At 39.0% G+C, this 72,089-nt stretch overlaps 1 long non-coding RNA gene across 1 annotated transcript; it reads left to right on the top strand.

Moving 5' to 3' along the window:
• Positions 1-24,120: 24,120 nt before the first annotated feature.
• Positions 24,121-71,790, top strand: LOC124246283 (uncharacterized). Its single transcript, XR_006890458.1, has 3 exons — positions 24,121-24,314; positions 26,195-26,349; positions 71,364-71,790. It is a non-coding gene; the product is annotated as an uncharacterized LOC124246283 (long non-coding RNA).
• Positions 71,791-72,089: the final 299 nt, after the last annotated feature.

Raw genomic sequence — 72,089 nt, 5'->3', positions numbered from 1 at the left:
TTTTCTGTCACACGGTCATGAATATATTCTTCTCTATTATCTTCTAAAAGCTAAGTTGTTTTGTTTTTCACATTTAGATGTAAAACCTATCTGGAATTCATTTGATGTATCATGTGAGGTAGGGGTCATTTCATTTTTTAAGAATTTTTTTCCTTATATATATGCAGTTGACTTAGCACCATTTCTTGAAAAGACCATCTTTTCCCCACTATTTTAGTCTTATGACCACGAAGATTTGTTTCTAGACCCTCTACTTGTTTTCCATTGCTCTATTTAGCTATATTTGCAACAATACCACACTCTTAATTACTGTAGCTTTATAATAATACTTGGTATTTGGTAACAAAGTCAAACTTTGCTCTCATCTTTTAAGAGTATCTTGACTATTTTAGAACCTTTGTATCTCCATGCGAATTTTAGAATCAGTTTGTCAAACTCCACACTTAATACAAAACTTGTTGGGTTTTTTATTGGGATTACATTGAGGAAAATTTGTTTTATACAAAACTGAGTCATCAAATCCAAAAAGACTGTGTGTGTCCTTCCATTTATTTAGGGATTCTTAAATTTCTCTCAGTAAAGTTTAATTGTTTTTTTTTTTCATTTAGAGTCTTTGTAAATCTTTCATTAGAGTTATTCCATGTTATTTAATATTCGATGCAATTGTAAATAGCATCTTCTTAAAACTTGATATTCTAACTTTCTAAAAATTTTTATATGTTAACTGTGACTCCAGTCACCTTGCTAATTTATGTATATATTCTTTGGGTTTTTTTTTTTAAACTGGGGTGTTTTTCTCTTTTTAGTGAGAAAGCTTGGCCCTTAGCTAACATCTGTTGCCAATCTTCTCTTTTCGCTGGAGGAAGATTGCCCCTGAGCTAACATCTGTGCCACTTGTCCTCTATTTTGTATATGGGATGCCACAACAGCATGGCTTGATGAGCAGTGCATAGATCTGTGGCTGGGATCCAAACCAGTGAACCCCAGGCCACCGAAGCAGAGTGCAAGAACTTAACCAGTACACCACCAGGCCGGACCCCTTTTGGATTTTTTATCTACAAAATTCTATTGTCTGAAAATAATTCGAAATTTATTCCTTTCTTTTCAATCTATATACTTTGCAATTTTTCCTTTTGCTTCTCACTGGTTGAACTTTCAGTACAATGTTTAATAGATGTGCTGATAGTGGGCATACTCCAAGACAATCTTGGAGGAAAACTTTCAACATTTTACCTTTATGTATATGATGTTTGTTATAATTATTTTAAATACCCTTTCTTAGATTAAAGAAATTCATTTCTATTCTTAGTTTCCTGAGAATTACTTTTGGCTATGACTTAATGTTAAATTTTATCAAATGACTTTTCTGTATCTAATGAGATGATCATGAAATTATTATCATTTATGTAGTTAATGCAAGAATTACATTGATTTATTTTGACTGTTGAACAAATCAACCTTGCTTCATAGAGTAACTTCAACTTATTGTGTTGAATAATTCTTTTTACATATTACTGGATTTAGTTTGCTAATATTTAAGTTAGGGTCTTTAAATCTATGTTCATAAGAGAGATTGTCCTGTAAATTTATTTTCTTATACTTTCTTGTCAGGCTTTGTCATCTTGGTTATGCTGTCTTCATAAAACGAGTTGGAGAGTAACCCATCTTTTCCCAGTCTCTGGAGGGGTTAGAGAAAAATTGGCACAATTACTTGCTTAAATGTTTGGAATAATTTCTAGGTAAATTAATCTGAGCCTGGTATTTTATTTGTGTGGAGGTTTTAAACTACAGGTTCAAGTATTTTAATAGACTAAGATTACTCAGATTTTATATTCTTCTCGTGTCAGTTTTAGTAATAGATTTTCATAAGAGTATTTCTGTTATCTAAATTTTCTATTGAATTGGCATAAAATTATTTATGCTATCTTATTTTGATCTTTTTCATATCTATAAATTACATAGTGATCTCTTTCTTCATTTCTGATATTGATTATTGATTATTTGTCTCTTGTGTCTTTCTCTCTTTTTTTTAGATCAGTCTAACCAAGATTTATCAATTTTGTTAATCTTTCCAAAAAGCCATCTCTTGGTTTTTTTGATTTTCTTAAAACATGTTTGCTTCCTATTTTATTCATTACTACTTTATATTCTTATTATTTTCATCCTTCCATCCTTTTTGCATTTAATCCATTTTGTTAATCTCTTCTTCAGATGGATGCTTAGCTCACTGATTTTCAAATTTTCTTCATTTCTAATATATGTGTTTCACTCTATATATTTCCCTAACTATTGTTTTACCTGCATCCCACAAGTTTTCATATGTCTAATTTTCATTACCATTGTGTTTAAAATATTTCTAGTTTCCCTGCTAATTTATTTTTTAAGAAATGAGTTATTTAGAAGTAGTATTCTTAATTTCCAAATAATATGAATATTATGAAATTATATTTTGATATTTATTTGTAGCTTAGGTTTTATTGATTTAACTTAATCAGTACAAGTGGTTAGAGAATGTGTTCTGTATTAATTTAACCTTGGAAATTGTGAAAGCTCGCTTCACAGCCCCCACACAGACCAGTCATTGGATGTGGGCTGCCACCAGGGAGGGGTCATAAACTTAGGGTTAGTTATCAGCAGCCAATGCTCCCAGCAATTGGGGGAATGAGGGCCTTGGTCCTGAGTGGAGAGCCAGTTGACACACCAGAGTGTCTACAAATGTCTTCCACTATGAATATTTTTTTGTCTATTTCTCCTTACATTTCTATCAATGTTTATTATCGATTTTGAGGCTTTGTTATTAAAAACATACAATTTCATAATTCTTCCATGTGCCTGGCGAATGGGACCTTTTATCGTTATAAAGTGTTTGCTTTTTTTTTTAATCTGTGGCCATGCTTATTGTTTAACACCTATTTTTTTCTGATCTAAATATAGCTATACCAGCTTTCTTCTGTTTAGTGTTTCTATGATATGTTTTTATCCATCCTTTTAATTTCAATCTTTCCATGTCCTTTATTTTAGACTTGTCTTTTTAAAGAAGCATATAGATTGTATGTGTGTGTACGTGTGTTTTAATCTGATTAGACGGTCTGTCTTTTAAGCGAACATTTTATCCATTTACATTTAATGTTATTACTAATACATTTAGGTTTGAATCTATCATCTTACTGTTTTCACATTACTTACATTACTCATCTCATTAATGTCTCCATTTTCTCTCCTTTCTTGACTTTAGTTGCTGCTATTAGTGCAGATATTATATACTCTTACTGCTCTGGAGATTACTACTACATTCTTGACTTATTAAAGTCTAAAATGAATGGATAATGTTACTTTCTTCCTATATGATAATTTTAGAGCTCTTGATTCCATTAACTCTATTCAGATTAATTTGTCATTTTTGCCACATATTTAATTCTTCAAATTTGACGTCACAAGATATTATTACTATTGTTTTAACACATTCAATTTTAGTTTAAATTAACTCACATATATCCGTTGTACATTGCTCTTCCTTCTTTCCTGCCTCTTTGAGGTTCTATCTGGAATCATAACTTTGTGCTTGAGAATGCCTTTTAGTTTTTCCTTTAGTGTGGGCTGTTGGTGATAAATTTTCTCATTTTTGGCTTATTTGAATACATAAATACATACTCCATTACTAAAAATAGCTTTTATTTTGTAGAAATTTCTATAAGGGCAGTTACATTCTTTTTAAATTGTGAGACAAAATTTCATGAACATTTGGCTTCTATTGTTTAGCTTGACAAATCTGCTGTCTATATAATCGTTTCTCCTCTAAAGATAATCTTTTCCTTTGACTGCTTTTAAGATTTTCTCATTGTTTAGTGTTTTCAACACTGTGACATGTCTGCAATTGAATTTCTTTTAACTTTGATCCTCATGGTGAATAGAGGGCTTTTTGGATATCTGATTTGTCTCATCACTTATGGGAAAACCTCACCCACTCTCTCCTTAAATATTGCTTCTGCCTCTTTGCCTGTCTTTCCTCTCCTTCGATGTCAGCAACACATTTGGCTTTTTTTTTTTTTTACTCTATTCCTTATATTATTTCTTGTATTTTCCTTTGTTTTTTCTGTGTTCCATTCTGGCTATTTTCTTCGAAATTATCTTTCTGTTCACTGATTTCAGCTGCATCTAACTTATCATTAAACTCATCTACAAGTTCTTAATTTTGCTTCTTGTATTTTTCAGTTCAATAGCTTCCATTTACTTTTATATTGGTTTCAGTTATCTGATGAAATTCTCAACTTTATCTTTTATTTCCTTGGTCCTATTAAGGATAGCTACTTTAAAATCTGTGTCTGATTCCTTCATCATCTGGATTTCTGTATACTGTTTGCTGTTTTTTTCTGTTTTTTCCAAACTCCTCTCCAAGGTGGATCATGGACTCCTTTTTTGTCTTTCTAGTTCCAAGAAGCTTCCAAAAGCAATGCTGAGCCCCCTAGTTCCTCATCCACCACTTCGAAATGAGCAGATAACTTCTAAATGCAAAAGTAGTCATTTCTCAGTTTCTTCTTATCCCAGTTATTTTCTCTATAATTATTTCCTCCCTCCTTAACTCTGAAATCTTCAAGGAGATTTTTTCCTAGTTTGTTCATACTTTCTGAGTATTCTCAGTGTAAAGACCAATGCACATTTAGAGTCCACCATTATATTGTCTTGCTTTTTATGTGCCATTTTTTCTCCTTTCTTGATTCTTTTTTTTTGGTTGGTCGAGGTTATTTTTTTTCCTTAGATTTCACATCCCAATTTTGACCCTTCTGGCTTATAATTTTACATATTCTTTATTTTCTTTCAGTCATGACCTTTGAAAGTTTGTTATACATATTTAGCTTAACACAGTCTGAAACAATATTTTAATCTTCTCTCAAAAACACAAGGAATAAAACAACTTTAATTTGATTATCCCTTCCCAACATGCATGCTATTTTTTGTTCAGTAGTTTAGTTCTCTTTTTTTGAGTACTGAAATATATTATTATAAATATTACTATTTCTCCAAACATAAATACTTGGATTAAATTTTTACTCTTTTATCTATTTATCATTTGTTTGTGCATCGCTGTGAATTTCTGTCATCATTTGCCTTCCCTTGAAGGACATCATTTCTAAGTTCCTTAAGCGCAAGTCTTTTGGTTGTAAACTCTGTTTTTCTGTATAATATCTTCATATCCATCCTCATTCTTGAATGTAATTTTTCTTGGCAACCAACTCTAGGTCGATAGTCATTTTCTTTCATCACTTTAAAAATGCTATCCCATTGTTTTCTGGCTTCCATAGTTGTTGTTGACAAGGCTGCTGTCATTCTTATTGCCATTCCCATGCATGCAGGTGTCTGTGTTTCTGAGTTTTTTTGTTTATTTTGCAGTTTCACTGGTACGTCTAGACATTTGTTTCTTTAATTTACCCATTTTGGGGGAATACTTTGTGTCTCCTCGTTTTCTGGGTTTACCTTTATCATTTAAAAAAAAATCACAGCCATTGTCTCCTCAAATAATGCCTGCCCTCCATTCTCCAATCTCTTCTTTGAGGTACCCAATAAGAGGTATACTAATCTTTCTTATTCCGTCGCTTATACTCCTTAACATCTATTACACATTTTCTACCTCCTTATATCTCTGTGCTGCAATCTATACAATTTCTTTGGAAATATTTTTCACATTCCCTTTTCAGTTATTTCTTCTGCTCTGTAATCCAACTTTGAATTTTTTTATTTCAACATTTTTTTATTTTTAGAAATTCCTTTTTCTTCAAATCTTCAAGTTTATTCTTATTTGTGTACTCTTATTCAAAAGTGCACTGCTTAAAAACATATGGCACTGTTCCCAAAAATCCTTTGTTGCAGCCTTCTCCTCTTTGTAAAAGCATCTTTAATTTCTTTAAACAGTTGAGATATTGATTTTCTATGTTTTATATTTGACAGTTCCAATATTTCCAGTTCTTGTGAATCTAAATCTTTTGTTTCTGCTGAATGTCACTCGTAGTAGCTTGGCTTGTAGTATTTTTGATGTTTGTGATGTTTGATTGTGAGTTTATTGCTTAATCTTAATTTCTGGGAATTGTTTGGGACTCAAGTAAGGAAGCTCTCATCCAGATAAAGTTTGCTTCTACTTCCACTGGTGGCCAGATTTAATCAACCTTGGTCTACTTCACCTCTCCAGAGAGTCTTTGTCCAGGAGTGAAACCACCTTGCTAGTGATCGAGGACTTAGAACACCAATACCATGCTACTGTGGGCAACTGCATTCAAGCAGCTACATCCTCCTAGATAGTCAGTGCTCTGACCCCAGCTTTCTAGCACTTGGGAACCAATTTACTTTTATTAATGGCTCCCTTACCTCTTGTGACACAATTAATGTCTCAGAGATTATTTTTAGTCATGATATTGTTTTTATGAAGTGTGCGTATGTGGGGTGGGGGGAGGGGGCATCCCTCAAAGAATTTAGTCACATTAATCATAATATCCAAAGCTGAAATTTCTATTATATTTTTAATCATTACTCTTATTATATCTGATGTATTTTCTCCTTCTAGAATTTTTATTATCTGCATATTGGGTAAGTTGTACCTGTCCTCTAAACTTCTTATCTTCTTATATGTGGTTTCATTTCTTTCTTTCCATTTTTTTTTTTTGTATTTTCAATGTTCTTTGCAAGATATTTTTTCATTTCATCTTCCAGACCATCAATGCAATTTTGTAGCCATAACTATTCTGTTTTTCACTTGTTCTATTGCATTTTAAATTCACAAATACTGTTTTTAGATCCAGATGTTGTATGTTGTGCTTTCCTTTCACCTTCTTGAAAATTCTTATGCTGCTATTTTACTGCAGAGTCTTGGACCATCATGCCTTTAATGATGGATATTGAGATTAGTTTTCTCCTTGACTGAAAATGATCACTGTTGAGTTGTCACAGAGTCTTCCCTATTTACAGTCCTTGCAAAGGGAAGCTGCCATAACTTCAGCAAACTTTGAGCCATATATACTTCAACTTTTTGGCCCACCTCAAGACTTAGCTAATAGAACCAGAGTGTGTGTGAACCCAAGCAAAGATGATTCAAAGGTTGACCAACACCCTGTGATCTATAACAATATCCTGTTATTAAAAAAAATAGGTTAGCTAGACACAATACTCTCTATTTCAGGAAATGGAACAAAATTCATTAAAAGACTGCTGATTGTCAAAAGAGGTTGAAGTAAGGAGGTTAGGAGATAGAGCTAAGACTGTAGAGAGAGTAATGAACTAAAGCCATGAGCAAAATAAAGTTTGAGCAACCAGAGAAGCCACCACTTATCATTCCAGGTAGATTCTAATAATAATCCCTTTTACATAAATCTTGTGGGGTCTTCATTCCTTGACTCAAACACACCTCAATAAAACATTTTTTCATGCTACTGGGCAGATGGTACAAGATTATTGCCATAAAAGTCAGTGTATTAGTCAGCTCAGGCATAGATCTCTGATACTTAAGGTTTCAAATGGACAGGGTTACTAGATAGCTACTAGTTGTGCGCTTGGTATATAAAAACTGTGGAAAAGGTGAAAATTTTTTTTGTTGTTCCCAATCACCATATACCCTTCCCTCCAACTCATCCCCAAATCCTTGTTTCTCAGGAAAAAATATGAATGCTGCTTGTGATGGACAATCTTTAGGATAGCCATCTGATCCCTGCCTCTTGGTGTCCATATCCTTCTATAATGCTCTCTCCTTGAGTGCAGGCAAGGCCTATGACTTGCTTCTAACCAACACAACAGAGATAATGAGATGTCACTCTCATGATTAAGTTGTATTACATGGCGAAAGTGACATGATGTCATTTCCATGATTGCATTACTTTATGTAAGACTTTGTGTTTGCAGATTGAAACTAAAGCCTCTCCTTGAAGACTTAACAGAGTAAATAGCCAAGTTGGAGAAGTCTAATTGGCCAGAAACTTTTAGTGGGCTCTAGGAACTGCATTCAGCCTCTAAAACCTAAGAGCAACCTCCAGCCAACAGCCAGCAAGAAGCCATGGCCCTTAGTCGTACAGCCACAGGAAATGAATTCTGCCAACATCTGGAATGACCTTGAAAGCAGATTCTTCCCTAGTTAAGCTGCTGGATGGGAACACAGCCTGACCAACACCTTGATTACCACCTTGTGACCCTGAACAAATATGCAGCTAGACTGTGCCCAGATTCCTGCCCCATAGAAACTATGAAATAAATGTGTGTTGTTTTAAGCCACCGAGTTTTAGTAATTTATTATACAGCAATGGAAAATTAATACACTGTTAAAGGAAGTTGGAAAAAGAGCACAAAATCAAGAAATTTAACTCTGCCCCTACTGTATCTCTTTCAGTATAAAATGGCACTAACAGCGCAATGCCATATTCTGTTTCTCCATGTGGGTTAATACATTGTTTTATGACCTATCCCTCCTTAAGCATTAGAAAGACTCAAGTGTGCGCCTAGGAAATTTTATCAGGCTAAGATGAAGAGTGTTTATTCACCAAGGTAAACTAGCTGTGGAATTTGTTGAATTATACTTGAGTAGAACTTTTACTAGTTTTAATGGGTGTTTACACATGTTATCTCAATTGATACTCATAATAATCCTACGAGATGTGTAAGCAAGCATTCTTCTACTGAAAATGAAAGCTTGAATGACTCGTCCAAGTGTCTTAGTCCGTTCAGGCTGCTATAACAAATACCAAAGCTGGCTGGCTTATAAACAACAGAAATTTCTTATAGTTCTGGAGGTTGGAAGTCTGAGATCAGGGTGCCAGCATGGTTGGGTGAGGGCCCTCTTCTGGGTTGTAGACTTCTCATTATGTCTTCACATGGTGGAAGGGGCTAGGGAGTTCTCTTGGACCTCTTCTGTAAGGGCATTAACCTCATTCATAAAGGTTCCATCTTCATGACCTAGTCACCTCCCAAAGGCCCCACCTTCTAATACCATCACATCGGGCCTTAGGATTCAACATATGAATTTGGGGGGAACACAAATATTCAGACCATAGCACCAAGTTTACCAGCTAGTAAGTGGAAGAGCCGGAAGTGAATCTAAGTCTTCTAAAACCAAGGGCAGTTTTTTCCTCTACATGAAAACCACCTCTAATAGAGAAGACATGACCTGAACTCCCAAAATGATATTTAATTTATGGCAATATATTCCAAGGTTTTTTCCAAAAGCACAATAAAATTAGAACTGGAGAGCAGCACTTCCTTTAAAATTGTGGAGGTTGTGTGGTATACAGTTAGACTTGTGAAAGGAATTAGATGTGCTGTATTTGATGCAACCTATCAGTCATCATTGAAGAACATCAGTAGGAACTCTCATGCGTGTGTCCTTGTGTCAAATGTTGGATTCATCCTGACTAGCGTACTCAAAGGAAAACTTCAAATGCAGAAGTTACTGGTACCTAGAGGTTAGAAGTCAAGCTGTCCAAATCTAAAGTCACTGTAGGCTCAGGACAGAGTAACGAAGGTTTGCTTTTCTCTGCAGGAAGAGAATTCTCCCCTTTGGCATTCTGAAAAAGAATCTGTGTAACTTAAAGACTTGGAAGCTTGGTATAAAAATGAATATACCCAAGAAAAGTATTATTTGAAAAGTGATTTTCAAATGAAAAAAAAAGACAAGCAAGGAACTCGCTTTCACTTCCATCTAGTCAAAGATTTCCAGGATGGATAAGGCTTTTAGACTCAAATTTGTGTAATCATCTTAACATGTGATTCTTAGTCCAAAGTAGCTCTCAAACTAGGGTTTTATAACTGCATTTTGTGACTACAAATGGGCTTTATGATTGGCCAGAAATGCAATGACCTTGACTCATTTTCTAAATGCATGTGGCGATGATAAAACTTACAAACACAAAATATGTGAATATACAGCAATTTTTTAATGTTGGCATCTCCTCCATATTCAGATCCTTGTCATCTCTTACTATGAGAGCCTCCCAATTGGTTCGTCCGCCTCCTGTCTCTTCCAGCTTCAGCCGTCCTCAATACTTTCACTAGTAACCTTTCCAAAATAATAAATTTAATCATGCTACCATGCCATCTTGAAGATTTATTCTATCTCCATCTCCCAGAGAAAGTAGACATATAAGCCATGCACAACCGACTTCCCATTCTCTTCTCTGTACTTCATTTGCCAATACTTCACATTTATAGTTGAAAACTATTCCATGGGGACATATGCAAACCTAGGAAAATACAATAATTTGTTATTACGAAAGTTTTCTATAAAGACTACTTCACCAGACAGCACACTCTCATTCTGTGGGAAATGGAGTAGATAGAACACAAAATCAATTTAATAAACTTGTTGGGGCAAAATTTGGTATACATAAAGAATAGAAGTGAAAAGTTAGGTGTCATGAATGTTGAATTAGGCTGTTGAAAATAGAATAAATATTTTGGATTATACAGCTTTCAACTCAGTTCTCATATGCAAAATTATTTTCTCCCTAACAGAAATTTGGTAGAAGTCAACAAGGGATGTGCATATTTCTTTTTGTCTAGACAATTAAAATAATGATCAAGGGGGAGTAAGCCTGGTTGCACTTTGAAGTCGCCAGACTGTGGTGGGAAAAGTTAAGAAATATACGTGGAAAGAAAAGCCCGTGGCACAGAGCCACTGGGCCACAAATCCTGCTTCATTGATGGTCTCTGCTTCAAACTCAGAGAAATTAAGTTAACACACATAATCATCTGCTGAATTTCTTTTTCATGCAATTTTTGTATTCTTTTGAGAAAAATAATTAAATGTATATTTTTCCCATCACTTATATAAATATATATGGTAAAGAATGCTCTAAAGCAAGGAACCACTTATTTTAAAAGTTGTAGGTAAGAAAAAATAAGAATTAAAAATGAGATCAGAAAACTCAAATATCAGAAAGAAGCCAGATACAAAAGGCCACATATTGCATAATTCTATTTTTATAAAATTTCCAGAATAGGCAAACGCATAGGAGTGGAAAGTAGATTAGTGGTTGCTGAGAGATGGGGACTAGGATGCATCTGCTAATGGGTACAGGGTTTCCTTTTGGGGTGATAAAAATGTCGTGGAGCTAGATACTGGTGGTGGTTGCACAACTCCTTGGATATACTAAAAACCAGTTTATTGGACACTTTAAAATAGTGAATTTTATGGCAAGCGAAGTATATCTCAATAATAATAATAAAGATATGAAAGTCTTCATACACATTATTAAAGTCATACAACAAAGAGAGAAACTGCCAAGCAATAATGAAGAGCTTCCCCAGAACGTTAAAGGTTACGAAGAGAAGAGACGATGATGGCGGTCTCAGAAAGAAAAAAAAAAAACGTATCGAGAAGCCACCAATGGAGAGAGAGCAGAGAGCAGGATGAGTTTTTAAACATAAATTCTTTAGGGACTGATGAAAGACAATATAAAAATGTGGACTCGTATGAGGGTACCAATAAAGAGCTGGAGGAAGGAAGGATTAAGATGAGGGACTCACAGCAAATCCTCCTCATGAGCCCCTCTGGGTAAGGCAGAGGAAAGAGCTGAGGTCTATGACATTGTATAGGAGGTGACCCCAGTCTGAACCTCAGCCCTCCCACTGATCTCCCATGCGACACTGAGCACAGTGGCTGATACATTCATTACGAGCATTTCATCAGTTGCGGTCGTCATTAAGAACATTACTATTATTACTAGTTGCAGTGGTAGTAGTAGCGGTGGTGATGGGTGCTAATGCTTTTCCATTTTTAAATCTCACTGCTCCCCAGGTTATGAGCTCTGTTCCAGCCAAATCTGTCCACTGGCTGTCTCTCCAATACGTCTTGTGCCTGGTTCCTACTGACTTGGTACATTTCTTATTCCTGAAATGCCACCTTCTCTCTGCCTTTTGAAATTCTACTGTTTCAAGACATCTCCACTGTTGATATCACTTCCATCACCCTGTTCTCACTGATCGCTCCTTTCCCTGAACTCCTGCTCTCATATCTCTAGTTCTCAACTGTATCAATATTGGTTTCTGTGTACATCTGTTGAGGATAATACAAGAAAAGGGAAAAAGGGTCAGGGAAGAGAGAGGGGAGATGAAGCAGTTGACAAAGCCACGTTGCACTTGTTGCCATGAGGGACAGGAAGTAGATAAACAAAGAAAAATAAATAGCATCTCTGAAACCATACTCTGCTTCTGTTACGTGTCAGCATCAATAATTTGCTGACCAAATCATTTGAACTTTCGTTCGTTTATTCACAAAGCTGCAAATGGTTTGTCAATTCCTGAAATTCTTCAAGATAAAGCTATGCTAACCAAGTCTAAGGCTATTTAGCTTGGATGTGGAGCTGGAGGTGGAAAGTGGCAGAAGGAGGTATTTTGAAAGATACTTACTCAGCTGGCACTCTGAGGCGCTTATATAGAGATTACCCAAAATTTACCATCAAAGCAGCTAATTTATTTTGCTATGGGACAAAAGTGGGATTCAGAAGGAAGAGGGAGTCATTAATGAACCATAAAACCACAAAGATACTGAACATTAGATGGAGGTCTAGAAATGAACCATAAAATGACTGTTATTATGTATGTTACCTGAAACAAAAGAGAAAAATAACTTAGAAGTTTTTGTTAAACTTACGTGGGTGGGAAATTTTTTAAAATTTGAAGCAAAGGATGAGTAAAATTCAATTTACAATCCTTATTATCATCAATTTAAAATCTGAAATGCCATTATTCTCTTTTGTTAAAATTTTGCTTTATTTATTTATCATTATAAAAATATCTGTATGGGTTTGCAGAGAATCCCTTTTATCCTAAATTCTCCTAACTCTTTTTTTTTTTTCCCGATAAGAAAACTGTGAATTCTGCCACCACAAAGTTTTTAAGACTATAAGCATTGTGGTCTGGGAAAGAATTCTTCATTAGCATTTTTTAAATGCAGAAATACAAAGTGAGAATAAATGAATTCTTTCAAGTCAGTGAACTTGTGATAGAGCCTATTAGAAACTAGGTTTGCTTTTTTAAAAATTTTTCCAGGGTCTCCATACTGTCTGCCCAGCTGCTCTGCCCACCCTTTGTGTTACAAGAACTGAACTTTGAGTGGGATGACTAATAAAACCCTCATACACAGCTTAATTTCTTAATTGGTAAACTGTGAGAGTCTTTTCAACACAGTTTTCACACTTTTATTTTTGTTTACTTTCCATTACATTTTCTAGTGAGTTAACGCTAGAGTTTAAGAAATGCCCTGATTTTTGTACGTTGATCTTGTATCTTGCAAACTTGCTGAAGCATTTCATTAATTCTGAAGTTATGGCTTTTTTGGGAAAGTGATCTGCAGTTAAAACCACTTGTGTCTTTCATCTCAACATTTATAGTTCGTGTTTTTCTTATTGCATCAGCTAGGGTCTTCAATAAAATGCTGAATAATAGCAACAAACGTAAGTTTTGGCTTCTAATATTCCTTCAATTTTTCACAAGACTGTAGATTTCTAGTAGATACTTACAATCAAATTGAGAGAATTTTCTTTTAATTTTCTGAGTTTTTATAAAATCATGAATTGGTGTCAAATTTTATCAAATTCTTTTTAGAGTCTTTTGAGATAAATGATTTTTCTTCTTTAATTTGTTAATACTCCTAATTATATGCATAGATTTTCTTTGTGGGAACATTCTCACATTCTGGGAATAAACACTACTTGGTCATGCTACATTATTTTTTCCACATTCTGTTGGAATTAATTTGCTATCATTTCTTTAGGATTTTACAACAATGTTCATGAAAGTGCTTGGCCTATGGTTTTCTTGTAGTCTCTTCGTCTATTTTGGTCTTAGGGTTATATTAGCTTTGCAAAATAAGTTAAGTCTCTTTTCACCATTTATTTTGTTCAAGGATGCTTTGTGTAACATTGGAATCATCTGTTTCTTGAAGGTTTGGTAAAACCTCCATATAAAATTACCTGAGACTGATACCTGTTTTAAGGACAGATTTTCTTTTTTTTACTATTTTCATACATATAATTCTTTCCTCTGGGGTTTTGTTCTATTTAGACTTTCTTTTACTATTTCTTGAGCCAATTTTGATAATTTATATTTGAAAACTGCCAATTTCCCCCAAGTTTTCAAAATGTATTGGTGCAAAATTGTAAATGGTATTCATTTATGACTTTATATGTCCTTTGTCTCAACAGAGTGGTCGCAAAAGAAGTTAAAAGAACTAAAGAGCCTGAAAAACAGTTTGGGGAATGTAGCTGACGCCTCTGGAGTTCCATCTCACCTTCCCTCATCCTCTGATTGCACGCACATTTGTAGTAATTATTTCTGTGTGAGGTCAGACTCACCTCACGCTTCATTGTGAACAGAGGATTTAACAAACAACTGTAAGGAGGTGTAGGATTTAGCCACGTGAATATGGAGGCTGGAGGCATTAGGCAGAGGGAAGAGCTAGACCAAGACTAACTCTGTTAATACTGAAATGTGCCAACGGATTTGAGAAAGAGCACAGATGCTGTTGTGGCTGGCAAGGAGCGAGTGAGGGAGAGAGCGGTAGGAGGGGTAACCAGAGAGGCAGTGGGGAGTAACCAGAACACAAGAGGCTTTGCAGGCCGTTGTTTAGACGTTGGCTTTTACTCCGAGTGAAATGGGAAGCCATTGCTGGGATTTTCACAGAAGAGTGACCTGACCTGAGCTTTATTTTTAAAGAGTTCATACTGGCTATTGTTTTTACAATAGATTTGAGGACAGGAGAGGGTGAAATGCCAAGGTTGAAGATAAAAATCTGTTAGGAGGCGATTAGCATATTCCAGGCAAGAGCTGATGGTGTTTCAGACAAGGATGGTAGCCAGGGACATGGTGAGTCAGATTCTGACCATATTTTGATAATAAAGATAGCATTGGGTAGCATATGGACCTCGAGAGAAATAGGAGAATCAAGGATGACTAGAAGGTTTTTTGGCCTGAGCGATTAGGAGGATGGAGAATATAGGAATTCAGTTTTGGACAAATCAAATGTGAGATGTTTATCAGAAGTTCCTGTGAAGAAGTTGACTAGATGGTTGGATACACAAATGTGGAAGTTGGGGAAGAGATCAGGCTGTAGTTGTAATTTTGATGACCAAATAAGGTCTCCAAGGGATTGAGTGAGGTAGAGAAGAGGACCATGAACTGAGCCCCAGGATAGGTTGAAATTACAAGGGGAGGCAGAAGAGTTAGAGTAGTAAAGGGGACTGAGGAGGAGCAATCAGTGATGTGAAGGGAAAACTCAGAGAGTGAGGTGTCTTGGAAGCCACGTGAAAAACATGTATCAAAGGAGGGAGTGGTCAGTACTGGAAAATATTACGGATACGGCAAAGACTGTGAGAACTGATAATTGACCATTGGATTTGGCAATGTGGAGCTTACTGGAAACTGATGAAGGGAGTTTCTGTGGCGTGATTTGGGCAAAGTCTGATTAGAATGAGTTAAGAGAGAATGAGAGGAGACAAATTGGAGACATAGGGAATACACAACTTTAAGAGTATTGCTGCAAATGAAGACAAGAAAATTGAGCAATAACTGATGGGTGAAGTGAGGTCAAGGGAACATGGGTTTTTTAGTTTTGTTTTTTTAAGGAATAATGGCATGTTGGTATACTGATAGGAATGATACAGTAGAGGCTGAAAACAGAAGAGAGAAGAGTGAACTGCTGGAATGAGCTTCCTGGATTGGGCAAGAGGGGATGAGCTCCAAGTGTGAATGCCTAAGGATAAACATTAGCTTTAGATAGGAGCATGTATGGTTTTTGTACAAGACCAGATAGGAAAGCAGAACATGTGGGTGCAGACACTGGTAAGTGAGGAGGAGTTGTGGCGGGAATCGATGCGGATTTTCTTCTGATTGCTTTGATGATCTCAGTGAAGTATGAAGCAAGGTCTCTAACTAGCTAAGGATAGGATGAGGCAGGAGGTGCTGAAGGCAAGGGTAGAGAGGATAAGGAATAAAACAGTTATCCAGGACGTTGGGACAGAATCTCCAGGGAACTATATGTGACTGCAGGCAGCATTAAGGTCTGCTTGAGGGTGATCATCGTGAATTTAAATTGAGGCCAGTGTGTTTGCATATATTTTTCCACGCATAGTCAGCTTGTGTGTAGCAGTAAGAGAGAAAGAATGCTGAATTTAACTAGGGTCCTGCTTTTGCTAAGCGAGAACAATAAAGATAAAGAAGAGCAAGGGAGTTAAAGGTTTACTCAAGGGAATAATTATAATAATCCACTGTGGAATTTCAGCTGGGTAAGATGGAAGTAGAATATCAAAGGGATAACAGACATATAAATTGGAGGTCCTCCTGAACTGGAGGTCCTGGTGAGGTTGAAAAATCCTGAGGGTCAGGATACCAGGTGAGGAGGGTTTGCAGTTACTGGTGATAGAGTCTAGGATACGGGCATCAGAGGTATGTGAGCTCATATTGAGCATCACCTTTCTAATTGCTTTGTTATCCTTACCTTTCTCTCTGGTTTTATTGTCATTTATTTCAGTCCTTTCCTATGTGTTGGTAATTAAATATTCAGCTATGTCAGTTTTAGTTCTTTCTACTAAATTGATTAATTCTGCATTTGTGCTATTTTGACACTTTATTCTCCTGTTTACTGCATCCTCTTTGATGTTTCATGTCATTGAATTTCTGTTCTATTTACACTCTTCATAGCTCTTATAATTTGTGTCAATTTTTTAAAAAATGAAGTATAATTCACATATGGTAAAATGCATATAATTTCAATCTATTTTGACAAATGTATACACCTGGGTGACCCCTTCCCCTGTCAAGATATCGTTTATTTATTTCACTCCAGAAAATCCCTAGTGCCCCTTCCCAGGCATTCTTTCTCAGAATGTCAATAGTTTGTTCCTTTTCACTACTGAGTAGTATTCCATTTATGATGCACCCATTCTCCAACTGATGATGACAAACTGTTTTCAGTCTGGCTCTTATGGAAAACTTCCTCTGAATACCCTTGTACAAGCCTTTTTGTGGACATGTTTTTCTTTCTTTTGGTAAATACCTCGAAATGGGATTTCTGGGTCATAGGATAGAAGTACTTTTTTATAAAACTTATGAACAATTTTCAAAGTGATTGTACAATTTTACTCTCCCACCAGTAATGCATGAAAATTCCAGTTCCTCCATAGCCTCTCCGGTATTTGGTGTGGTCAAGTATTTTCATTTGAACCATTCTAGTGGATGTGTAGTACGGTCTTGTTGTGTACAATTTTGTTTAATTTGCATTTTCCAAATCACTGACAGTAAAGGAGAGAAATTTTTCATGCACTTTTTGTCCATTATTATCTCTTCTTTTTTTAGTGTCTGTTCAAATCTTTTGCCCATTTTTATTAGGTCATTTGTCTTTCATTATTGAGTTGTAAAAGTTTTTATATATTGTGGATACAGGCCCTTAATGAAATATATGCGTTGTGAATATGTTCTCCCGATCTGTGGCTTGCCCATTAATTTTCTTAATGGTTTCTTTGATGAGTCGAAGTTTTAAATTTTGAAGAAGTCCAATTTATCATTTTTTAATGGTTAGCGCTTTCTGTGTTCTCTCTAAGAAATCTTTCTATCTCTAGGTTGAGAAGACTTTTTTCTTATGTTTTCTTCTAGAAGCTTTATAGTTCCAGCTTTTACATTTAAATCTGTGATCTATCTCAAAGTAATTTGCAATATATTGTGAAATAGAGTTTGAGGGGTTTTGTTACCGTATAAAACTCCAATTGTTCCAACATCATTTGTTCAAGAGATTTTCCTCTTTTCTGTTGAACTGCTCCAGCATTTTTGTTAAAAATTATTTGACTGTATATGAGTGGGTCTATTTGTGGGCTATCTATGCTGCTCCAATGATCTGTTTGTCTATCCTTTTGCCAATATCACGCTGTCTTGATTATAATCACTTAGGAGTAAACCTTGAAGAGTGGAGTAAATTCTCCTACTTAGCTTTTTTTCTTTTTCACAGTTGTGTTGGGGGTGCTACTTGGCATGTCCACATAAATTTGAGAATTGTCTTTTCATTTTCTACAAAGAAAAGCCTGCTCAGATCTACAGACCAGGTTTGGGAGAATCAGCATGTCAACAATATTGAGCCTTCCAATCCATGAACACAGCATATCTTTCTAGTTATTCAGGTTATCTTTAATCCCCTCAGAAATATTTTATAGTTTTCCAGATAGTGATCTAACACATCTTTTGCTAAATTTATCTCTAGATATTTTACATTTTGTGACATTTTGTAAATGGTTTTTTAATACATTTTTTATTTAGGATAGTTTTAGATTTACAGAAAAGTTTCAAAGACGGTACAGAGAGTTCCCAAACACCCCCACCCAGTTTGCCTTATTGTTAACGTCTTACCTTGCCATAGTACGTTTGTCACCACCAAGAAACCAATGTTGCTACAATACTGTGAACTAGGCTGCAGACTTTATTCAGATTTCACCAGTTTTTCCACGAATGTCCTTTTTCTGCTCCAGGATACCACGTTACGTTTAGTCATGATGGCTCTTCAGTCTCCTCTTGTCTCTGACAATTTCTTAGTCTTTTCTTATTTTTTACCACCTTGATAGTTTTAAGGAGTGCTGGTCAGGTATGTTATAGAACTTCCCTCACTATGGGTTTGTCTATTTTCTTCCTCACAGTTAGACTGGGCTTATGGGCTGTGGAGAAGGACACCAAAGACGTGAGGTGCTCATCGTATCATAGCGGAGGTACATGCTATCGACATGACATTACTGCTGATGTTTACTTTGATCATCTGGCCCCAGGAGTGTCTGCCAGGTTTCTCCACTAGGACGTTACATTTCTCACCCCCTTGCATAGCTACTCTTTGGAAGCATGTCACCTCCTGGAGGGGGCAGTATCTACATAAATTATTTGTCATTTTTCCGTATGTAAAGTTTTATGGGTTTTGACAAATGCACAGTGTCATCTATTCACCACTCCAGTACCATATATAATGGTTCCACCTCTTTAAAAGTTCCCCTACGCACCCCCTTTGCAATCAGACACTCCCCTTCCACAGGGTCCTGGCAAACACTGATATAGGGTTTTCCATTCCTGTAGTTTTGCCTTTTCCAGTATGTCATATGAATGGAATCATGCTACTGGTAGCCTTTCAGTCTGACTTGTTTCTCTTAGCACACACCAGAGAGGTAGGCATATTTTTGGATATGCCGTGTTTTTATGGCTGAGTGACCCTACAAAGAAACTTTTGTGACAGATGGATAAAGAAAAGACTTTAAAATCATTCTTATATTTGTAAAATGTTTATAATTTTCAAAGTGCTTATTCTTGTTACTATACTATGTGTCATTTGATTCCTACCACCATCCTATGGGTTGGGGAGCCACTTTTCCAATGGAGAATTTCAAGTTTCAGAGAGTTCTAGCGACTTCTCCAAAGTCACACAGTTGGTAAGTGCCTTCTAGTACTTGAATTTCGATTGTTAACGTTCAAGCCTGCATGGTTTGCACTCACTGCTTCTCCAACGTGTCTTCAAACCCGTGGTGCTACAAGTCCTTCTCAGGGGGCCACCAAGTCTTGATCAATGAGTAAAATTCGTTTTCAGGACAGAGGATACGTACTTTATCTACACGAATTCCCCCAAATGAACTTCAGTGGGGTGAGGTCAGGGGAGGGATGCTATAAGAGGAGGGTAGAGAGAGAATGTGAATAATGCAGGTGCATAGCCTACCATGACACTCAGAGAATGCCCGCCAAGGAGCTTAAAAATGCGAATGATTTGTCCAACCTGTCCCATAAGTGCCAGCCAATCATGTCATCAGGGGCCCAACAAAAGTAAGTGAGGTCTGTTGCAACCCTGGGAGAAACTGGCAGTGCTAGTCATATGTCAAGAGGATAGATGAGTGTTTTACAGGAGGTTTACAAAACTTTTCAAGGCAATTTTGTCTACGTGAAATTTTTCCTTCCTTGCTGACTGTATACCTGATACCCCGCTTAAAACACAACTCTGTCTTTTGCCAGGTAGAAAGAAAAGATGCCCTCCATGTGGAGGCCACAGCACTTACCCAGCAAGGGAGAATGAGGGCGGTGGACACTGCCCTGGGACTGAGCAAGTTACTTCATAAAACAGTCCTTTTGGTTAAACTCACTTATTGATATGGTATCAATGGCATATTTTCATGTTTGTAAAAGTTGTCAAAGTCAAGATTAAAACCAAGAAACTCAGATTTTTATGACATGGTAGAAAGAGCAACGGGCTATGTCAGAAGACCTACACGCAACTCCTGGCTTTGCAGCTAATTAGGAGGTGACCTTGTCATTCACTTAACCTGAGATTAATAAAAATGGTCTGGTTTACTCACACTCGGTTACAGAAGGATTAAACAAATTAATATACTCTTGGGAAAAAATAACACATGTTAAATACATGTATAAAGTACAGTTCCTGGCCACAGTGCTCTGAGTGGTTCACGTGAAGCGACTGATTATAGCAGAGAAAACACCTGGATGATTGGGATGCGACTGGTAGGCAAACCGCCACCTCTTGCTCCGTTGTCTTTGCTAGTTCTCTCTCACTTGCTGAACAATGGTTAGTCAGTTAGAATAGGAGGAGCTCTCTTCCGGCATTGATATGGTCTGCTTTTCTGGAGCATTCAGGGTACTTCTTTCCTGCTCTTTTCTCACTGCTAGGGGTATCTGGCCACAGAGCTCAGATGTCTTGATTTTCCTCCATTTCGGGTCATTTTTCATGGATTTTGCCGACCATTCTATCTCCTGGGAGTCTCCAACCATCACTTGGCTGTGTGTGCTAAGTATGCCGCTGTGGTCTCAGCTCCAAACCCATCCTTCTTGCTAGCTGACGTCGTGTTACGTCCTGCTGATAGGTGGTGCTAGAGAGAGAATGGACTCAGGAGGCGAGAAAAGGAGCGTCTGGCTTTTCCTTGTCAGCGTTGCTCTGGCAGACGCAGCTGGCTGTAGCCATCAGCCTTTTTCAGCACTTCCAGAGCCCTCTTTTGCCTCTTTAGAGGCCATCAGCAGTGGCCATGCCTCTTGCTCAGAAATCTGTGCACCAGTTCCTCAGAAACTCACACCTGTTTTTCTTTTGTCACCTCAGCTCAGGAATGGTACCTGCTTCCTCAGTGTTCTTTTGTTTTTTCGGTCTTCCAAGACCTGAGTAACCAATTTCTGTATTAAATCCCATGTGTTTGAAATTCTTAGTGTGGTTTCTGTTTTCCTGACTGGATCCACACTGATAAAGCCACTCTTCCCCAAATCACGCAGTATCTTATTCCAGAAGATGCCTCATTCAGCACTTCACAAGATTCTATATTTTAAGGAAAACCTTCTATGAATTTCATTACATTTATAAAATACTTGCTGCCTGTCATTCAGACCCCACACTTCACCCCACACTTGTAGGCTGAGCGTGTATGCTGCTTCTAGGGGGCAGGTACAAATGGAAGGTGGTTATTTTATTACTCTGAAATGAAGTTTAGCTTTCATTTGATAACCAAACCTTAGTCACGTCCACAAATAAAATCGTATACTATTAAGCAGTACATGATAAATATGCATCATTATAAACTGCCTCAATTTTTCCCCTAAAACATGGCAGAGCATAAGAAAATAAATAGACATAGATTATACATACAGGCACGCATGTGTACATACATTATTTATAAATTCTTGGCTCCATCATTTCTTCTGCCCCATAAATTACATGTATATGTATATATATTTGTATGTGTATGTATAAAATGTGTATAATATAACGAGAGTATTTATATTTCCAGCTATTCCATTTTCTGGTGTGCTTGGGGAATAGGATTCGAAGTTATCACCATTTTATAAATGAGGTTTACAAAACGGGCTCAAAGGAATCAGCATGGTTTACCTGCCTAGAGAGTGACAGATCAGCCTGCTTGACTCTCCATTACAGTACAAACCATTTCCCTGAAGCCTGACCGCCCCTCACCCCCCCTCCCTGCTTCACAGGTCCCTGAGATATGCAGCATCCTTGAAAGAATGTGGCTGCCCCTGACAGCCTGGAACGGAAAGTTCAGCCCCCGGCTTAGTAACTTCGCGCTCTGACTATGAGTCTTGCTCTCTCTTCTTTGACTCTCCCCTCCCTTGAAGAGGAAAGTTATTTTCAAACCTCCATCTGTTTTGTGTTTAACGTGAAGAAAGGTTGCACATTTTCAGGGACCTTGTTCATAAGCAGTAGATTGTACAACAGTTTATTACACAAGTGGGGGTTTTTATTGCTGGCCTTTGTTGAGTTGCCAACTGGGAGAAAGAACATAACGTGCTTAGTGGTCTCTATCAGGAAAAATGAGAAAGCATTAAATACCAGTCAAAGAGTTAAGCATCGAAAAGTGGGTAATCAAATCCAGAAATCCCTGGAGCATGGCTGGCGAGAAGGGTTTTTCTTATTAATAGTGTTTTTATATCCATAATGTTTCTCGAGTCGCTATGTCACAGGCAGTATCCTCAAGTATTATGTGAGATGTGTAACAATAGTGGAGTAAGTTTTTGACCTAGAAAGACTCATATCCACTTCAAAATCTGACCCTGATTGGTGCAGGACATCAAACTGGAACCCCGCACAGAGCTTGATTTATTTCTAAATCACATCACAATGTTGGGGACATCGGTTTGCGGACAAGTGCTCACTCAGGAATAAGGAACAATAAGCCCCTTTCCTCATCCTGACCTGTATGCTCCGTGCTGCTAGGAAGGACTAAAGTCACAATCCTGTATTTCACTACAGCTTCGCTCCCAGCCATAAGACAGGAGAGGGTAGAAAACTTCCACAAAGCATCCTAAGAAACATGGTATCAGAACCATTCCAACTGCAACAGGCAGATGTCAATGACAATGGGTTACTCCAGCTCCTTCCTTTCCATTTTCCCAAGAGCTCAGACCATCGCAGAAGCTGCTGGATAAAAGTCAGTGGAGACCTCATGAATGCTCCAGTCTTATAGTTCTCAGCCCAGGCTGCACAGTATATTAGAATCTGTGCATTCTGTATATTAGACTTACTTGGGGAGCCCATCCCGAACTAATAAATAAAATCTCTTGGGGTGGGCTTTGCTTTTAACGTTCTCCAGGTGATTCTAACCCAACAGGTTGGGTTGCAAACCACAAATCTAATCCGGCCACCTAATTTTACTGGTGGAGGAAATTGAGCCTGGAGAAGTTAGTGTCCAAAACAACTGATTGACAATACCTGGGTGGCACTCTTTTCCAGCGAGCTTTCTCACTATAACGCTACTTCATGTCCCGAATCTCATAACCCTTTATTTATAAAGGCAACACATTCAAACCTATCCCTCTCCTCTCTTTCCTTGAACACAAATGGATGTGCTGTAACCTGTACTAGCAGCCAGCAGCACAAGTGTTTCCCAGGACTCCGAAGGAGAGTGTGGGACCACATAATCAGGGTGGTATTATCAGGGCTGCGGGAAAAAGTAGCTAATGGATCCACTTCTTTCTCTAGATGGTGCATGGAGAAGAGAGTCAGGAAGTGAGGAATCTGCCCTTAAACATGAAGGAGCTTCAATCTCACCCTCCGTTGATTAGTCCTTTGTTAGAATCTTTGCCTGTTTGAACAAACAGCCCTCGTTTATGCCTGAGTCCTGGCAGAAACATGAATGTTCCCCCCAATCACTTCCAAAACTGTTCCAAATTGGACATAAGTGATCTGACCACCCTTCTCTAGATTAGTCCCACCAAAAGTCTCATCCCCTCTTTCATTGACAGGTACTTTTTCAGCCTGAGAATCCCAAGCCTTTTCCCAAACCCACAGGCCACGTTCTAATTGCACCCTGGCTGCAAGTCTGATAAACAATGTACTCAATCTGATAGGCAGCTAATACCCGGGGGGACATTGGTCGGTAGCCTTGGACTTCTCAGCTTAATCGCCCTAGCTTTAATGCCACTTAAATCAGAATGTAAGCACTGAAAGAATTTCAGGAATCCGATGATATAAATTGTATTTTTAGAGCCGTGAATGACTTGAGTGAGTGAAACAGTGCAGAGGCTAAAGATAGTTCTCTTTAGTTTCCCATGATTTATCACAGGCAAGTTCACAGCAGGTTAAAATAATTGAATGCCGTGATAGCATACATATTGGCATGGTTTTACGAGCAGTCATTCATAACATATTTGTCACAAAGCATAATTTCCATGATAGGACTCAGATCCGCATGCGATTTTTTTTTTGCAGCAACAACACAGTTGAAATAACTCCTTGGTGGAGGCTGGCTACATTTTCACAATGTCCGGCCCCACGTTAGAACTTCGGGGAAAAGGCTCAAGGCTGTGACTAGTCCACCAAACAAAATGTAAGTATTTCCTGACAAAATGCTCACTTTTATTGGAGGATAAAGAGAAATGTCCTTTATGGGATGGTTGTAACTCAGGGGCTCTGGCTTGCCGACTCTACCCACCTCTTACGCCTTCTTTTCTTTTCCCTTCATTGTTTATTTTCCACTTTTCTCCCGGTGTACTCTTTTCTCTACATTGGCTGTGCCCCCTGGGCAAGTAATGTTTCCACTCTGTAATCAAATGCTATAATATGGGCATAATTAACAAGTGACTCCCTAGGGTCACTGTAGCCGACTAGAGATAATGAATGTGTGGTAGGTACACATGGGCCCAAGTTCGCCTGCAGAATAAATGCAAATTTCTTTTTTTTTAAAAAAGGAAAATTTTCTATAAGCCTACTTAATTTCTATTTTGAGTCCTGATTTGGCTTAGTCATCGAGACATCATCTCAGTCAAATCAGGATGTCCTCATGCAAACCTGAGGAGAACGTGGGACCCATCCGATTTTCCATCTTCAGTCCTGTCTGACAGCTCCATCCTTGCGTCACACGGGCTACCTGGGGGCAGCTGGGCTGCAGGGCAGGTGGCAGGGTCTCAGGGCTCCTTCCCAGGGACCCCACCATCAGATCACCTTTCTTGTCTTCTCTGGGCTTCCTCCTCCCCAAGTGTGCATAGGCTTAACTGATCTGGAGAAGGAATTTCCCAGTTTTTCATTTAATCTTCCAAATCTTTGGTTTATGCCTAAAGCCTGGGATTTGGGACTCAAAAGCTAAAAATATGACTCCTCTATTATCTACGCTTTGCTGGTTTTCCCTTCCCCGAAGCAGTAAAGACAGAAGGCCTAGCTGCCTATTGGGGAGAAAATGCAGGAAATACCAGGGGAAACAAATGGGCACAGATCTTGGAGTAATTTCCCACCGCACAGGTAAAGATCAAGAAGCCTGGGCACACAGCCGTCAGTCAACAAAGGTGACTGCTGTCTGTCTGCGGGACAGATCAGAGAAGCGATTAAGAATACAGGCTCCACAGCCAGGCTGCAAAATTCAAAGTCTGGCTCCATGCTGTCCCAGCTCTGTGCCCTTGGACAAGTTACCTAAACTTTCCTGCCTCAGTTTCCCCATCGACAAAATGGAGATTATAATAGTACTTACCTTACAAGTCCTATGTATATGAAGTGATCAATGAATTAATTTTGCTGTTATGGTTGTTACCACTACTACAAACTTCTGTCCCTTAAAGCCATTAGCCTAACGTCATTGGTGACCATGATTCCATCGACAATGTTGACATACATAATACATCACACACAGAGAAGAAGGTAAACATCCCACACCTAGCATTTCACAAGGAAAGAAGTAGCTACTGCTTCCAGGTATGAAGCTGGGCTGAGTTTCCTGGAAATGCAACTTTCTGGGTAGAATCAGGACAGGAATGGTCCTAAGCATGGGTTAAGAAGGAATCAGCCGACCTCAGTCAAGGCAGTTCTGAGGTGCTGGCATAGAGAGGCAGACTCTTGAGCAAGAGTTGGAATTGGAAGACAGATCCATGCTTCCAATCCAGAGACAAGAAAGAGACAGAGGGGGAGGATGAGGAGCAAAGTGAGGGAGAAGCTGGTCAAGTCAGTGTGAGGACCACGCCTGGTTGACCATTGCTGGCAGTTGTTGGAGAACAGAACGTACACTGGGCCTCTCCTGAGATGTGAGTCAAGTGTGGGCTTTGGCTGAGGGAGGTACCTCTTCTGTGAGCAGGGACAAGAAGGGGAAACGGAGGGAGAGACAACAGTCCACCAATCCCCATGCTACATGAATCTCATTCTCCAGCCCATCAAACTGATGAGCATTGAGAAGGAGAATATGGGGACCCTGACCCCTGCACCTGCCCACCCCTTCTATCCTAGAGCCAGTTTGGTCAACGTCCCTCTCAACCTACACTCAGCCAAGATGAACCAACCTGCAGGGACAGTGGAAAGAGCATCACATCAGGAGTCAGGAACTAGCCTACGGCCCTGGACATATCCCTTCACCTCCCTGGAATGAGGGCCCTCCTGAGGAGGTAGGAGCTGATGAGAGCATTTATTTGAGCTCTTCATTTGGGAACAGCAATGTGGCATAGTTAGGAGCGTGGGTTTTGGAGCCAGAGGAATGTCAATGTGAATTCTGTCTTTGCCATTTACTACATGTAAATACAGGGCAAATAATTTATTTAATCTGTCTAAGCTCCACTTCCCTCATGTATAAAAATGGAGAAAATAATAGCACACTTCTCATATGATTATTTTGAAGATTAAATTCGAGAGTGTATGTGGAGTGTTCAGACTGTACTGCTGAAACGCTGTAAGCATTTGATCAATTGTTGCCAATATCATCATAGGGATTACTCAGTGGAACCCTAGGGCTCCATCAGATCCGGGGTGGGAGAACTCAAGATTGTGGGCCCTGCTTCATCCAGAGCATCTTTGTTTTTCTGTTTTACATATCATTTTGTTAGTAAAAATTAATGTTCCACACTAAAAATATAATAATATTATCCTAAGTCACTGGACTAGAACAAGGGTTGGCAAACTTTTTGTAAAAGGGCCAGAGAGTAAGTATCTTAAGCTTTGTGGGCCCCATGTGGTCTGCACTGCATACTCTTTTCTTAGGGTTTGTGTCAGAAGTCAGTTCAGGCTTAGATGGAGAATAAGAGTATTTGTTAGGATAGGGTACCAGTCATGACACAGAACTCTCATCCGTGTATAACTAACATCTCAATGCCGAACACAGTTAAGATTTATTTCTCCTGTCACAGTAAAATGTGAATTGGGGGTTGTGGGGTCTACACCACAAAGTCTTCTGGGGACCAAGAATCCTTCCATCTGTGGCTTCTCCATCCAGCTGGAGACCTCCTCTGTATGGAAGGGAAAGAGAGATGGGCCCATACTCAAGAGCTCTTTAAAAATGCAAAAACCATTCTTAGCTCGGGGGCCGTACTGTGGTAGACCGTGGGCTGATCTTGGCCTGTAGGGCATGGTTGGCCCACTCCTGGATTAGACCATCTCTTACGTTCCTTCTGAAGATGAACCAAGCTTCTCTCTGATGAACCTTATTTTTCTCCATCAAAGTAGCCTAGCTACGCACATATGAGATCTCTCAGACTATCTTTAAGGTGATAATCTTTTCCATAATTACAACAGTTGTCAGATTAAGTGTTTTTGTTCAATTTTATGTGTAATATTACACAGAGTTCTTTTGTGGATAGTTTTCATAGAGATGGTGTATTAGATCCTTAGGGCTGCCTTTCCACAGAACCACAAACCAGGTTGCTTAAAACAGCAGAAATTTATTCTCTCAGAGTTCTGGAGGCCAGAAGTCCAAAATCAGGGTATTAGCAATGTTGATTCCTTCTGACAGCTCTGAGGGGGAATCCGATCCATGCCTTTCTCCCAGCTTCCAGGGATACCAGGGATCTTTGGTGTTCCTTGACTTCTAGACGCGTAACTCCAGTCTCTGCCTCCATCTTCACACAGTGTTCTCCCTGTGTCTCTGTGTCGTCACATGCCCATCTTTTTATTGGACTAAGGCCCACCCTAATGACTTCATCTTAACTTGATTAAATCAGCAAAGACCCTATTCATAAATAAGGTCATGTTCACAAGTACTGGGGGCTAGGAGTTCAACGTATCTTTTGGGGGGACACTAGTCAGCCCATAATAAGTGATGAACAGCACACAGTTGCCTATTCGTATCTAAGAACTGTGAAGTGTTAGAATGCTGAGGACTGTTGGGGCTGCCCTGGGTTGTAACAGAGATGAGTAAGATAGGTGAGGTGCCTAGGGAGCTTAATTTTTACCCTTCATTGTAAATTGCAGAGAGAACAGTACTATTTAGCTGCTACCTTGAAGAATGTAGAATTTTCCTTTTTAAAGTGCTTTTTTATCGACATGGAACAATGAACTAGAAAATGTTGCACATTCTGTACCCTCCTTCTATTTTCATCTTATAAATGCTGTATTCAAAATACCGGAACGGTGTGGCTTGTGGTTACTAACAAAATTAAAAATAAAAGCAAAAAGCCCCATGGCATCCATGTCACCCTATGAGGGAAATGCACCCTGGTGCCCTGGACAAGAAATGGACTTTCTGGTGAATGTTCACCCCTTTCTGCAGAGGTCGGGATTTGAAAATCACTACCAGCTGGTTGTAATTCTGTCCTGTTTCGAAACAGATGACTTAGACTGCTAAACCATCACTGGGGCTAAGATTTATTTTCCCCTACTTGGTCTAAGTTACAGAGATCCAATTTGTAAAATAGAGAAGAGAAAAGGGGCAAAATACTTTCTTGGTGACCTTACCCCACCCCTGCCAGAGGAAAACCTACTGATAACACACAACCAGCCCGTGCATATTGGCCCATGCCACACCATCTCTAATATTCCAAAGCAGGACTTGTGTCTGTCTTGCGAACATACACGGCACTTTCTATCTTCGTTCCTCTTCAGCGGCACTTCGACAGTCTGCCATGTTTATGAGACATATCTCTCCTCCTAAAGTGCAAGCTCTTTGAAATCTTGGTCTTCTGGCTCAAGGTGAAGAAGAAGAGGAAGGCAGTGGAGAGAGGGAAATTTGAGTTGCTGGAGAGGAAGGAGAAACTTGGAAGTGAATCCTTCAGGAACCAGGAATGATAGAGCAGAGGGCCAGACAGGAACGGTTTCTGCCCTGCACAAGAACACCAACCAGTGGGAATTTCATTTAAGCTTCCCCGGAAGCCAGCTAACTCCTTCTGTTCAGAGCACAACATGAGACCTAGAATTCAAGCAAATGTACCTAAGATAACCCTCTTCACAGCATTAGCATCAGCAATTCACTTAACTTCTCTCTGCTTTAGGCTTCTCATGTATATGATGGGCTAAGTAACAGTGTTTACCTCATAAAATTGTTTCAGGGGTCCAATGTGATAACGGATGAAAAGCACTTAGCACAAAGCCAGCCTAGCACAGTGTTCCCCAAACTTCTCAAATTTATCCCCCAAGAATTTTGATAGCATAAGTTGGAGCCTGAGAATCTATGTATTTACCAAGCACAGAAATTCTTATTTCCAGGGAAATTTGGGAAGCAATGCTGTGGCAATACCAACAGCTCAATAAAGAGTAGCTATTTTTACTATACTACTTTCATCGTCATCATCACGGGGAATTCTTTTTTCTTTTAAACAAACAAGTTTATCTTTATTACACACATATGAAAGCATTAATAAACTTAATCTTTAAGAATGGTTTTGGATTGAAGAGTACATAAATCCTGGATTCTTATTCTGGCTCTACCTGCTAGAGCAGTCTGACCTTCAAAATATTTAATCTCTGTGTCTCAGTTTCTTCATCTGTAAAATAGGTTGTTGTTACTGGTAAGGGTTGTGGTAATGGTTATCTAGGATAATGGATCTAAAGTAGCTGACACACAGTAGGTCATTAAGTTACGACAGATTTTCCTTCTTTTAAACAACTGCTCAAATACTTTTAAAAACAATTATCTAACTCTTTTCCCCAATTAGATCTTACATAGAGGGCCATTACATAAACAGAGAAAACAGAACTGTTGTGGCTCATGGTTGGATGGAGATCTTACTCTTTCCTCACCAGACTCCTCAACTGGCCCTTGAGTTACTTCCACGGAGCTTTGTGTAATGTTTATAAAAAATTCTGTCCTAAATAACAGAAATGTTAACTGACCTTTAACACTAGGATTTCTTGAATTTATAAAGCATATCTTTTGGAGAATGTAAAGATGTCTTACATAGTTAGCAACTTATGCCATCTGAAATGTACTCACGTGATGGAGAATTCTGCTTGAAGATAACGTTAAGGGAAAGATTCAGCAATATTGGTGGATTCTGTAGCATAATTGAATCTAGTTATCTTGACTGTGGTCTGATATGGACACGGTTCCACTGTTTGCAGAACTGGGAGGCTTGTAACCAAATCCAAACCACTCCCAGCTTGAAGCTCAAGGACTTTCTTTCAATTTTACACTTGTTTAGGTGGGGAGGGACCGTAACTTGGAACAAGCACTTGGATCTCACTCAATATATTCAATGGCTATAAATCTAACCCATGATTCATTGCCACGATTCCCCTGGGTTTGAGAAACAAAAAAGAGTCTATGGAGCGCTAATCACCACATTCTGACTGGGGCATCCTAAAGAAGGGAAGGATCCTGGGGCCACAGCATTAAAGAACAGTGAAAAAATCTCATTGTCCAATGCTTTCGCATAGGGCCTTGTGCCCCTTTTAACTATTCAAACTACTATTTATCCATTCTTCTTAGACACCCAAGGACAAAGCCTTTTATAAATTCCTCTCTGTGTTTGACTGCTTCAGTGGTTCTTAAACTCCTTACAATCAGTAACACGTATTTTAGTTATTTTTCTGTTTTCTGTGATGTAATTTTTTCGGTCTTTTCCCAATCCAGGGAGAAGAAACAAAATCATATAATTCATTGTGCTTACTTCAGTATCTAGCATAGAAATTTCTAACTAATGTATCATTGAGAAGATTCATGAACCAGTTTTATCCAGTTTAAGGGTGTCTTAATTTAAAGTCCTTTGTTTTGAGCATACCTCTCTAATCATTTGACTGCCGCTTGTCTACTTCTCTACCTTCTCATTGTTAAAATAATAACAATAGATTTCTATAAGGGCGTGTCATATTAGGATGGTGCCTAGTCTAGGGGGCCTTCACATAACTGAATTCCACCTTGTCCCAGAGGTGTTGTCTGCTAAGGGGAAAGGATGCGTAGGTATCAGCGGGAAGGAAAAACAAGGTGACTATTTTTAGTTGGGTCTCTGGCCCAAAATCTTAATGTAGAACTCCCAGAAGTTGGCTGGACCATGAAGAAGGCTTTGCCAACCCCTAACCACCATCTCTCTTGTCCCCTAGCGCTACTCTGGGATTCAAAAGTTATTCTCTAGTTAAGTGAAAATTACATTCTATAACATCAAAGAAAAAGCACCCAGAAAGACCTAGAAGAAGAGTGTCTATTAGTTAGGATAGAGTAGCTTTAAAACACAGACCTCTAATATCTGAACGCCCGAACACAGTTATGATATATTTTTCATGTCACAGTACAAAGTAAGTTGATGGGGGAGAGGAGCCCTACTCCACACAGTCGCTCTGGAATCTGGAATTCTTCCGTCTAATTAATGGTTCCTCCATCTTCTAGGACTCTTGAGGCCTCCTCTCAATGGAAGGAAAAACAGATATTGGAGCAATTTTTGGCTTGAGAATAGCATAGATCACTTGGACCCACATTCGAGAACCCAGGCAGAGGGCAACACTTAATTGTAAGAGATTCGCTTAGCTGTGCACCCAGAAAAGAAAGAGAAATGGCTTAGTGAACACATAGCCAGACGCTGTTACAGAAAGGAGTAATTGTCCCTAAAACTTGTCCCCAAAACTTAGTGGCTTAGCTAGCCTAAGCCACTTCTTCTAGGCAGTCATGGAAAGTCGGGGTGCACAAAGAGAAAATAAATGGCAATATGTGGAAGAGGACAAAGAAAACTAACTAGTGAAAATCTTAACCTTCTAGTTCCCAGTAAGGCGTCCCATCAATGTCCTGGGATCTGAACTGTTAGCTCAGCCTTCCAGCTTAGAAGAAGGAGAACAGAGCTGGGAGTTGTGGGTATGGGGCAGATAAAGTTCTTTCTGCAGCTAGCAGCTGATTTCTCTCAAAATCTGTATTCTCATCCTAATTTCTCCCTATTTCTTCTTCTATTGCCCATTGAGTACTCAGGCACCGTTCCTAGAAGCAAGAAATACTACCCATGGCATATTTACTGTCACATTAAAAGTATGGGTTTTCAAGATACGATTTTTGGTTTTGTGATTGTTTTTCTATTGGGACTGTCTTCAGTCAGATCATTTATCAGCAGGTGGTAGATAATGCTGATAATTAATGATACCTAACATCTGTCTTTGCTTCGTGTCGAGCTCTAGTCTAAGCACCTTACAAGTGTTACCTATTGAGTTCCTCTAATAACCTGTGAAGCAGGTCTTATTATCCTGCATTTTACGGCTTTGGAAACAAACACAAAGAGGTTAGGTAACTTGTCCAAGGTCACACAGCCGTAACCGGGGCCAGAATTCCAACCAAAAAAACAAAGTCTTAACCACTACATTCAACAGCTTTGATGCCAAAAGCTGAACATCCTCTAAGAGTATTTAAGTGAGAAACATAGATAAGCATAATTTTGCACTCAATTATTGTTTTTTTCTATCAAAAATAGAACTTTCAAGTTTATTTAAACAGGCAAAGCATAACACTACTGTTACCATGGCATTACTTTTTAAAAGATTTAGAGCAAGATATAAAAAGATGAGTTCCTAGATACAAGTAAGCACCTTTTCCATTAATTGTAACAACGAGAAATCTTAACCCTTTCCCTCTATACCTTATACCGATTTAAAATAAGAGCCTTTTATTTACTTTCTCATCAATGGTGCTTTTTAATCCTTTTGTTCTTTAGACTTTCTTTTATTTCATGGAAACTTACAGTATTACACTTCCGAAAATCTCAGAAGGTTATTTACCTCCTTTATTCCCATCTTCTATCAATATCCTCTTAAATATGGAATGCTACCTGTAAAATTTTCCTTTCCCAAGAAAAAAGTATTCAGAGCACATTGGTATGCCTTATATACTTTCATTACTTTTCCTTTCCATTCAGAATAATTTCCTCCAATTGGCCAGTTATCTTTACTTTCATTATGTCTCTGTGTCATTTGGGATGTAAAGCTTTCATGTTTCCTTTTGCTATCTTCTATTGCCCGGCTGGGGCATACGGTGTGATGCTGAATAGCAGTGGCGAGGACATCACTTGATTTGCTCCAGATCTGCTAGGGGGAGGCATTAAGTGTTTCACCATTAATTATGATGTTCATCGTAGGAGATTTATTTAGACGTTCTTTACCAGACTGAGGAAGTTCCCTTCCATTCCTGTTTTCTGGGAGTGTAGATCATGATGGATTGTTAATTTTGTCAGATGATTTTCCTGCATCAATTGTTATGATCACGTGGTATTCATTCTATTTTGGAGTGCTGTTTTGGTGGATTACATTGATTTTTGAATATTGAACTAGGCTTACATTCCCAAGATAAACACATAGTTGTGGTACATTCTTCTTTTTATACCTTGTCGGATAAAACTTGCTGTTTTTGAAATTATCATTTAGGATTTTTGCATCTATGTTCATGAGAAATTTTAGTCTATGGTTTTCTTCTTTTTTGTGCTGTTTCTGTCTGGTCATAGAATCAGAATAGTGATGGCTTCATAAATTGAGTTGGGATGTGTTTCCCCTCTTCTACTTTTGAGAAAAGATATTATAGAATTGGTGTTATTTCTTTTAAAAATGTTTCATAAAATTTTCCGGTGAAATCATCTGGGCCTAGAGAATTTTCTTAAAAGGTTTTTGACGACTAATTCCGTTTCTTTAAAATGTAGGGCTATTCAAATTGTCTATTACATTTTAAGTGAGTTTAGGTAATTTATGATCTTTTCAATAAATGGTGTTGAAACAATTCAGCATTCACCTACAAGAAAATAAAACTCTATCTAAACCTCACATATTACAAAAAAATTGACATGCATCCTAGATCTAAACGTAAAATATAAACTATAAAACTTTTAGAAGAAAACCTTCATGACCTTTGTTTATGGGAAGAGCTCTTAAATACGACACCAAAGCCGTCATCCATAAAACAAATAAACCAGAAGATATATTAGAATTTACCACAACTTAAAATTTTGCTCTGAGAAAGACACTATTTAAGAGAATGAAAAGACACGATACAAACTTGAATTTTAAATCACATATCTAACAAAGAATTTGTATCCCAACTATATAAAGAACACGCAAAATTTAGTAGTAAGAAAACATATAAGTCAAGTAAAAAATAGTCGAAAAGTTTGAATAGACACTTTACCAAAGTTGATATACACAAGGGAGAAATAAGAACATGAAAAGATGTTTAGCATCATTAGCCGTTAGGGAAATGTCAACTTGAAATCAGGTAGTTAGATTCAGATGCTATGCCATATTAGACTTGCACCTATAGAGAAAATCATTATTATTAGCAAGTACTGAAATACTGAACATGGGCGCTCAGAAGAGTTGTTAATTAAAAGGAAGGAGACAAACTCAAAGCTGGCTACTTCAGGAGAGGGCTGGTACTGGTAACTTCTTTCACTCCAGAGGGCAAAGCCCAGAGGGTTGGATTTGGACCCCAGCCAAAACGCTTAACAACTGGGATTCATCATCCAAGCAAGAGGTCTGAATACTAGTCAAGGGGCTTTTCCAACAAAAATAGATTTTATATAAAATGATGTCACCTTCTGAGGCCAAGTTCTCCATCAATGTCTGCCAAGGTCTCAGATGATGGCTGAGTTGAGCTACACATATGGAGGAGCAAATAGACACAGTTGTCTGAAGGAGGTGACTGAGAAATGGAGACCCCAATAAGTTCTGATACATCTCCTGCATGGCTAAACATCAAGGCATAGGAAGTTAAACATGTAAAATTAGGTAAAAGAGAGTTCATGATTTGTAAAGATGTTGTTGGGTAGAGTTTCTATTTTCTCACCCAACTTCATCAAGAGAGGTGGGAGTTTTGTACTTCCATAAACCACCCGGTAGTCATAAAATTCTTGGACAAGTGATACTAATAATTACCTGTCACAATATATGGATTGTTATGTTTTTGTACTATGCTCTGTTTCAATTGTGTAGTAGTTAATTGTGAATTCTCTGGAGTCAGGTAGTCTTGAATGAAATACCAGCTCTATCACTTCCCAGTTAGGCGAACTTGGGCAAGTTGCTTTACCTCTCATCAGTTTCCTTCATTATAAAATGGAAATAATGATAACTACCTCATGGTTTAATTTTTATAAAGCACTTGGAACAACCCCTAGTACATAGTGAGCATTCAATAAACTTTATCATCGTCATCATCATCATTCTTATAAATTACCAATAGAGATTTTGCATAGCCATTAGCTGTAATTCATTAACTACATAGAGATATGTTAGCTGAATGGAGGCAGGAATCACTTACAAAATTAATTCTCCTACCTGATTATTTTAAAGGAGAGAGAAAAAAAATGCTTTACTTTTTAAATTATCGTATGTGCTGAAAACCTTTTTACCAGGAGAAATAAAATTCTTCCCTCCTCTTTCCATCTTTTTAAGTCTGAATGAAATTGATTCCATATGCTTATTAAACCTGAAAGGGAAATTTTATGGTGTAAGTACTTCCTGCAATTGAACGTTTTCTTGGATAATTCAGTTGTAATTTACTATAACTCATCTGGCGTGTGGCCATTTAGTTGGACAAGTAGACTCAGCCTAAATGTGTAGGCTGCTGAAGGGCGACACTTCTGAATGTGCCTCACACAAAACACTCTATTTCTTTTTCAAGGCAATTAAAATATTTGTAATACACATAAAGGATGATTGATAGAAAATAAAAGCAACAATGACATTTATTCCATTATTTTAATTTTTCCTTGTGTTTTGAGGCCTTTGTGGGTAAGAGAATGAAGTTAGGTTTTGGAATCATACAGCTGTAAGTGCAGCTTGTATGATTTGGGCAAGTTACCTAACTCAGGGGACTTTACTTTCACTATCTTGACATATGTCACATCATAGAGTGTAATAGGCTGAATAATGGCTCCCCCCAAAGACATCCACGCCCTAATCCCTGGACTTTGTGCATGTTACTTTATGTGGCAAAAAAGGACTTTGGAGGTATGATGGGATTAAGGATTTTGAGATGAGGAGATGATCCTGGATTACGTGGTTGGACCGTAAATGCTATCACACACATCCCTGTAAGTGGAAGGCAGAGGAAGACTACACCACAGATGAGAGACCACAGACTGTGAAGACAGAGGCAGAGGTTGGAGTGATGCAGCCACGAGCCAAGGAATACAGCAGCTGCCAGTTGCTGGAAGGGCTGAGGAAAAGATTATCCCAGGGCCTCTAGAGGGAGTGTGCCCCTGCTGACAGCAAGATTTCAGTTCAGGGACACTGATTTCAGACTTCGGGCTTCCAGAAGTAGAAGAGAATAAAGTCCTGCTTTAAGCCACCAAGTTTGTGGTAATTTGTTACAGCAGCCACAAGGCACTAATACATATATATCATCTACAAAGTATATTACAAGCAAATATCCATATACAATAGAATACACACAGGTCTATTGGGGTCTGGCATGAAGGACGTGAACTGTGGGTAGTGTTGCAATCTCTCTGTCATATTTATCTGAAACGTGGCAGTTTGCCTGCTTGGTTGGCTAACTCTAGTTTTCTTTAAAACTTTTTATTCCTAGGGTTTTCTAAGAAGAAAATAAACCATAGACATAACACCACTCCTTTTCTTTATTTACAAGTAGAAATAGCTGTGATACTGTTTTCTGTTTATTACAGTAAAATACCTCCAAAAATCTTCAAATTTACTGTTCAGTATTAGTAAAATATTATCACATGCCAAGGATTTAATATTTCCTACCATATTGCAATATATGGTATATTTACGTCAGTAAAATAATATCCTTTCTCCCTAAAATGATCACACACACACATGCACACAAAAGGAAGCTGATGGAGAGAAAGACACTGAAGAAGTGGCAGGAATGGTACTCTGGAAGTGCATGACTAACAAGCTTTAATGAGAGGAATCATTGTCAGAGACTAGAACCCCAAATTCATGATTACAGAGCTGTGGCAGGATGTGGCCGTGCACGTGGGTGGCTTCAGTGGCCTGAGGATGACAAGGTCACTGAGCAGATTCCGGAATATTGGGTCAGCCCTCCACATGGACGTTGAAATCACCCACAACTTTTCCAGAACTTATATAGTAGGAAGGCTCTAAGCCAGTCTTGAGTGAATCCATGGGGGTGCCCAGGAGGTCAGCAGGTAAGGGCAAGGAGAGAGAAGAGGATGCCAATTAGCATCAAAAGAGTTGGTGTCACAGGGAAGTGGAGTCACAGGCCAGGAACAGCCATGGCAAACGGTGAAGACACAAACCTCACTTGGTATCTTGAGCTATGTGAGGTGTGGGAGAATGAGCAGCTTCCTTTTGAAAGGGAAGCTCTCAAATGGAACAGTGAGGGGGAACAGTGTTCTGGAGGGAGATCTGGTCTTACTTAAGGGCAAGGACATGTAGGAATATTACTGAAGAGGGTGGCGGCATAGAGGAGCTTGTTAGTCAGGAGAAGTATGGTTTTTTTATTGTTCTTTTCCCAGATGACAGACTGAAAAATAATATCTGACCATATTACTTACAGTTTGGGAGACAGCAGAGAGGTAAGAGGTTGGCTGGAGAAGGGAGGAAGCACAGAGCAATGTAGAAAGGAACTCATAAATGGCTAGCGGGGACCAGTGGCAATGGCTGGACCCTAGGGCCCCAGAGTCCCCTGGACAATACGGCAGGAGGGCCTCAGTCTCCATGAGATGGATGAGCCTGGCTCACTTCTTCTTTGTACCCAGGGAAATAGACAATGGAAGTAAGGACATCTGATGTCCAAGAGATGGGACCCAAGAGGAGAAGCCCTGCTGGTCTTTTCCAGTGTCTGGCTGAGCTATCACCTGTGTTTACCTAGAACTCCATAACTGTCTCCTTAATTCCTCTCTCCATGCTTCCTTGCTCCATCCCTCACACTACCCCTAGAGGGATCTTCCTAATGAGTAAATCATCATATTACTACACCCCTCTGCCCACCTATTCCCCTTCAGGCAGTGGGTCCTAAATCATTCACAGTCATTGGACCAGTTTCTATGTTCATTTCTCAGGTTGCAGGTTCTTCTCTTTTGACTTTCTGCACAGGTTTTGTAAATTTGGACCTTGCACCTGTAATGATATGTCAGACAGGGCATTTGACTTCTTACAGGAGAATTTCTTTTCCATGCAAGACCTCATACTAAAAGCGAGCCTTCCCTCCACCTGCCTGGGCCAGCGGGCACAGCCCTCACCCACTGGCCCTCTGAGAGACACCGCACTTCATCCGGGCTCCTGATCCTCTCTCTCTTGCCTCCTCAGTGCGGAAAGGGGCACCTCCTTTTCCCACCTGAGTCTCAGAATCCCTGGACCCTAAAATCTGCATGTGGACCTGGGGGTTTTGGTTATATTTACCACTTGGATTTAAAATTTTTTCCATTTGTTGGCACCTGGAGATTTCCTTTCTTTTTTTTATCAGTTCTTCCATGTATTAAACATTTAAAAAAATATTTTATGCAGCATTTCGGTTGTTTATATTAAAAGAAGGGCCTTCATATCTGTTTGGGCCACTAAGTCACCAGAAGTGCCCCAGACACAGTTTCAGCATCACATTTTTGGTACTTCCCTCCTCAGATTTGTTGTGAGTCAGTCTCCCTTCACAAGCTTCTCTAGGATTGGTCCCAAGCCTTCTTTATCTTTGCATCCTTGGTGCCTAATACACCACACGGAAGGTGCTCACTGAATCGCTGAATGAGTGAGAGAGTGAGAGAGGGTTAACTTAATCGCATTAACCTCAAAGAAGTGAACCTGTGTTTTTACTGAGCCACAGAAATGAAAGGGTGTTACTGTTTGTTTAATACGAGAGAGCTCAGTGAACTTCGTGCTCAGGTACGTACAGCTTATACCTGACCATATTACTTATTAAATGCACCAGCTTTAAGAACTGCAAAAAGCAAACAATAACTCCTGCGAGGACTCCGAGGTTTTAAATTTATCTTTGCAGCCGAGGACAGCCACACCTCCTTGGACTGATCCTAAAATAATTCTTTTCTCAAAAAGTCACAGGATCCTGGCACTTAACAGCAACACCAAAGGGCCCCAGCGCGGAGCAGCTGTTTGTTGTGATAGGAGCGGAATCAACTCTTTTTAATGAACACAAAGCTCTCCACAGGTTCAGGGGTATTATTCAGCTGTTTTCTGAATCTCTCAAAGCTCATCTTATGAAACTTCAGCGGGACCCGACCCTCCCCCTCCCCAGCCTAGACACCCCTTTACGTTGCTGCTCATCAACTCTGACCTCAGACAGACACACACACAGACAGAGGGGCCTTGCTGACCACAGACGTTCGCTTCTTCTCACTTGCTTTGTACCCTAGCAACAGAGGTGTTCTGGACCTGCACCCGTGCCATGTACTGGGAACAACTCACAACTCTCAGAGGCACGGTCCTCTTGATACGACTTGAATTCTAGGCGATAACAGCTGCGGAGGCACAGCAGGGCCTGGAGACCCTCCATGCCTGCTGAAGTGTGGCAGACGTTTAACCACTCCCTCCACTGCAAGAAGGAGCCAGCAGGGGAGGGAAGATGGAAAAGCAGGTGGCTGAAGCCCCCAGAGGACCTCCAGGGTGAGTGGGCCCTGAACCGCACACCAGGCTGGCCCCAGGCCATGACCTCCACACTCAGTCCCGTCCCGGTGACCCTAAAATGCTACTTTGTCAGCTGAGAAGCCTGGTGCGCCAGGCAGGCAGCCGGCAAAGGGGTGCCAAGGCTGTCACTGACAGAGGACTTGAAAAGATGTAACCCATACCTTCTGTTTTCCACCTGGATCAGACACACCCGTGTCCACCCGCCCGCACGCCTGAGCCCATTCGCTCAGCTAAACAGAGATTATAGAGAAGTACAGAAGGAGAGTGGGTTCCTCTCTGGCAGATTTCAATACACAAGATGGGTGATGATAAATGTACAAGGAGTGATGAAATTGCTCCTGCCACCTCGGTGCCCTATGTGTCGAATTTTCTAGGCACAAAGTCAAACAATTTAAGAGGTGTAGCTTTTCCTCCAGAATCTCTAGAGCGCTCTGGATATCAAGCTCATCTGGTACTAAGGAACCTCATGCTTCCTTGGTATCCCAAAGCGAGGGACTATTGCTGCCAAAATGCAAGCTGCTCACCCTGGGACCAGTCAAATCCAATGGTTCATGATGATGTTCTGCCCGCCATGGGCTGAGTGAGGCGACGAGCTGTGTCTTACTCACTTTCGTATCCCTGGAGCCGCGTATGGTGTCTATCAAGTAGTGTGTGCTCAACACATGCTTGAAACTATTTCTTCGTAGTTGAGTCTGGAACTCAAATGGGGCCCCCATGGAAGGTGGAGCCCCCAAATGCCACTTTGGGCCCCTCCATCCTGAAGGGGTTCCTCCTTGAGCACTGGGATGGGAGCCTCCTCTCTGCCATGAGCCAACCAGGAATGCTGGAAGGTAAGGCCCGCTGGAGGAACCAGGCCCCCGGGTCAACTGAAGCATGCATTCAACATGCGTGCCTCGAGCACTGAGGCTGGGCTAGGGACTATGCCGGGCTCTGGAGCAGGTGGGGTTGGGGTGGGGGTGCTGCCCATGACAGCCCTGGGCATCTCGTCAGGCTCGCACTTCAGCAGCTGGGCTTGGACTGAAAGACCTACAGCTCTGCCTGGGGGTTGCAGCACAGCCACCTGGGTGAAGAGCTCTTCCAGCAGAAGCAGGAAGGCACGCTGCCCATCTCCAGGGGCCCAAGTCAGCATGGAGCTCCCTCTTACCTGCACCCAGACTTCGGAACCATCTGAGGGACCTGTGTGGTTGCTTGTCTCATTCACCAAGGACCATTAACCACAGCTGCCCTCACTCCAGAAGCAAAACAAAAATTCAGCTGTACCAAGCTCATGAAAATAATCAGACACACGTGATGCAAAAGCAAATGAGACACCGAATGAGGCAGGTTTTGAGTGCAACTAGACTAAAAGCAAGAGGCAAGGTTCTAACTACGCCTCCACTGATTAGGCATAAGCATAGAGCAAGTCCCAAACCTCACTGAGCCTCAGTTTCCTCATCCATGAAATGAGGATGGGGAGAAGAGGGGGATGATAATTCCTGTCCAGGGTTGCCAGATAAAATACAAGACTCCCAGTTGAACTTGAATTTCGGATAAATTTGAATAATGTGTTAAGTGTGCCCCATGCAACGTTCGTCCCATGCGGTATTTTTTCTTGCTACATTTGGCAACCCCACTGCAGCAGAAGTTGACGTTCTCAGTTCCAAGGGCGGTAACACGGGCGGTCTTTGTAAACAGGGACGGAACTTTGTGCAGGTCTGAGGGCAGTCTCTCCTGCTTGTCGCCCTACCGGAGGCAGGGGCTCCACAGTTCCAAAGCCCGGCAGATGGGCATGTGGTCAGTGAACAGTATGTTGAACCAGGTGTAATGATTAAATGACATTTAGGTGGCATTTTTAGTAGAGCAGCTGATGGGGAAGGGAGTTAAAAAGAAGATGTGAAGAACCTGCAGCCACCACCGCCTGAAGGAGCCGCTCCCGGCTGTTCTCTGCCCACAGCAGAAGTGGTCAGCGGGGCCTGCGGGCTGAAAAGGAGTCAGTAAGAGCAGCAAATTTGAGTCCGCCAGTTGTCGGGGCAGAGGTGTGAGGGGAAGTTCATGATAGAGAATTAGAGATTAAGTGACAGTATTACTGATGTGACATTTTCCCCAGATAATGAAATAATTTGTGTGCATTTGAAAATTGAAAAAGATACAGAAAAATATTAAGAAGATTGAATTCATTCATAACCCCACAACCCAGAGATAACCACAAGTAATATTTATTCTATACTCGTAGTATTTCTGATTAAAAAAAACTATACATATATATGTTAAATATGTATGTATATATATTTAGAAAATAAAACCCATATTATACCACATACATAATTTTCTATCCAGCTCTTTTGACTTATTGTATTGTGCGCATTACCTCGTGTCCTTACATATTCTTTGAGTACATGATTCTAATGTCTGCCTAGTACCAACTTTTGGATGTGCCATAATCTATTATACCAGTCCCTAGATGTTTGAAATTTCAGTTGTTTTTAATTCCTTGGCACTATAAAGAAAGCTGTTATAATCATTCAATTGCACAAACCTATATCCACATCTCTGATTATTTTCTCAGAGCGGAACTAGTAGATCAAAAATGATGCATGGGAACAGATATTTTAGACAGCATTAACGCTTGCTGAGCACTAGCTCCACGCGCTGCCCTGTCTTCTAAGTGCTCGCGGTGTGCTCAATCGTCTTATCCTCGAGGCACTGCAGGGCACTGCCGTTGTTTTCCTCATTTTAAAGAGGAGGAAGCTGCAGCACAGAAAAACTAAGTAACGGGGCACAGTTTCACACGGAGAAAGTGAAAGAGGAGGGTTTTGTCACGACCCAGGTGGTCACCAGTTCGCCTCTAGTGGCTCCTCTCTGCTGTTTCATGATTTTCCACTGATAGATTTGAATGCTCATCTCACACACTGGGCCGTACAGAGAAATATTACCTCTTTATCTTTGGTATTTTGATAATTTATAGATTGTTTCATTTATATTGTTGATAACTATGTAGGTTGAATTTTTTCATATTCATTAAAAACATACTTTTTTCTTTTTAGTGAACTGCAATTTTTATGTTAGGGTGATTGTTTTTTACTCTGATATAGATGTGTGTATGTGTGTGTGTACAAATACATATATAGTGTGTGTATGTACATATATGTTGAGAATGATAACCCTTCATCTGTCATAAATATTCTGTTATCCCCAATGTGGTGTTGCCATTTAATTTTATAGTGATATTGATGTGTTTAATTTTTATATACCCAAACTAATTTTTTATTGTTTCTTACTTTAAATACTTTTACTTAAGAATTGCTTCTGCCTTTAATACTCATATTTTCTTCTAGCTCTGTTATGACTTTTATTTTTTCACTCAAATATATGATCCATTTGGAATTTATTTTATTAGTGTTATTTTGCTATTATTGATATAACTGATTTTTAAAACTAATAACCAATTTTCCCAGTATTATTTACTAATTAATATATCGTTTCTCCAATTACTTGAAAGGTTACTTCTATCCTATATATTTTGGTTGCTTTCTATTCTCTTCCCTTGTTCTCTTTATCTAATAATATTACCACATTGGTTTGATTATTGTAACTTTATAAACATTTGAACAATATCTCTGCATTGCTCCTCTTTTGAATAAAATTGTCTATCCTCATTCTTTTGTGTTTTTGAAAATTTTCAGAATCACTTTTTTGCATTACAAAATAATATCATTGTGAAATTTATTGGAAATAACCTTTCCTATTATTTGGGGAACAATTACATTTATAAAATCATGTCTTTCCTTTTGGGAGTAAGATTTATTTCATTTTTGTTCCTTTGTTTAATACATCTTGACCAAGTTTTGTAGTTTTTTTTTTTACATCGACACTGAATATTTCTTTTTTGGTTTATTCCTAGCTATTTTGTATTTTTTTTATTCCTTTTGAATAAACCTCTTTATTAAAAAAAAGGAAGCTATTTGGTTTTTTGTAATGTCTGAAAGAGTTGAGGCTTTTGTTGTCATGGTGGTTGGTGCTCATTTATTTTGTTTTAGCCAACTCTCTGTGTAACTTATTAGTTTGAATAGATTTTTAGTAGATTCTTTTGATTTTCCAAGGAGAAAAATCATTCCTCACCTGGAAATGACAACTTTGTCTCATTTCTATGCCATTAACTCCCTCTCTTTTTTCAGTTGTTTTATTGCTTTGGATAAAACTTCCAAAAAACATTGTGTAACTGTGGTGATGGCAGATGCGTACCTGATTCCAACGACAACTCCTCTGGTGTTTCTCCATTTCATGGAGTCTTCACTGGGTTAAAATATATCCTTTCTTCTTATGTCAAGAATTCCCTTTTTTTTCCAATTGATGTTTCACTTTATCTTATACATTTTTATTGTGTTGCTTATATGATTTTTTCCTCTGGCCTGTGTATATAATATATTTTAATTGTAGCTTTCCTAATGTTAACACATCCTTTGATTCTTTAGAAAAAAATGCAACTTGGCCACAGAACATGACTTTTTGACGCAATATCAAATTCAGATTCCCAATATTTTTTCTGACTGTACAATGGGAAAAGAGGCTGTATTTTTCTTCTCTGCGCTGTGGTTGTCAAGTTAGAACCAGGGTTCTGACAGCTTTGTAAAACTAATTAGGAAGATTTGCATCTTCTTCTCATCCTTTCAAACAGTTTACAGAGTAGGAGAATTATCTGTTCTTCAAAGTAGGAAAAATTTGTTCATGAAAACATCTGAGTCAGAGCCTTTTTTGGAGGGCAGCCTTTGACAACACTTTCAATTGCTTCCCTAGTTATTTGTTCTCTTCAGGTTGTCTGCTTCATCCTGAGTCAGTTTTGGTCATTTATATTTTCCTAGAAAATCATCCATTTCATTGAGATTTTCAAATTTATTAGCGAACAGCAGTATATGGTATTCTTATAATTCTTTTAACATCTCTCTTATCTACAGCATCATTCTTTTATAATTAATTTTTTACATTTGTGTTTTCTCTCTTTCATTTTTAGTTAGACATGTAGAGTTTGTGTATATTATTGGTTCAGTTATGATACTAATAAGGTCCATATATCAGACTTTTAAAATAAATTTGAATTTTTTCCTCTTTCCTAATGAATTTCTGCCTCTTTCTTCATTATTTTCTCCTTTCTGCTTTCCTAAAGCTTATTTTGTTATTCTTTTCACACATCTTAGTTGAATGCGTAATTATTTTATATGCATCCTTTCTTGATAACAATGAAAATATTTAAGACTGTGCAATTCCCCCCTGAATGTAACTGTGGCAACTACCCATAGGTTTTCATAGACAGCTTTCTGGTCAATATTTTCAAAGTAATTCAGAATTATAGTTTTTCACCTCATAGGTAAAAAAGCAATTTCTATAGTATTTTTTCTTAATTTTATGAGATTGGGTTTGTTTTATATAAACTGGCGCTAGTAATTTATACAGTTGGGGTTTTTTTTAACCATAGTGTGTTTAAATTATGCTGTTATAAAATTTCTGCTTTGAGGAATAGATATTCTAAGACCGATTTTGTAAGTAAATACGTGATCAGTTTGTATTAATGTGTCATGGGCATTTTAAAATGAAGTCCATTTTTCGGATTCCACTTTTAGAGCTCAAATTTGGTATATGTCTATTATATTACTAGCTTTTGTACTTAAATTTATTATAGTCATAATTATTTATGACTTCTTGCTTCTAGTAAAGACCAAGAATGGCATATTAAAGTATATTATTGTGTTTCTGTTCATTTCCCCTTATATTTTAATTGGTGTCCTTTATGTACTTTGATACAGTGTTTTCAGCGTGTGTGTGAATTATGTTTTCATGGAGGAGTGTGTCTTTTGAAATATAATAGGACAGAATACAATTGGTTTTTTTCTGTGTAAAGTGTTGTGTGTGTCTTTCATTTTACTTCAGCATAGGTATGTGCACTCTTTAAGGATCAATTTTACTTTTTGCTTCTCTGAGTAATTTCAATCAAGATGTGTTATCTTTAAAGAAACAGACTAATAATACTTACCTCTTACAGACTAATAATACCTACTAATAATACCTACATGCTTGTATTTTTAAGTATTAAATGACATAATACAGTTAAAATGATTAGTGTAGTATTTGGCACCAGAATACACTCAGGTACCAAATAATAATAGTATTAAATAGCATGAATTGAATTTTAAAACAAAATTACAATTAAAGAATTGTCATTAAGGACTCTTGCCTATTTGCTCTTATGGTCTCATCGTTTGTTTTAGGCATTATTCTTGATGCCTTGGTTCATATTTCTCTTTTTACTTGCCCATCTTTGCTCTTTCCTTGTTCGTTCACTCTACATTCTCATGTGTGGGTCAGGCACTGCGACAAGTCCTGTGGCTGCCATAGTGAGCAAAAGTACACTTGGTTTGACCTCGAGGGGCTTACACTCTAGCAGACAGACTGAGTCAAATCATCACTCAAACACTATGTGCAATTTCACCACGATATGTGCTTTGATGCGTGTAAAGAAAGAAAATTGCAACTACCACCTTGGATTCCTATAAACACTGGCAAAGCCCTTTTCATTTATTATGTCATATGAGAAGAATGATAGTGCTATAAGAGGTGTTTCTCAATAGTATATGATTAAAGGGTGGATGGTTAATTCCCTCAGAATAAACATTTCTTGCATGAAATGTCACAGACAACTCACACAGGAATCTCTCATACTGAAAATACAGAGAAATGCTGAGCTCTGATGGGACATATTTTCAGGGGAGAAAATCAACAGAACATTCCATTTCTTAGGTAAAATAGCCAAGTTCCCAGGCTGCAACTCTATGACATTAGAAGGAAAAAATAAAAACCCTACTGAGTCATCAGATATTCAGTTAACACATGTTGTGTCACTTTTCTGTGCCAAGTACTGTGCTAAGCAATACAGGTACGATGAAAACAAGATGTAGTTTCTGCCTCAGGAACTGCCAGCTATGCAAGAAGCGCCACAAGGATGAACGCGGACAGCAGATGACCTGGGAAGTGGACATCAGGTTGGGCGCAATTATAGCCTCTCTAAATATTGAAATATAGAAAATCGACAGGATCTTTTTTCAAGTCAGGACTGTCTAAAGATGGAATGAGTTTCTTCCTGAGGAAATATGTTTTCCTCCCACCGGTTCTGTGGACCGGTCCTTCGACTTCTTTATCTTGCCTATTACATCAATTCAAGACGCCCCGTGTACATGACTTTTTCAAGTGTTTACTATAGGAATTTTTGAAGATTCAGACGGTACTGAAAATATAATAATTATCCATGTACCCAATACCCAATTTTATTAAACGTTACAATTGTTCAAATGTGCCTTAGATCTTTTTAATTAAGAGGTAAAATTTTAAAGATACAGTTGAAGTTACATTTGTCCCCCTACTGATCCCATATGATCTCCTTCCTCCAACCTCAGAGGTTGTGCTGCAAACATCAACCGAAGTTTCTCTCAGTCCTTCCCATTCGTGTTCTTATATACTTACTGAATACGTATATCTGATTCTTTTTTCTACAACTTTTACCCTAAGCAGCTTTCTTGCTCAAAACTCTTCGGTGGCTCCCTGCGGCCTATCCCAATGGTTCTGAAATTACGTTAACCTTCTGAATCCCCTTGGGAGTTTCAAAATGATATAAAGAGTTTCCAGGGTTGTCCTTGGGGACTTGTAAATTTACAAGGTTTCTTGACCTGGAAACTGTCGACACTTGGGGCTGCATAATTCTTTGTTGTGGGGGCTGTTCTGTGCGCTGTAGAATGTTTAGCAGCATCGCTGGCCTCTAGTCACTAGATGTCAGTAGCACCCACCCCCTCCCCAATTGTAACTACCAAAAATGTCTCCCGACGTTGCTTTATTAACCATATGTTTTGTTTTCTGTAGTTTTGATGCTTTGACATCTGGAGTCTCCCCCAGGTCTTTCCCCTCCCAGGGCTAGCCAATTACTAGAGATAGTAAACAGCGCAGCCCCAAGCATGCATTTCAATTACAGACCAACCAATCCAGAGCCCACACTCCAACCACCTCCTTTCCAGGGCTGTCACACTCCAGGCCACCATCTGCCTGCCCCATCACTCCAGGGTCAGGTACCAGACAATGAGGAACAACCTCTATGCCCCAGAGTCTGCTGAGATTATTCAAACTGGCCAATCCTAAACCTGCTTGCCCTGCCTCCCTGTTCCTTCCTGCATAAATGACAAGAAAAGCTCATGTTCACAGCTCCCCCTTCTCCTTCTGGCTCCTGACTGACCCTGGTGCTTCCCCATGTTGCCCTCCCTGCATGGCCTACGCTCTCCCCTTGGGAGTTATGAATAATAAACTATCTTTTCTATGGCAGTTGTTTCCTGGTCTGTTGGCCTTATTATACTTCAAATTTTCTATTAATGCACTATGTTTTAAACCAATTGCCAGTGTCTTCTGGTGCAAAATTGCCCCAGGTTGAGAACGACTGTGTTAATCTGAAACTTGGACATTTGTATTTTAAAAAAATTGTCTAGATGATGTGAGATCAATGACTTTGAGGAACCCTAAACTTTAGACTTTATGTACAAAGATTTGAGCCTGGCATTCAAGGCTTTATAATTTGGCCCCATCAAGTACGAATTCTTTCTCCTCACCTGCATAACGCTTCGTTGCTTTAGTCCCCTAGTTCTGCGACCTGATCCCTGGCTCCATGCTTATCCCTCTCACTTCCAAACCTTTGTTCCAAATGAGGACTCAGGCTTTTCCAATAACCTCTCAGACTTCTAATCTCATATATATTTTTTTAAATAATAAATGTTCGTTTATTGAAGAAATTAACTCACCATTTCTTAATCATTACACATCTGAAACTGCTCTAACACCTTACAAACCATCATACAAATATGAGGCAGTAATTGCAAATGTACACTCTCATAACACACGTCAAGGCACTTCTCACAGTTTAATTTTATACCTGTCTCCATGCTTATTTGACGCCTGTCTATCTCCAACACGAGACTGAAGTCTTTACGAGGTCAAAGATCAAGTCTATTTTTACCCATCATACTACCCACATTACTTAACACAATGTCTGGCAACAAACATTTGTTGAATAAATGAAGGAACTGATTAATTAACCAATTAATTAATTACTATTTTATCTTGTCTTCTCAACTTGATTTCAAGCTCCTGCAGATTATTTCTTTGTTTCCATGTTTCTTTCCAACCTTATAAATATAGTTATGTTTAAACAGTGCATATTGAAACTGTAAACGATAACTATTATCTGAACTGCATTAGTGTTATCAGTTACGGAGACTGGGCTACAGATGCCAAGCACTCATTTGTTTTATTTTTAAAAATGGGCAAACTCCCTTTGAACAAAAACAACAATTGCATTTGAAAAGAAATGTGATGTTATTTATGGCAATTATGTCATCGCTTATCCAGAAAGGACAGATTTAATTAAAACTGAGCATTGGTTCCTAAAACCAAAAAGCTATCCTCACATTTGACAAATGTCACTGTTGTCAGGGCACTTCCAAAAATTGCATAGAAATAGCAGAAAGTGTTCTCTACCATTTTTATTTTGGTTTCATATACTGAGATGCCCTGCAGCCTGAGGGAAAAAAAACCAAAACGTGTTTTCCCTCATTGATGTTTTCCCACCTCAGCATCTTCATTTCTAACTTAGAGAGGGAAAAAACGCCTCTCAAATGCTACAGTTCTTTTCTTTCTGAGTGATAATTCTGCGCATGCTTAGAAAATGCTGATCACTATGAGAATTTGTACTCTTAGCAGCCCCCATGCGACAGGTGGGTGGTGCTTCGGGGTTCCTTGCAGACCCTGCACCACTCAGAGGGGGCTTCTGAGGGTTAAGGGCTGGGGTAGTCAACAGGTTTATTCCCAAAAGTCTTCTTGCTGTGCCTTCCACCTCCACTGTTTTAATGCAATTAAAACCTAATTGTTTCCCAAATTTTAGACTTAATTTGTATCTAAAGGGCTTGAACATCTAACATAAAATGCTGAATTACAAAGGAGCCTACAGACATTGTAGAAAGAGTCAGACCTCCTCTCTCAAAGAATGAATATGAAGCACCTGACAGCTTTTGAGTGTCAAGGGGATTTGTCAACCATAGTTTGTACAATAACTGCCAGCACCGAGATCTCGAAAAAACTCTCTGTTCTTTCTTAGATGTACAAACCTTCGAAGTTCCTTGAGAAAATAAATCTGCACTTCAAAATTTATATTCCAAGGTTGGAAAACAAAAGCATACTTGCTGTTTCTCAAAACAGAAAAGACTTGTTCGAAATGGTTCCAGAGGTGACGGCTATTCCAAGAGCTAAGATAAAAACTGACAACTTCTTCGCCACAACATCTGCAAACAGGAGCAGTTTACTCCAGAGAGCAAGAATCTTCTCAAGTCCACTCAGTGGTCCTTGCTTTCTTTCTCTCCTGCTTCTCGTTCCACTGCCCCTTCCATCCCCACCTCTCCTCCCACTCTCCTGTCCCTTCTCATGCCCTGACGGACGCCGTTCCACTTCTTACCTTGTGTCTCCCTGTCTCTCTCCCTCCCTCGCCCCTTTGCCTTCTCTCTCTCTCCTTTTTTCTGAGCACTGTAATGATCTCTTTCCCTCTTTCCTCCTTCAGAACTTAGAACTGTCTGTATCCCTGTTTGAAGTTTGGATCCGCCATGGGTCCCTATTAAATTAGATGCACTAAATCTAGGTGTACCTTGGAGCCAAAGTTAGAGGAATCCAAGAGCTCTTTTTCCATCATGATATTCGAGCCCTCTTCCTTGTTAATCATGGCTGCTTAGGCACCTTAGAATGGATGGACCATATTTGGGACTATTCTGATAATGAAATTTCCCAGGCTCTAGGAATCCAAGATGCAGTCTCCTCATCATCCCACTGCTCTCTGAAGAACCCCTCATGCACTTGCTGCAATGGGAATTGGTTTCTCCAGAGAACGCATAAGGCAAACTGCATGCCTACAAAGAGACTCGTGAGTGGCCAAGACTACGTGCCAGGTTTGGCTTAAGAACCAAAGAGAGACATGGAGAAAGAGTGAAGGGAAAGAGCAAGGAGGGTTGAAGCCCAGGCCTACCCAGCCAAGAGGAAGTGAGTCAGCAGGCAGATGCTCCACCATTGAACCAAGGCCCTGTGCTCCCAAGCCTCTCACATCCACGCGGCACCTTCTGCCTGGCCTCTCGGGACCCTGCGTCAGTAACCCGGTCTGATTTTCTCTGCCACACTACTGTAAGCTGGACAGGCTGATGGCTGTCGTCCTGCTTTGTCCTCATTAGGACATAGCCCCAATCCTGGAAGCCTCTAGATGTTTTCAAGAGGACAAGAGTCTCAGCACCTTCACTAGCCTGTGTCACTGTCTCTCCCTGCTGACCAGCAGCTGGAGAGACAGGGTCTCTTAAGTCTGGATAAGACTATGGATGCCCACAACACAGGGACAAGTCGGGAATTTCAGAGCCTCCAGAAGGTTTAATCCCATAGATTTCAAAAATGACAGCTCTAGGTCATATCAGAATCTGTAGAGGAATGCTCCATCTTCTCTTCCCTTGCCTCTGTTTTCTTTTGTGTGTTTCATACCCAAATTTATGGGTCAGAGGCATTCTTGTTTCTCCTGGTGGAAAAATGCTACAGAAACCACAGCTCTTCAAAAAGAATCTGACATATTTGTTTAATAAGAAAAACTTACGTCTGTAGATATGTAAGTAGAGGGAGGTAAGTTTATAAATAACATTAACTTTTGCTCCTGAGGAAAAAAAAGGACACGCAGAGATTCCAGCTTGTGTGTGATTCAGAATCACTCAGGTTCACAGGGTGCTGTGCAAGACAGACTTGCCTGTTCTTAGGGGCGTGCATTGCAACATTTCAAAGATAGCTTACATCCAAAGATCAGTTTATGAAAACCTCAAAAATGAACATATGTGTACATGTGTTTCGATGACAGATTGCTTTTTTAAAAAAACAGCTTTGAGGTATAATTGAAATATAATAAACTGTCCATATTTCAAGTGTATAATTGGATAAGTTTTGACATGTGTATACAATGTAAAACCATCATCACAATGGAGATAATGAAAACATCCATCATCCGTAAAGTTTTTAATTCGTTTTGTTTTTATTTCTTTAGAGACTTTATTTTTTTAGAGCAGTTTTGGGTTCACTACAAAACTGAGCAGACGATACAGAGATTTCCCATACTCTCCGCCCCTACACGTGCACAGCCTCCCCCATTGCCAATATCCCCACCAGAGCGCATTTCTTACAATGGATTAATCTATATCGACACATCGTTATCTCCCAAAGACCATAGTTTACCTTAGGGTTCACTCTTGATGTTGTGTGTTTAATGGATTTGGACAAATGTATACTGACATGTGTCCACCACGATAGTATCATACAAAGTCGTTTCACTGCCCTAAACAGCTTCTGTGGATGAATAGATGGAGCACAGATTGCTTTTTTTAAAAACTTTTGTTTTATTTAGATTTGACAAAGTAAGGACCCAATATCATTGGACAGAATGTAAAAATAGAAAAAGGAAGACCTGAATCCAAATCTCTGTTTCCTTCTGAAGGTCACTGACAGTTCATCAGCCTCTCCCTCTCTCTCTCGCTCTCTTAATAAAGTTTTTACTTTCTGATATAACATATAGTTTTTGTTTGTTTGTTTGTTTACTGGAAGCGTACTGCGTGTAATGTGGGAGAAATACCATCATTTTAAAGGTAATCTGTTTTACATATGTGTAGACCATAAGTGACAGTTAAATTACTTTTTGGCAGTATGAATTCAATCTGATTTCAGGCACCCCAAACCCTGATAACCCAGCAGAAAGTTAATGTCGGTGAAGGACGAGTCCTATCATCGGGTAATAAACTTCCTCTTATGTTTCTTTTTCCCTCCATCAATTTGTCCCCGCACTGGCCTTCTGCCAGTTCCTTGAACACGTCAGGCATTTTTCTCCTTCAAGGTCTATACCTTCCTTCTTCCCTCAGTTTAGATGTTTTTCCTCCCCAATTTTTGCCTGGATACACTTTTCTTATCTTTTGCACAACAAATTAAATGTAATGTCCTTCTTGTAACCACCCCTGACTAAACTGCCTCCCTCTTGTTCTATCTCAGCACTGTGTTCTTTCCCTCTAGATTTGCGCTGTCCAACAAGTAGCCGCTAGCTGCATGTGGGTATTTAAGTTTAAATAAGCTAAATTTAAATAAAATTTAAAATTTGGTTTCTCAGCACATTAGCCACATTTAAAGTGCTCAATAACCACATGTAGCCAGTGGCTACTATAGTAAACAACGCAGGTATAGAGCATTTCCATCATCACAGAAGTTTCTCTTGGAGAGTGCTATGTCTACATCACTTCTTATAATTTCTAATTTAGGTTAATTTGCACAGGAATTTTTGATCGGTCATTTGATGTTTGCCTCCCTCTGGACTGTATACTTTATGAGCACAAGAATTATAGAATATTGGTCAGTGCTTTGGCGGAAAGTTGGAGCTCAATAAATATGTTTTGGATGAAAGGATGGCATGAGTTAAATCCAAAAATTAGTAGATTGAAAGAATACGCAAGAGAAGAAACAAATGTGCAGATGAAAAGCAGTGTCTTTGTATTTCTACGTCTAGTTGAAAAAAAAATCAAAGTAAACTGGAGGAAAAAAAGTATCCTGATAGAGTAAAAGCACTTCTGTCCCACTTTACTTCCTAAAATCAATTGAAGGCAATAAGAAGAATGAAAAACCACAGAGAAGTCACTGTCTTCAGTGAAACTGGGAAGCATCTGCACCCACAAACCACAACCTGTGAAATATAGCTGCTACACAGTAAAGTTGGATCGAATTAGTGGCAGATATCAAGAGTGAACATCCTCCACTGCCTGGCGCAGAGAAATCCAAGTGTATTTCCATCACCTTAAAAAGACCAGCCAATAGCCCCTTGCTGGAGCGTCTGAGTGTGGGGGAATGTTCGGGCACTGGGAACATCCCCGAGTCCCATTCTGTGATAGAGAGTGGCCGGGGTAGCTGAGGTTGAAACATTCATTACATAGACACGTTATCTTTGTAGAAAGCCAGTGGTCTGTATGGCGAAGTACAGAGGTAGCAATCACCCTCTGCTGAAATGAAATACACACCAAATCTCCTCCCACAGTAATCTCACATACACACACACACACTCACTCATGAAATATGTAACCATTCCTAGTGGGAGGGGGAAAATGAGCTCTTAGCAGAGGCCCCCTCCAGAGGTGGAGGGAAAGTGCCCCATGCCCTGAAAAATATCCTCCTGTACTCCTCATCCAATATTTTAGCAAACGATTGACCCAGAAAAAAACTGCCCTCATTCAAAGATAAGTAATAATCAGAAAAGAGCCCGTCTGAGAAATAGGCATGGCTATAACTAGATAGAAGGAAGAAAGAAACGTGCCAAACAAAAGCCAGATGGAGAATGTGCATCAGCAGAATGACTTTGCAAAGCAGAAGAACAGTACAAACAAACATTTATCCACAGACTCGAAGAATTTTTAATGATGTCTGTGAAACTCAGAGCTCAAAGAAGAGATACGGGGATCAAAGAAGATATGATAAGGCAACAGAAAGAAATAATGTGAGCTGAAAGAGCTCCAGGAAAACGTGCAAGAGAAAAAAAGTCATCTCAAAAAGCTAAAGCACCCTGGAATTGCAAAAATTACAATAAGCACTGCTGAGAAAGAGAGATGTGAAGGACAGGCTTAGAAAAAAAGAAACGAGCAAAATATGCGAAAAGGAGTGAAAGAGCTACAGCGAAAATGAGATACAGTGGCTAAACATGCACGTGATTGGTGAACCCCTAAAGGAAACTAAACAAATGAAGTAGATAGAAAATATTCAAATATACAAGAGAGGAATATCTTACAAAACAAAGGAGGATATTTGTCTTATGAGTGAAAGGGCACACTGTGTTCCAAGAAAAGTTGGTGCAGAATGATGAGCCAAAACATATCTATTAAATTTGCTGTGCCTCCATGATTGCAGATAGGATCCTACAACATCCGGCTCCACCTCTATACCTCTCTCCAGCCCTCCCCCACACATGAATAAACAAACAAAAAACAAATCTTTCGAAGCTACCTGGAAGGGGTGACAAGATCAATCTGGCTTCAAAACTCTCTAAAGCAACATATGTCTACAGTTCCTCAGATGTGAGAAATGAGACCAAATGTTTTATACCAAGACAGACATGTTCAAATACTCAAGAACAAAATAAACGTAGACTATACAAACTCTTGTGGAAAGAAAGACAACTGATGGAGATTTCCAAGAGAAGAATAGAGTAGGCACGATAAAAAGATGGAAAGTGTTCATTAAATCAACCTAAACAAAAACTGAAAATTACTGCCACAGAAAAAAAATATAAATTGTCCTTAACGTTAAAAAAGTAGAAAGCATAATAAAATATGCTGCTTGGAGGGTACTCTTTTCCTGAAAAACTCCTTGTAAGGTGAATTATCAAAATAAAACATAATTATAGTTGCAATTGGTGGTATGCAAGCCATGCAGTTATAAATAAAACATATCCACTGGATGTTTGAGTAATTGAGTCCTTATGTTACAAAATAAGAAATGACAAAGGAAATCAATAAAAACAATGTAAATAATGCACGGGATCATCACTATTATGAAGCAGCAAATCTTGGACATACCAGGAGGAGGAACTACTGTAACCTGTGCCAATCACACCGTGGAGAGGATGGCTGGAGAGTGGTTCTTGGTACAGATGTGGGTATGAGGAGATGCGTCATGGCAGAATTTCTTGTGTATCAGCATTCCCATAATTCTCATGGAACTATCTTAGAGTTGTTGTTATTGTTGGTGCCATTGAGTCGATTGCAGCTCTTAGCACCCCTGTGCACAACAGAGCAGAGCCCTGCCTGGTCTTTTTGGCGCCATCCTCTCAGCTTCCAGCGCTCTATCAGACAATGCTCTGCTGCTATTCGTAGCGTTTTCACGGCCAGTTTTTCAGAATTGGGTGGCCAGGTCCTTCTTCCTATTCTGTCTCAGTCTGGAAACTCCTTTGAAACCTGTCCACCACGGGTGACCCTGCTGGTATTTGAAATCCCAGTGACACAGCTTTCAGCATCACAGCAACACGCAGCTGCCACAGTATGACAACTGACAGACAGGTGGTGTGGTTTCCTGACTGAGAAATGAACCCAGGCCGAGGCGGTGAGCATGCCGAAATTTAATCACTAAACCACCGGCTTATGGTATAACTCTATAACTAACAAAACCGGCTAGAGGTGAGCAGGATAGAAGCTTAAGAAAGTGTCATTCTTTGGTTTCCTCATGGTTCATAGAGAAAATCAATAGCCTCTGCTGCGGGTGACAAAGAAACAGACATGCGTAGGGTTAAGTGATTGCATAAACATTCATATCTGTCATATGGAAAACATACACCACAACGCAAACACATATTGCAAAAGGAGGGAAGAAAGGAAGCATTTGTAATAAAGTGACGTCTTACCAGCAAGGCTTCCCCTGAGTGAGCTCCCTGTATAAACAGCATCGCTCCTCCCCATTGCCACGCTCCTCATTCCCACTACTCCAGTTTTCACCACAGCGCTTAGCAGCACCCATCACGTATTCCCCGGGAGCTATTATTACTGTTGTTGTTGTTGTTGTTATTTGTTTCCCCTAATTAGAAGTTAGTTCCATGAGGGCTGGAACTCTACTTGGTTCACTGCTGTATCTAAAATTGTACCTGGTATACAGTAAATGCTCAATAAATATTTTTTAAAGAAATGTACAGATGAAAACAGAAAACATAATACAAAATGAAATTATAGAAATGAAGCCAAACATAGATAACATATCAATCAATGTGAATGAAATAAACTCATTTATTAAAATAAAAAAAAATCTCAGATTGGGCGAAAAACATAAACCAAATCAAATACAGTGGTTAAAAAGATACAGGCTCTGAACTAAAATGCAAATATGATTTCCAAATCAAGGATTTATCAATTGTACAGCATGCATAAATTATCCGTCCTCTTTTAAGCTGCGTTTCCGCCTCTTCTCCTAGGATTATTTTGAGGCTGTAAGCAGATAACCCATGTAAACCATGACTTTGAGGAGTGCTCACTGTATGGTGCCAGGTCCCTAAGTGTCAGCAGGAAACAGTAAAAGCAGAAGTGGCCTCGGTTGTCACAGGGTGATGGTAGTGATAATCACAAAGCAAATGACTCAGAGGGACGGCAGTGAAAAGGATGGGTGTCATGACAGTGTAAAAGACAGGTCCGATGTGGTCTGCAGAGTGAGAGAAATATTCTCTAAGGAAGTGATATTAAGCTGAGACCTGAAGGATAAATAGGAGCTAGTCAGGTAAGGAGCAGGGCAGTGAGCAGAGAAGATGGGAAAACAGTGGTGTGTGTGGTGGGGGAGGGCACGAAGAGCACTCCAGGGGGCAGCAGCCTGTGTGAACAGAATGCAAAACAGAGAAATGCCAAATAACACAACCTAGGAAAAGAGCATCATCCTGTAACAGACACTTGGGTTAACAGACGCTGGAAAGAGAATTTTTGTTATTAATTCATTCAATTCACTTAACAAATACTTATTTGAGCTCTAACGTGCCAGGTACTGTGTCAGAGGCAAGGCAGAGAGCCGGGTATGCGATGCCTCAGGAAGCGTACAGTACAAGGGGACGTTTTGAAAAAATTAATCCTAAGTACACTGGGTTTTACCATGAAAAAATGGCGGAGTGCTGCAGAAGCATATGAGCCCTGATTCAATCTGAGGTCAGAAAATCTTCCTAGAGGGAGTATCTTTCAGGAGACAGCTTGAAAGAAAATTAATTGCCTCTCAGGGCTGTGAGGTGAGCTGGTCAACGCACTTGTGAAGGTATTGAAGTAAAAGCACATGTTGCATTGGAGGATCTGAAAGAAGTTCAGAGTGTCTGAGACAGAGAAACCAGAGACACAGAGAGCAAGAGCGAGCGAGAGAGAGAGTGAGAGAGCGAGAAGTACGAGAGGAGAGGAGCAGCTGGAGAGAAGGACAAGCCATGGCGGCTCCGGGTAAGGATTCGTTATCTCCTCAGTCCATAGGAAATCATTGAAAGGGGGGCGACCAATGCGTTTTATGTGTTTTAAAAGATCATTCTGGTTATTGTGGGGAAAATTGTTTGGAGCAGCCAAAACTGAAGGAGACCAAGTGTATTTGTCAGTCTAGGCTTTATCTAACAGTAATAAACAACTCTAAAATCTCAGTGGTTTAAAAAATAAAAATATTTTCTCACACAGCGACACATCTTTCGTGGATTGCCCGGAGATTCTGCTCCACATCGTCCTCACTCGGGGATGCGGGCTCACAAAGTTTCCACCATGGAGGGTGGTTATTTGCCATCAGGGGGACAAAGGAAGTGGGCAAATCACTCAGCAGCTCTTCACAGAGCAGAGGGTCCCTGTTGTTTCTGCTGATGTATAAACGGCCAGAGGACGTACCTAACTCCAAGGGGCTTGTCCTTGGAGAAGCCCCTGGAAGTGCAATCCCACATTTGTCTGCACGAAGCAGAACCAGATCATCGTAAACATCTAACGAACCACACCGATTAAGAAGATGCAACAGCATTCTAAGTAACAGATGACAGATGAGCTGTTAAGAAGGCATTCTAAAATTAGAATTACTAAAATTCATCAATTAATTGGATGTGGGAGTTGAGGGAGACGGGAGTGTCGGGGATCATTCCCTGTGATGCACAGGGCAAATGGATGGATGTGGTGACACATCCCAGCTTGGCAAACATAGAAGGTACACGTTGGAGTGGGAGCAAACATCCAAACGGAGATGTCATTGTCATCCAGATGGTACCTGAAGCCAAAGGAACATATTTGCAGAGTAGGGTAAGCAACTCATCCTATTTTGTCTGTTTTTTCTCAATTTTGGCACTGAAAGTGCCATGTCCTTGGCACCTTCTCAGGCCTGGACAAACTGTGACAGTTGGTCATGCTATGAGAGAGGGTGTGCGAATAGAAGGAACACTTAAGATGGATTCTTGAGGAAGACAACATATACTAGGCAGGTAGAGGAAGGGAAGCTGTCAAATGACATGGAGAAAAATAGCAACGAAGATGGAAAGCCAGTCGGAGGAGGGTGAGAGTCCAGAAACCAAGGGAAGAAAGTATTTCAGGAGTCGGTGGTCAACAGCGCAAATGAAGCGGATCCAAGAGGACACGGGTGGAAGTGCCCGTTGCTGCAAGATGGGAAAAGAGCTGCAGCTGGAGTCCCTGGCACTCAGGCCAGCGAGCAGAGCGCCGACAGGGAGGGAGGGCTGGTGCAGACACTGGGGGCTCACGCCTCAGGAAGGGCCCTGGGCTGGTCTCTGGCGTAGTGACCAGGTGGAGCAGATAACAAGGCAACTTCTCACACAGCAGAAAAGAGACGAGGCAGATCAAGTATCTTGACCTACAGTTCCCTCCAGACCTCCTCAGGCCACTGGACTGCAGAATTCAAAAAGAACCCGTTTAACACACAAGAGGAATCAAAAAGGATCCTCCTTAATTATGCAAATGCAACATATAGATAAAACTCTCTCATTCAAAGATGGAAAGAAAATGGCCAATTTGAGACCTATGAAGAGATTCAGAAACATAAACGAACTACAAGAAACATAAAGAAAATTTTAATAAACATCTGATTTTTTTCTCAATAAAACTCAATAAAGCATTGATTATGCAAAAAGGTGATGAATAAAGGAGCCAGAATTTCACTAGCAAGTTTAAAATTTTATTATAAACTCTATTAATTGGTACAGGCTAGCTACTGAAACATGCAAGAAAAAAAAGTCTCCAAAATTTTAGTGGCTTAACATAATGGAAGTTTGTTGCTTGACTATGAAACAGCAGAATGCAGGTATTTGTCAGATGGTCTTCCACACGGTGAAGAACCCAGACCTTTTCCCTCTGGGGGTTACAAGAATCGGAGCTTTCCATTCTCCCTCCAAATAGTCTGTAATTGTAATGCAATACCAATGGAATCTGCTACCATTTTTGGAACTTGACAACGTAATTCTAATGTTCGTTTCAAAGGAATAAAATCTTGAAAATATTATTTGAAAAAATAACATTAATGATTGGGTACTTGACCTCCAGAAATTAATATAAAGCTGCAATGATTTTCTTCGTTTTATTTTTTTAACTTTTTATTTTTCAATAATTATAAATTCACAGGAAGTTGTAAAGACAGCACAGAAAGGTCTTGGGTCCCCTTCACCCAATTTTCCCTAAAGCTCAAACCACGGATTTGACATTGTACAACAGGATGTGTGTGGTGCTACCCCTTTCTATCATGTGTGTGGATTTGTGTAACCACCACAGCAATCCAGACACAGAACTTCTTCATCATAACAAAGATCTCCCTCGAGTTCACTTCTTTCCCACCACACTCACCTCCCCCTCCTTGCCCCTATCTCTAATTCCTGGCAACCACTAATGTGTTTTCCATCTATATATAATTTTGTCACTTTGAGAATGTTGAGGAAATTGAATCATACATTATGTGACCTTTTGAGATTGGCTTTTCTCATTCAGCATAGCGCCCTTGAAATCCACCCAAGCTGTTGCACTGTACAATAGTTTACTCCTTTTCATTGTTGAGTAGTATTCCACGGTATGGATCTATCAGAGTTTGTTTTACCATTCACCTAGTGAAGGAAATTTGGTTATTTCCAGTTTTTGGTAATTACAAATAAAGCAGTTATGAACAATCATGTACATGCTGTTGTGTGTGTGTGTGTGTGTGTGTGTGTTTGTAAACACAGGTTTTCATTTCTCTGGGATAAACGCCAAAGATGCAATTGCTGGGTAGTACCGTAGTTGGGTGTTTAGATTTTTAGGAAACCCCTAAACTGTTTTCCAGACTGGCTGTACTATTTTACATTCTCACCAGCAATGTGTGAGAGATCTAATTTCTTTGCATTTGGTATTGTCACTATTTTTTATTTGAGCTGTTATATTAGGTATGTAGTGATATCTCATCTTGGTCTTAATTTGCAATTCTTTAGTGGCTAGTGATGACGTTGAAAATACTTTCATGTGCTTCTACACTTATTCGAGTGTATATGCACTTTGGTGAAATGATTTTTCATGTCTTTGTCCATTTTCTAATTGGGTTGTTTTCAGTTTTTTCTTTTTACTGTTGAGTTTGAGAGTTATTTATATATTCTAGCTACAAACTCTTCACTGAATACGTGGTTTGCAAATATTTTCTCCCAGTCTGTAGCTTGTCTTTTTATCCTCCAAAATGGGTCTTTTGCCGAGCAAAAGTTTTCAATTTTGATTAAATCCAATTTTTCCTTTCATGAATTGTGCTTTGGGTGTCATGTCTAACAACTCTTCACCAAGCCCTATTCCCAAATATTTTCTCCTATGTTATCCTCCAGAAGTTTTTTAGTTTTATATTTTGCATGTAGATCTGTGATCCATTTTGAGCTGTTTTTTGTATAAGCTGTGTAGTTTAGGTGGGGAGTCTTTTCCCTTTCTTTGGATTATGGATAGCCACTTGCTCCAGCACCATTTGGTGAGACTACCCTTTCTCCAATGAATTGTTCTTGCCTCTTTATTAAAATCAGTGATATCTGTGTGGGGGTATTTCTGGATTCTCTATTCTGTTCCATGGATCTATATGTCTATCCTTCTGCCCAGAAAACACAATCTTGATTATTTTATTATATAGTAAGTCTTGAAATTGGATAACATGATTCCTCTCCACTTATTCCTCTTCAGAATTATTTTAGTGTTCTAGTTTCTTTGCCTTTACATATAAATTTTAGAATAATTTTTTCTATGTCTATAAACAATTTTGCTGGGATTCTGATAGGAATTACATTAAACCTTTTATATAAATTTGGGGGAAATTGACCTCGTCACTATGTCGAGTCTTCCAATCTATGAATAGAGAATATCATTCCATTTATTTAGATCTTTTAAAAGTTTATTTCATCAGCATTTTGTTTTTTTCAGCATACAAGTCCTATGCATGTTTTGCTAGATTTATCTCTAAGTATTTTTTTAGTTATAAACTCTATTTTTAATTTCAGTTACCATGTGTGTGTGTTACACACACACAAAGTGATTTTTGTATGTTGGTCCTATATCATTTAACCTTGCTGAACTCACTTATTCGTTCTAAGAGGCTTTTTTGTAAATTTCTTGGAATTTTCTATGTGGATCATCATAACATCAGCAAATAGGGACAGCTTTACATCTTCCTTTCCAACTGACTGCTTTTTATTTTATTTTCTTGACTTATTTGATCAGCTAGAATTTCCGTTTTCTTACTACGTTCAGTAGCAGTGGTTATAGTGGGCATCCTCCCCTCGTTCCCAGTCTTAAGGGGGAAACAGTCTTAAACCATAAAGTTTGATGTTGGCTGTAGGTTTTTTATGGGTGTTCTTTATCAAATTGAGGAAGTTCCTCTCTATTTCTGGTTTCCTGAGAGTTTTTGTCATGAATGGGTTTGGAGTTTGTTAAGTGTTTTTACCGTATCAACCAACATGGTCATATTGCTTCTTTAGCCTTTCAACGTGGTGGGTTACATTGATTGATCTTTTAATTTTTTTTAATTTAAAGATTGGCATGTGAGCTAACAACTGTTGCCAATCTTTTTTTTTTCTATTCTCCCCAAAGCCCCCCAGTACATAGTTGTATATTCTAGTTGTGAGTGCCTCTGGTTGTGCTATGTGGGACACGGCCTCAGCATGGCTTGATGAGTGGTGCCATGTCCGCGCCCAGGATCCAAACCAGCGAAACCCTGGGCCACCAAAGCGGAGCGCGTGAACTTAACCACTCGGCCATGGGGCCGGCCCCTGATTGATTTTTGAGTATTGAACCAGCCTTGCATCCCTGGAGCAAACTCCACTTGGTGACAGTATATAGTTCTTTTTATATGTTGCTGAATTCTATTTGCTAATATTTTGTTAAGAATGTTTACATCTATATTCATGAGGGATGTTTGTCTGTAGTTTTCTTTTTTGTACTGTTATTGTCAGGTTTTGTAAATGAGTTGGGAGGGGTTTTCTCATTTTCTATTTTCTGGAAAAGATTGGGTACAATTAGTGGTAATTCTTCCTTAGATATTTGGTCGACTTCTCCAATGAAATATCTGTCTGAGATTTATTTTTCAGGAGGTTTATAATTACAAATTCAATTTCCTCAATAGTTATAGGCTATTTGAATTATCCATTTAATACTGGGTGAGTGGTGGTAGTTTGTATTTTTCAAGGAGTTGGTGCCTTTCCTCCAAGTTGTCAAATTCACATGTGTACAGTTGCTCGTAGTGCTCTGTTATTATCTTCTCCATGTCTACAGCGTCTGCAGTGATATCTCCTGTTTCATTCCCAGTGTTAGTAATTTGTGTCTTCTCTTTTTTTTTTCTTTTTGCTGAGGAAGATTCACCCTGGGCTAACATCAGTTGCCAATCTTCCTCTTTTTGCCTGAGGAAGAGTCATCCTGAGCTAAGCTGTGCCAATCTTCCTCTATTTTGTATGTGAGTTGTTGCCACAGCATGGCTGATGAGTGGTGTAGGTCCACACCCTGGATCCAAACCTGCGAACCTGGGTTGCTGAAGCGGAATGAGCTGAACTTAGCCCCTAGGCCACAGGGCTGGCCCTGTGTCTTCTCTTTGTATGTCTCCTCCAGTCTTGCTGAGGTATGCCAATTTTATTCATCTTATCAAAGAACCAGCTTTTTGATTCTCTATTTTTTTTGTTTCCAATTTCACTGATTTATGCTTTTTATTATTTTCTTCCTTCTGCTAGCTTTGGGTTTATTTTCCTCTTCTTTTTTACGTTCTTAAAGTCCAAGCTTAGATTATTGATTTGAGACTTCCTCTTTTCTAATGCGTGCCTTTAGTACTGTAAGTTTCTCTCTCAGCACTGCTTTGGCTGTGTCTCACAAATTTTGTTATAATGTATGTTCATTGTCATTCAGTTCAATGTCACTTTTTAAACTTTCCTTGAGAGCTCTCCTTTGACTCATGGATTATTTAGAAGTGTGTTCGTGATGCTTCAAGCATCGGAGATTTTTCTGTTATCTTTCTATTCTTGATTTCTAATTTGAGTCCATTGTAGCTAGAGAATAGATTCTGAATAATTTCAATTCTTTTAAATTTGTGTGATCTGTATTATGGCCCAGGAGATAGTCTATCTTGGTGTGTGTTCTGTGGGCACTGGGAAAGAACGTGCATTCTGCTGTTTTAGGTGGCGTGTTCTATAAATCTCAACTAGATCCTGCTGGTTGATGGTGCAGTTAAGTTCTTTCACATCATTGTTGATTTTCTGTCTACTTGTTCCATCAGTTTTTGGAAGAAAGGTGTTAAGTCTCCAGCTGTACTCATGGATCTGTTTTGTTGTCATTTCAGTTCTCAGTTTTTCCTTTGCGTATTTTCCATTTCTGGCATATGGTGCCTACACATTTAGGATTGCTCGATCTTCCTGGCAGACTGACCCTTTAATCATCACATGATTTTCCTCTCCATCCCTGGTAATTTCTTCTGCTCTGAAGTCTACTTTATCTGACATTATCGTAGCTCCTCCTGCCTGTCTGGATTAGTGCTGAATGATATACCCTTTCCCATCCTTTCACTCTCAACTTGCACATATCATTAGGTTTGAAGTGAGTTTCTTGCAGACAGCATCAATTTGGGTCATTATTTTCTTTTTGTTTTCAACTGTTCTGTCCTTAATTGTGTATTTAGATCATTTGCTTTTAACATAATTTTAATTATTGATATGTTAAGGATTGAGTATGCTATTTTACTTTTATTTTGTCGTCTGTTTATCTCTTTTTTTCATTTTTCTGTTTTCTTTTTCCTGCTCTCCTGTGATAGTTGAGCATTTTTTTAGGATTCCATTTGATTTGTCTACAATTTTTTTTTATTTTTGAGGAAGATTAACCTTGAGCTAACTACTGCCGGTCCTCCTCTTTTTTGCTGAGGAAGCCTGGCCCTGAGCTAACATCTGTGCCCATTTTTCTCTTCTTTATACGTGGGATGCCTACCACAGCATGGCATGCCAAGCAGCGCCATGTCCGCACCTGGGATCTGAACTGGCAAACTCCGGGCCGTCAAGAAGCGGAACGTGCGAACTTAACCACTGCACCACCGAGCTGACCCCTACAATAGTTTTTAATGTCTCTCTTTATACAGCTTTGATAGTTGTTTCTTTAGTTATTACATTTTATATACATAACTTATACTGTTTACTATTCATGTTGCCCTTGACCAATTCTGATGAAGTGCAGAAATCTTCTCTCTCCTTACATCCCTTTACTCTCCCCCATTTATAATATAATTTTCTTGAATATTTCCTCTACATACATTGAGAACCATATTAGACAGTGTCACAGCTTTTTGCTTCAACTGTCAAAAAACATGATTTGGAAAACCTAAAAGGAGGAAAAAAATGTATTGTGTTTGCCTATATTTTTGCTTCCGTATGCTTTCTGATATTTTCAGTCTCTCTTTTATTCTTTCCTTTATGTTCAGATAACTTCATTAAAGCCATTGTTTTAGGGTAGATCTACTGGTGACAAATTCTCTTAGCTCTCTTTCATTTCATAATGTCTTGATTTTCTCTTTATTCCTGAGAAATATTTTCTCTGCATATAGAATTCTGGGTTGACTGTTTTTCCTCTTCCTTTCAATATATGAGAATTATTGCGCCACATCCTTCTGACCTCTGTGGTTTCTGAAGAGAAATCTACCGTCATTCAAATTGCTTTTCCCCTATGGCTAATGCGTCATTTCTTCCAGTCTGCTTTTAAAAATGTTTCTGTCTTTAGTTTTTAGAAGTTTGACTATAATGTGTCTTGCAGTGGATTTCTTGCATCTACTCATTTATTCCTCTTTTTTTTGCCAATTTGGTAAGTTTTTAGCCATTATGTTTTCAAGTACTTTTGCACTCCCATTCTCTTTCTCGTCTCCTGGGACTTACATCTATTGTTATAGTCCTGCATGTCCCTGAGGCTGTGTCCTTTTTTTTTTTCTAAGTCAACTTTTCTGTCCATTGTTTGGACTGGATATTTCTATTGTCCTGTCTTCAAGTTCTCTGATTCTGTCTTCTCTCCTCTCAATTCTGCTGTTGAGCCCATCTGTTCAGTTTTACATTTTGGTTACTGTATATTTTAGTTCTAAAAGTTCCATTTGGTTCTCCTTTATATCTTATATTTCTTTGCTGAGGTATCCTATTGTCTTGTTGTAACTTTCTGTGTTCTTGGTATGATGAGTGATTTTTTTATTGAGACCAGGATATTTGGTATCATGTTATAATACTGTATCTTATTTAAATCCTTCTCCGACACCATTCTGGTGAGTGAAGGGGGTGCCACCTTACTTTTTCCACATGAGTGGGCTTGGAAGGTCTAGCTTCTCCACTCAGCCTCCACTGACATCTGGGGACCAGGGGATGGGTTTCTTTTACTGTTGGGTGGGGGTGGGAGTTGAGGCTCCTATTAGATCCCCCCTGACACAGCAAAAAGAGGGTAGAACCCCTCATTAGTACTTCCCATGTGGCCTCCGCTCACTTCATGGGGAGGGGGTTGGGTCACCTTGTTACCACTGAGTGGTGATGAAGTCCTGACTCTCTGCTGGGCTTCTTCTGACCCCACCTGGCAGGAGCATTAGGGCATCCTGTCAGAACCTGGCCATGATGAAAGTCTGGGTTCTCCACTTGGTCTTTGCTGGAGGATGGCATGTGTAGCCCCAGGTTTTCTCTGTGGTGTTTGGCTGGAGTGAGTCATTATGGTCTAAAAGTTTTCCATCTTGCAAGATATACCCTTTCCTGGTCCCTGGCTGGAGAGAACAGGCTTTTGTTGGGGTCTTTTTTTTCTGCACCTGTTGGTGTTTCATGGTTACTGATTTCTTCACTTCCAAGTATGGAATATATGAGGAAAAAAGAAAATTCAGAGGACTCACCAGCATGTTGTTGCTTGGATCTTGAGACCCCTAGCCAGTCCACCTTCCTTGCATCTTTGAGAGTCTTCTTATGTTTCTTTTGTATACAATATCCAGGATTTTTAGTTGTACTTAGCAGGAGGAATAGGAAGATGTATGTTTACTCCATCTTCTTGGAAGTGGATGTCCAAGCTATAATAATTAAACAGTGTAAAATGTGGAAGTGTTAAATATAACAGGAATAAACAGAGCAGTCAAATAGATAAAAACTACTTTAAAAAACAGAATTCTTTAGCAAGCATTGAGAAATTATCTACCTAACTGGAAAAAGCAGAATTATATCTCTGCACATATAATAATTCAAAATACATTCCAGATAGATTAATTGTAGAATTAATTAATTTTTAAAGTACTGCTATATATGGGAAGAACATAAGCACATTATATAATCAGATAGTAATAAATTTGTAATATTCTACACACAAATGATGGCTGTCTAAAATACAAATAATTCTTATAAATCATTAAGAGAAATATGAGTACTATAGTTAAGAAGCAATTACAAAAAGGCTCAAAGAGATCATTTGCATAAAGAACATAGTAGCTAACAAATATGGAAAAATGCTCGCCTTCTCAAGTAATTGGAGAAATGAAAATGAAACAAATTAATTCCTTTGGGTTTTGGTTTGGTTTAGTTTGGCTCCTTTTGGGCCCTTTAAATAAAATGAAAGTAACAAAACTTCAGGCGGGTGCTCTGAGCTAGGTACTAACTGATAAAACCAATTGTGGTGGGAACCACATTAACACGACCTTCTTGGCAGAAGATTTTCCAATAAGTATCAAAAGTCACAAAGATCATGATTCCTTTTGACCAAATCATTCCATTTTGGAGAATTTATCCCAAGAGAAAGAAGATTAACATAAAGATTCATGGACAAGAGAGCTAATAATGTACGTATTAACAATAGTAAAAAGTAGTATAAGACTAAAGATCCCAACAATGAACAATTGGTTAAATAAATATTGGCATATCCACAGAAAAGAAAACCATATGTTTATTATAAACCATGTTGTACAAGAATATTTAATGCCATGGAAAAAATGCTCATAATTCATCACCAAGTAAAAAACAAAAAGCATATTACAAAGCAGATTAGATACTGATGCTATTTTAATAGGTTAAAATGTTTATAGAAATGGCATATTAAGAAAACACATTGAAATATCAGCACTTGAAATTTAAGTATTGGAACTATGATTAATTTTTATTTTTCATCTTTATATTTTTCTCTTTTCAAAATGTCTTTTTAAAAGCATGCTTTTACATTTAAAATAAAACAATAAGTGGATATTCGGGATCTCTATTTCTTGGAGACAATTTCCACTGCTTAGTGCTGTCATCTGAGAGGCAAGCTCTTTTTAGCTTTTTACTCTGCCATCCGTAGCATTTTGGTTTTCTTTTTTAAGCTTGTTGCTTCATTGTTACAAGATGGCTGTTGCACCTCCAGGAATCACGTCAACACTCCAGGTAGATAGAAGGAGGAAAAGAGTCCATCGATACCCTCTTCTTATCAGGACTCTTTCCCAGAAACCCCCTTCAGCAGACTTGCTTACATCTCACATGGCCAACCTAAACTCAAGGAGAGCCAAGGAATAAGTAAACAAATTTCCAGACCCTAGAGTAGATGATGGCAAGAGAGAAGGGCCTAGAAATGGATGCCGAGTCAGCCAACTGCAGTTTGTACATTGTATTTTTATGTAGAAAATTAAAAGCATATTTTGTAGAGTACAGCAATCGAATGTAGTGACAACCAAAATATGCAAGAATTGTGTTTTGCAGGCCCTGTAGAAAGCATCTGTGACATCTGACCATTAAAAGGAGTTAGGGGATGTACTTTCAAACTATTCAGGCTCTGATCCCTACATTGCAGGGGTGTGACACTATAAATTGTATGTCTTAATACTGAGAAAAGATTAGAAGGTCGATGTCGAGTACACATATCTCTACCATAAACTCTCTCGCAGGCACGTTGTGGATGCGACAGGGAGAGCGCTTTCAAGCTGGGTTTGGTTACATGAAACCTGAGTCAGCCGTGCAACGACTGCAAAAACATCATCAAAAAGCAGGATTGGTTGTACAACTGAAGGTAGCAAGCTGTTGGACAAAGAGCAAAGCCTGGGGTTCAGGAGATCTGAGGGTTCCATCACTCTCTGCTGCTAACAGCTGTGTGCCCGGGGACACATAATTAACGTTGACCAACTTCGGTCTCCTAATCTGTAAGCTCAGGGAGTGTGCAGAAAGGACTTAAGCACTCTGCTTAAGCACTCCGAACACAAGATGACTATATCCTATTATAATTGATATATTCTGAAAATTAACAACTGAACAGGTAATGAATCACACTAAACTTCTCACGGTGAGCTGACAGAAAGGAACACAGAGAGATCCAGAGGAACAGAGATGTGAGGAATCATTGGCTCCATGTCAGCTGCCATCATTCATGGTAGATGGTACAATCCACAGGGGAAATACAGCAGATATAAACCCTGAGAACCCAAGAGAACTCTATTGACATTATTTTTGTTCAGTTGGAGCAAGGGCTTAGCAATGCGATTTATTGAGCCCACTCAACTTAAGATTTGGAGTCCTTATTGATTTCGTTTCACTAACTAAAAAGAAGACACCTCAATAGTGAAACCAACAACAATGGTCAGGAAGCTGTCACTGGTAGTTACTAAAATCCTTCAGTCCAGGAATCAGAGGCCATATAAGGAACCCTACATTGGTACCATCAGATGTATCAACCTTCAGGTTCAGATGAAAGCGATGGCTGTGATGGAGTTGGAATTCTCACTCCATCACTTAGAGCTATGCAATAGTCAGCAAGTTACTTAACCTCTCTGTTCCTCCATCTCTCATCTGTAAATTGGGGGACAATAATGTACCCAATCCTAGAACTGAGTAAAATTTAAAAATTTTAGTCCAATGTCTAGTCTGTAGATTATTATTATCAGAGAGGTAAGTTTTAATTCTTCAAGTAAGACAATGAAGTTGCAGCTAAGCTTATAAACTGTTATGTACTTAGTAACTTGTGGTGGATTTCTTAATTTGGGGAATAGAGTTTCTCTATGCAGAAATGTACAGAAATGGCAAAAGTAGGAAGTTTCCCATGAAGTTTGGGGAAGTTTTTAATAAAACACATTCCAGAGAATATGTACAATTTGGCAGAGAGTTGTTGCCTGATGCAGCTCAGGTACCTCTGCTCCCTGGAAGAAGGCACAGAACAAAAGAGATAGAAGATCTCGACAGAGCAGGCGTAGAAATATGTCTTTGGATTTGGCTTGGACTATGCCTTTCAATAAAAAATGATAATTTAACTGGATATGGTCATGGAAATAGAATTGGAAGGGTTTGCGACTATTGTTGATTCCTACTTCTCTGGTTGGAAGCCTCTCCTGGATCCTTAACAGATGGTCCACTTCCAGTCCCTTAATATGGAGTGTTAAAATAGACCTTCAGATCAGTGGGGAAAGATTGGGTTGTTCATTAAATAGTGTTGAAACAGCTGGCTAACTGTGTGGAAAAACAAAGTTAGAACCCAATTTCAAACCAAAATAAACCACAGATGGGTTAAATATTTAGAGAAATAAAGAAACATGAAAATTTCAGAGGAAAGACAGGTAAATAGCAACAGACCTATATTATGAGAAAAGGCTTTATGACTATAGTACTTACAGCAGAAATTATAATGGGAAACATGACTGTTGCTTGCATTAAAAAACTTAAAATGTCCCTTTATAAAAAATACCATAGACAAAATAAGGAAAACAGTAACTTAAGGAAAATAAGTTCAATATATCAGGTTAAAGGGTTACTATCTTAAATAGAGAAAGAGATTTTATAGGTGAATTAGGAAAAAGATGCTGTGTCCCCTTCTTCTCTACCCACCCTAATGTAGTAGTGACTATAAACAGGATATTTTAAAAAGAAGAAAGACATATGGCTAATAGATGTGAAGAAAATTCAGCCCCACATGTAGCCAGCTACTTTTCATCTATCAAATTGTCAAGGATGAAAAGCAACAACACTCCCTGTTAGAGAAAGCCTTGGGCAGGAATATGCAGTTATGTACATGAATGCTGGCGATGTAAATACACAAGAACTTTTTGGAGAGCTGGTGGGCCATGTAGATAATTTTTTAGAGAAAAGTCATTGACAACTTCTAATAGTTATCCTTAGAAAATTATCGATGCCTAGAGATTTAGATCAAGGATGCCCATTGCAGCATAATTGGCACTCTCAATATAGAAAGTTGAGACATCTGTCATCTGGGGCTGGTTCATACAGTCACGCATCACTTAATGATGAGGATACGTTCTGAGAAATGCATTGTTAGGCGATTTCATTGTTTTGAGGACATCACAGGGCGAACTTACACAAACCTAGATGGTATAGCCTGTCACACACCTAGGCTATATGGTACTAATCTTATGGGACCACTGTTGTATATGCTCTGTCATTAACCAAAACGTCATTTTGTGGTGCATAACTGTAATTAAGACTTAGTTTCCATGATGGAATACTATGAAACCTTTTTTTAAAAAGTAATATGTCGATACAGAATGACATCACAATTTTAAATAAAACACGAGCATAGTATAAGTCATTTATATCAAAATTCTCTATCTTGCTGTGTTTAGTATTTTTAACTTGCATCATGAAAGAATATTAATAAATGGCTGAAAATAAGTATCCCCTCCCCAGGCCAGTACTCCTCAGGACTGTCAAGGTCACGAAAAACAAGAAATGACTAAGAAACTGCTGCAGACCTGAGGAGGCTGGGAAGATGTGACAGCTAAATGCAGCGTGGTGTCCTGTGCTGGATCCTGCGACAGAGGACGTCAACAGAAAACTGATGAAATCCAAATGCAGTCTGGAGTTTAGTTAAGAATAATGCACCAACGTCAATTCCTTGGTTTTGACAATGCACCACAATAATGTAAGGTGTGAACAATGGAGGAAACTGGGTAAGGGGCATGCGGGAACTCTCTTTATTGCACTATCCTTGCAGCTGTTATGAAAATCCAAAATTATCCCCAAATAAAAAGTTTACTCAAAATATCGAGACATTTTTTCAAAAGGTATATACCTGAGGAGTTAGATTGGGGTAAGAGACCTAAAGACTTTCAGATTCAATGTGTATAATTGTTTACAATGACTATTCACATTATACAATGAAGGATAAACTTATTTAAAAATAAAATGATATTATAGAAGCATATTTATGAAAATCAAATAATAAGAAAAAACAAATTATAATATAGCAATGATCCTATTTAAATATTTTTTAAGTTGGTGATTTGTTTTTGCTTATTTTTATATTCTAATTTTAAAACAAACATGTATTACTTATAGGATAAAAAATAATTAAAGTTTAAAACATTCCTGAAGGAAGGCATCGGTCAGGTGCAATTCTCAGACCTCTGGTGT

This window comes from Equus quagga, chromosome 11 (assembly GCF_021613505.1).
Source record: "Equus quagga isolate Etosha38 chromosome 11, UCLA_HA_Equagga_1.0, whole genome shotgun sequence".
In the NCBI taxonomy this organism is placed as follows: Eukaryota; Metazoa; Chordata; class Mammalia; order Perissodactyla; family Equidae; genus Equus; species Equus quagga.
Note: the sequence above shows the minus strand (reverse complement) of the source record. Positions and strands in the feature narration are given on the sequence as shown.